This window comes from Danio rerio, chromosome 19, assembly GCF_049306965.1.
Source record: "Danio rerio strain Tuebingen ecotype United States chromosome 19, GRCz12tu, whole genome shotgun sequence".
Taxonomy (NCBI): domain Eukaryota; kingdom Metazoa; phylum Chordata; class Actinopteri; order Cypriniformes; family Danionidae; genus Danio; species Danio rerio.
In genome coordinates this window covers 11,533,536-11,597,500 of record NC_133194.1, presented here as the reverse complement: position 1 = coordinate 11,597,500, position 63,965 = coordinate 11,533,536, and the positions used below count along the sequence as shown (strand labels likewise).

General features: G+C 37.1%; 3 protein-coding genes across 7 annotated transcripts in view; 2 read left to right on the top strand and 1 right to left on the bottom strand.

The window, feature by feature from the left end:
• Positions 1–3,275: 3,275 nt before the first annotated feature.
• On the bottom strand, positions 3,276–15,047 carry si:ch211-171h4.6. Of its 2 annotated transcripts, XM_073931534.1 has the most exons (4): positions 14,863–15,047; positions 11,098–11,130; positions 6,714–7,266; positions 3,401–5,259 (listed from the first exon to the last, which is right to left on the bottom strand). In XM_073931534.1, the coding sequence occupies exons 3-4, from the start codon at positions 7,263–7,265 to the stop codon at positions 4,747–4,749; spliced, it is 1,065 nt and encodes a 354-aa protein (XP_073787635.1). In that variant the 5' UTR covers position 7,266; positions 11,098–11,130; positions 14,863–15,047; the 3' UTR covers positions 3,401–4,746. The 2 variants fall into 2 exon arrangements, with proteins under 2 accessions (XP_001332899.1, XP_073787635.1); XM_001332863.9 differs by lacking the exon at positions 11,098–11,130 and having other exon boundaries at positions 3,276–5,259.
• Positions 15,048–22,378: 7,331 nt separating this feature from the next.
• Positions 22,379–50,006, top strand: si:ch211-171h4.5. Of its 4 annotated transcripts, none has more exons than XM_073931531.1 (10): positions 22,379–22,455; positions 22,642–22,700; positions 23,264–23,623; positions 29,840–30,000; positions 30,092–30,236; positions 33,538–33,807; positions 42,049–42,142; positions 44,250–44,268; positions 44,432–44,509; positions 46,336–47,694. In XM_073931531.1, exons 2-10 carry the CDS (start codon positions 22,655–22,657, stop codon positions 46,402–46,404), a joined length of 1,242 nt encoding a protein of 413 aa, XP_073787632.1. In that variant the 5' UTR covers positions 22,379–22,455; positions 22,642–22,654; the 3' UTR covers positions 46,405–47,694. The 4 variants fall into 4 exon arrangements, with proteins under 4 accessions (XP_073787632.1, XP_005159548.1, XP_073787634.1 ...); XM_005159491.6 differs by having other exon boundaries at positions 22,397–22,455; positions 30,089–30,236; XM_073931533.1 differs by lacking the exon at positions 46,336–47,694 and adding an exon at positions 48,495–50,006 and having other exon boundaries at positions 22,400–22,455.
• Positions 50,007–61,232: 11,226 nt separating this feature from the next.
• il11b (interleukin 11b) overlaps positions 61,233–63,965 on the top strand; it is an 11,937-nt gene continuing 9,204 nt past the window's right edge. Inside the window, exon 1 of the mRNA XM_021468285.3 lies at positions 61,233–61,297. Coding sequence (XP_021323960.2) covers positions 61,291–61,297 — 7 coding nt within the window. The 5' untranslated portion in view covers positions 61,233–61,290. The remainder of the gene's footprint in view (positions 61,298–63,965) is intronic.

Sequence of the window (63,965 nt, the reverse complement as noted above, 5' to 3'; positions counted from 1 at the left end):
TTACGGATTTACTAACATGAACAAATAATAAACAACACATTCATTACAGTATTTGTTGATGTTAGTTAATAAAAATAGAGTTTGTTGTCACAATGCATTAACTAATGTTAACAAGGTTGATATGAAATTGTAATTAATAAAATTTATTGGTCACGTAATTAATGTTAGTAAATACATTAACTAATGAACCCTATTATAAAAAGTGTGACCATTTCTTGAATAGAAAGATGCTGCTTTTATATTAAAAATGATGAATTTTTAATTTAGCATGTTACTTCAAAATAGTGTTAGATGCGTTTGAAAATACTAGGTTAATGCTCAGCTCACACATATACTGTACACATGCATTAGTGCACTCTCCTTTTACATACACACATTTGCTCACATACTTTCTTTTATTTCTTCTTTTGACTCATAGAGTTGGATCTTGATCTCTGCTTAACTTCTGATGTTGAAAAGTTTTACAAAGTGGCATTTTAGCACACTCTAAAAAAACGTTAAGTATTTAAAGGTCACGAAACACCAAAACACATTTTTTGAGCTGTTGACAGTCGTATATGTGTCCCACACTGCTAAAAACACTATTAGGACACCTATATTTCACTAAAAAATGTAAATTGGTTGTTTTTGCGTTATTTCAAGCAAATTCGTACTTCTGGTTTGAAACTAATTTTTGAAGCTGCGTCACTGTCATGACATAATAGCATGTATTCCAGCGTGCAGACTGGGCGTCTGTGCCAGAGTGAGTCTTATTACGTCTTACAGTGTGATGCATTAATGCATGAGTAAGGCTTGGTTCAAACCAATCAGCGCGCTCTATTATGCAACTTCATTAAGATTCATTAGTGTCACTGTATTTACACGACAGAGACGCCACGTTGTGTTGGCAAAACAAGCGTGAAGTGTTGCTTTTACAGTTTGCTGCCGTTAAGTTTTGTTTTCATTTTCTCTCTGTGAGAGCTCATCTGGAGTCACGTGTGGATTAACAGTGTACGCGACGCTCGACAACAATAACTTACGTGTCTAAGGAGGATTATTGTTTACCTGAGAGCTGTTCTCATCTGCAAACGCTGAGATCCGGATTCGCTTGTAGTCTTCTCTTAATAAAGATGCGGCTCTAGTTGCTGGTGATTGTCCTGTCTCTACAGATTTGGTAAGTGAGCGACCAGTGCTCTTTGTTTATTCAGTTTGTTCGTATCGAACTAAGTTAACTATTGCACCGAGTGTAAACATGTTAGCACCACAACCAAACTTTAACCTCGTGTAGGTTTTTCACTGCATTTAGTGACCGGAATAACACACGCAGCTTTCTGACGCTCCCAGCCGTGTGCATCTAAGTTTCCGGGAAATGCGGAGGGTTTTTTTCTCTCATTCGCCGTGCGGTATCAAACATTGCATGAAAAATACACGCTTAGAGCAGATCCTCGAATCAAATATCTCGTTTGTCTCGAGGGGCATGAATGAATTCCCTGAATCAAAGAGCCAAACTGCAGTTAAAGTCCAACATTTAATAATTTGGCAAATAATTCGACTACAGATGTCCATGTAAACACCATCACTTTCTCCTGTGTGTGTATTTTGACTCTGAAACTCGCGCGTGCCCAAATAGACACTCCCACACCATCCCACTTTAGTTCCTCCTGACACTCCCCCCTAAACAGAGCTGGACACGCCCACTTTTCTGACCTTTTCCAAAGTATAGGTGTGAAAACACCCTGCTGAAACAAGGGGGTTTCATGGCCCTTTAACACAATGGTTGAGTTAAAAATATTTGGTGCTTTGTTGGGTTATTTTTAACTTTTATTGAGTTATTTATAAATAACTCAACCAGTTGTGTTAAGTATTTGGTGCTTTGTTGGGTTATTTTGAACCTTTTTTGGGTTATTTATAAACCACTCAACCAGTTTAAAATTTTGAATTTCAACAGTCATTTGATTTAACTGACACAGAAGAGCTGTATTAATGCATAGATATATACACCAGATATAGCATAGGGACCCTGAGCTTGCGTCAATAGCGCCGCCACATTGGTACAGTGCTCCCAGGACAAATGTCATTCAACCGCACTAGTCAAGACAGTGTTATTACGTGAAGATGTGGGACTTTTGCGCTGTCTATGGGTGTAGAAACGAGCAAACAAAGAAATCAAAGCACAAAGGCAGAACATTTCATAGGTAAGATTTTTTTTTTTTTATGACGTTTTTGCATGTTACGAACTTTTGTGCTAAACAGGTCACGTTATTGATGATAACAGTCACTTACTGCATTCAACATGAGGCAAAATAGCTCCAACTCGCTCTAAATACTCGGCTTATGTGAATTTGGTTTAATAAAATCAGCAAACAATGCAAAAAAAAAATATATGACAACGAGATGCTGCGCTGCCAGAAACTTCTAATATTGTCAGCTATTGAAGGAGTCGTTCATAACAGAGATTCATTCACAAACGAATTGCTTCCTCCATCAGTATGAGAAGTGAAAGCAGGAGAGGTGGTGTGTTTCAGGACACGGATTAGATCAAATTTAACAGGGAGGGTGGATAGTACATTTCTGTACACATAAACACACGCTTTTTGTCAGGAATGCCCGTCCGGTCACTGATCCATCAATGTAGAAAAGTGATGTAAAATTATAATTTTCGTAATTAAAAAAAAAAATGCATACTAACATCCAGGAAAACTCCCGATCATAGATATATGTGTATATGTGTATTTCTCTGGCTTTGAATGGCCACAATCCTCCACTGCACCTTGGTCCCGCATTCATTTCAAAGGAGCGCTACCTTGTTCCAATATGGCGGCTCTATTGACGCATTCCTTCCAATAGACACGGTAGGCGACATCTAATGTATCTATGGTATTAATATATGGACATAATGTTGTTTTTGCCTTATACGGTTTATTTAAGCTCTAACGCAATAATATTGTTGTTTTTTTTATCAAATTACTTCTCTGTGTTGTGTTTTTTATATTCTTTTCACCAGCACTCTTAATTATTGATGCTACAAATGCACGCTTCACTGCCAATCTATATTAAATAAATAAAAACGCTTAAGTGTCTGAAACTTAAAATGCAATGGAAATTATTTATTATTATTATTATTTATTATTATTTATAGCATATATCATTTAGGCAGTGAAGATTGTTCATTTTTAAAGAAATCGGGCCTTAAACACCGTTTAAATACAGTTTACGGGAAGCGTTTGATCTGGGTTACTGGTTCATTTAGCTCTGGTGATTCCTGATAAATCAGGGACTGTGCTGAAATAAAGTTAGTGGTTATTGAAATTTATTTACTGGCGTAAGATAAGAAGTTTTAGGATGTCTTTATCAGAAAAGAGGAACAAAAGTCTGTGGTTCCTAAAGTGGAAGAAGTGCATTAATCTACAGAGACTTTTTTTCAGGAAACCTGACCACAGTTTATTGGTTTGCTGTGAAGAAATACTCTGTTAAACAGTTGCTCATTTTAGTATGACAGAAACAGGCTTTGTAAACTGTTTTTGACCTCATGTGTGAATTATGAAAAAAGAAATCAAATTCATCAAAATTACTCTCTATATACACAGTACCAGTTCATTATTTAATGTTTTTTAAAGCGATTGTTCACCCAAAAATACAAATGTACTCACGTTTTACTCCTACAAGCGTTTCCTAACCTTTACAACTTCTTTTACCAGTTGTAAACGAAAGGAGATAGTTTGAAGAAAGCCGAAAGACCAGTAATGACTTCCATAGTAAGAAAAAACAAATACTATGGAAGTCAACATTATATATGTTTGCCAAATTTCTTTGGAAAATATCTTCCTTTGTGTTTAACGGATGAAATAAAGTAATAAACAAGTTAAGGGAGAGTAAATTATGACAGAATTTGGGTGAACTATTTCATGTTTTTTCACGATAAAAGTTCCAGGTAAATGTACAAAATAGTCTTCAACATAGGCTTATCATGAAAAGGTAGCCCTATATACGTTTCTGGAGACGCCAAATTATGTTACCATGTTCGTATGGCTGCATTTCATGTTTTAAATGAGCAACGGGGCAGTATGACGCCATTCCTTTTCATGCATACCAGCTAACCGATTACGTCCATATGGACAGCTCTTCCGCTGTGACCAGTTTGTCCTGTTAGCTCGCCATGTACGTTGGCAGATTTGAGACGCAGAGAGGACTTGACCACGACGACAGGGTTCAAGTCTAAAAGAACGGTTCCAGAAAGCAGGTAGGACAAAGACAGAATCCAAAAAAAATAATAAATAAACAGTAAATAACAGGGTGAGAATGTGGTACAATCTAAAAACATGATAAAAATCAGACGAATGCTTTTCTTTTTCTGGATTGCTTGAAAATGGTTGGTTTGGTTGGGAAAGTGGGTGGACAGATCAATCAATTAAATTGGTTGTGTTTAGGGAAGGAGGATGGTGGGTCAGTCGATCTTTCAGTCAGTCAGTCAACAGTGGCCTCTGGTGGGTTTACGCAAGAACAGCAGGTGCGAATGGCGAAAGAAACTTGAGATCTCAAAAGGCGTTGCGAAAACAAAAACTGCTAAAAAACGTAGCTCCTGGGGCGTATTTCATGGTCTCCAGAAATGTATGTAGGAGGTACATTTTCAGAATGAGCCTGGGTTGACAGTCTTAATGCTTAATTGTCAGACAACATAGATCTTTCACATTAATTTGATCAGTCTTCCCGGTACAATTATACAACTGACTGTCACTGCTAAAGAACAAAGATTACAATATAACTCGTTTAAACTTTAGCCAACCCCCTGGGTCTTCCTCGATTAAGTACTGTAGTCTTCGAAAGGGAATTACAGCTTTCATCCCCCGTGCCTTCCTGAGACTGTACAGTGGGGACTTCTTCCATAAGCGCTCTCCGATAAATCCCTGATATGCTTTGCCTAAAGTTTTGCCTAATATTGAGTCCCATGCAGAAATAGAGCAGCGGGTTGACGCAACTGTTGAAATACGCTGTGCCCTTAGCAATAGGCAGGCCCACTTTGACTATTTGGCTTTTCTTGTCCACCATCTTGGCGAGCAGCAGGCAGTGATATGGGGCCCAGCACAGGAAAAAGGCGACCACGAGTGCAGCGAGAATGCGCAGGGGCTTCGATTTGCCAGAAAACCTTGCTCTGCGTATCCCAATAGCAGCTAGAACGTAGCAGCACAGGATGACCAAGAAAGGCAACAGGAATCCACACAAGAAGCGAATGCTGTACAGGGCGTTCTTTGCCGAATTGTCGCCCTTCGATGATTCTTTAACCTGCACAAAGTAAAAAGGCCTCATTTATATACATGCATATGCACATCTTCTGGGTCATATTCATAAAACATTTAGTCTTACCATTAAGAGTTCACTTAAACAGCAGTACTGTACATCTATTTAGCTTAAGTTTGCAAACTTTTATTTTACTAAGAAATCGAGAAGTGTTAAGGTAAAGGTGCGAAAGTATTACGTTAAAGGTATGTACAGTACGTTTTTGACTCTTCTAATGCATAAAATACCATAATATGTTTTCTGATATTTAGGAAACATGCTAAGTGAACATTCTTGTTTATCTGAAAAACAATGCTGAAGTTAATTATTCTGCTTTGAAAATGTGAGTTACTTGCAGGAACATCTATGTTTTGGTCTCTTTAACCTGCACACTGCCAGTTTAGCCAATTATAATTCAGCACTGCGGGTTGCCTTGTTTAAAAACAAATATTTAATTCATTCATTTATTCAGAAAGGCTCTTAAAGCATGTGCTCGTGACTGAAATGCGACCTCCGGTGGAGAGTAGCAGAATCTGAAATGAGACACAGATTCAGAGTTCCACATGAGGTGGTTATTAACTAGCAAATAATATAAATACTACGTACGTAAACATTAGGTAAGCAGGTTATATTGTATTCCTGTGTCCTAATAATACGCTATGTGATGAGGTTTGCAGTGATAAGCAGTTTGACCATACGAAACATGACAGAAATTTAAATACTACCTTCAGAGGCACAGAATAGTGCACTTACTGCACTCCAGCAAAATTGTAAGCTTGATAACCGAATTAATACATATTGAACCTCTTTAACATTATTAAATGTACATGCTGAATCACTGATATGTGTTGGCTTGCACTGTCACAGTTCTAAAGTTCAATTTTAAACGCTTTATTTATTTTCAAGATCTATGGTAAACTACCAATCTGTTGCTGCTTTCAGTAGTATGGCATTATATGTCATGTAAAATGGCATTCAAACTCACATTGTTAGCATTTAACACTGAATAAAGCACATGAGGTGTACCTGAGGTGAGCATTGTCAGTTTTTTGTTGTTCATCTGTGAGAAATAGAAGCCGTTTCTAATATATTAGTTCTAGGCATTGGTTAGAACAAAAACTCCTCTTAATATTAAAAATATTCCTTCTATCATGTGCCTTTGCTTTTATTTAGAACATGACTTAAATCAGCCTTTAGGCTTGATAGTAGGGCACACTCCTGTTGGTTGTCAATCTTGCAACCTGCGCTTGCATTTGTTTTGATTCAGGAATGCAATACCTAGTTCAACCACTTGGTATCAAACTTACATACTGCATATTTAAGAGTCAAACCGTGTCCTAACTTCATGCAATGCAACACTAGACACATGCAATAAAATATGCAATGTTAACATGCAATAAAAGCTATTTTATTCCATATTAAAAGTTTTTTGTCCTTAACCAATGTAAAGTTGTTCTGACCTCCAGAGAGCACTTGCTCAAATTGTTGTCACCAAGGTAGACCTGCCGGTAAACAAAGTAGGGCGAACTAAAGATCACAGCCACGATCCAAACTCCCACACTGACCACACGAGCAGCACATATTGTCCGTCGTTTCCTGGTGAACACCGGACACCAGACGCAGAGCGCTCGATCCACACTAATGACAGCCAGAAGAAAAACACTGCAGAACATGTTGGCGTACTTGAAGAAACCATTGAACTTGCAGAGAAAGAGTCCAAAAGGCCAGTAGTCAAAGAAGAGGTTTTTAATGAGTGAAATGATTCGGGTGAAGCAGAAGATCAGATCTGCTACTGCAAGGTTGACCAACCAAACGTTGCTGACGTTGGGTTTAAGACGAAAACCTGCCACCCAGATGACCACAGAGTTCCCGCTGATGCCGAAGATGATGGTAATGGTGTACAGGACAATGGTAATATTTTCCATAATGGCATCAACGTCCAGTGTTGATTTCTCATGGTGGGTTGATACATCAATGTGGGAGTGGGTGTGAAGAGTTGTATTGAAGGCCATTCTGAGAGATAAACAAAATAAAGTGTTTTAGATGTCAGTATCAGTGTGTTAGCCTTACGAATATCTATAGACAATTGTACTCCAAAACATTAAGAAAATCCACATTAAGACCATGAAAATCCAAAGCTTGCAGTTTGTCACTTTTGCCTAAATGGATCATCATTTTTTTGTCAACTCATACTTCAGTTTCTTATCAAATCTTCTGACCAATCAAATGCTCTCTGGTATCTGACTTGTCCCACCCCATTAAGACATTATGGCTGCATTTGAGATTGCGTAGGGATACTGTATGTGAAAATCTGTATGTAAGCAGAGTCCAAATATTGTGTTTGACTAACATTAGACGAGAAGTGACCCACTCCTTCCAAGATTTCTGTAGTGTGCATCCAATAGACACTACTATATAATGATGCCACATGAGAGAAGTCATGAACGGGATTTAAAGCAACCTAATTGTCGCAGGTACAGTAGGTCATGTGATAATAACAAATAATGGATGTAGTATGTCCGAATTCTGTTCCCACTAGTCACATTCACACTATATAGAACATACTTTTCTAAGTAGTCATGTAGTAACTTTGAATGTTTTACCTACTCAAGTAGTAGGCGGTTACAGATGCAGCTTAGTAATATGTGCCCTCCATTTTAACCACTCTCTCTGGCAGAATTGGGATAAAAAAGCAATGCTATTGGCTGTTTTTTTGAGAAAGGTGAGGAGCTAATCTATGTCCCACGCTGGCTTCATGTTTGAGTTCAAATTACTTCACACATTGTACAAAACAATCACATTTCAAAGCACTTCACAAGACCTTTAATGGATTACAAGTTGCTTTGCATAAATTGTATGGACAGTATAATTAAGAAAAACGTCTTCATTGCTTTGACAGCACACGCGCAAATCGTCATAATGTAAACGCAAATAACACAACACATTGCTAAGCCTCACATCGCAAACACAAATAGAAAAACATGCTGCAAATCTTCACAACACATGCATATTTTGATTTGACAAAAAGCATGTTGTACTTTTACACAACCTGACGTCATAACGCCTGTCTAAGTTTAAGGAACAACAATTAATAACTTGATTTCTTATTGATCATTTGGCATCAGAAGTGGCTAATTTGAAAGCCAAAGTGCTCTAGATTACGCTTATTTTACCAAAATAAAACATGATCATGCCTTGATTTTTAATTATTCAATCAGCACAGTAAGGTCTGACTTTGCCTTGACAAAAGTCTTTTCATTTAACAGAAACAATGTACAGTCTAGAACAGTGGTTCTCAAAGTGGGGGTCGGGACCCCTTGAGGGGTCACGGAACAATGAAGGGGGGTCGCCTGGTGATTTCCAAAAATCTACTTATTATTATTAGGCCATAAGAAATTACCATATTTTATCCATAACCAACTGAAGAGAAAAAAACAGTCGTTTATAGTTACTATAGTAGCTTATTTACTTGTTCTATTGGATTGCGACCCCCGGGGTAAATACATTATATTAAAGACAGCAATAGCGTCAGATGCAGCAGATTGATCTTATAACACCAGGTTAAACTTTCTGGCCCATTTACAGCACTGAAATACATAAAAAATATTGGTGTGTGTGTGTGCGCCATTGCATGCAAGTTTTCTGTATTTATAACCACCTCAGAGGATATTGGGGGTCGCGAGTCAATGGCATTGTTATTTTAGGGGTCGCGTGCTGAAAAGTTTGGGAACCCCTGGTCTAGAATATAACGTCATGCAGAAAAAATAATATATTGTGTATGACTCCCATGAGCTTGGAGGATTGCATCCATCTCTGCAATAACTCAAATACCTTATTACCAATAAACTTCTTAATAAAGTCATCTGGAATGGCAAAGAAAGTGTTGCAAGATTCCTAAAGTTCATCAAGATTCTTTGGATTCTTCTTCAATGCCTCCTCTTTCATCTTACCCGAGACATGCTCAATAATGTTCATGTCTTGTGACTGGGCTGGCCAATCCTGGAGCACCTTGACCTTCTTTGCTTAGGAACTTTGATGTGGAGGCTGAAGTATGAGAAGGAGCGCTATCCTGCTGAAGAATTTGCCCTCTCCTGTGGTTTGTAATGTAATGGGCAGCACAAATGTTTTAATACCTCAGGCTGTTGATGTAGACATCCACTCTGCAGATCTCTTGCACACATATACTGAATGTAATCCTAAACCATGATATTTCCTTCACCAAACTTGACTGATTTCTCTGAGAATCTTGGGTCCAGGTTCCAGTAGGTCTTCTGCAGTATTTGTGATGATTGGGATGCAGTTCAACAGATGATTGATCTGAAGAATCTACCTTCTAACGCTTCCAAATAATCAACTAGAAGTCAAGTTATTATTTGTCACTCTTACAACTGGGATGTCTTTTCTATCGTTAGCCTACTAAAAGGGCCTATAGCTATATTTTAAATAGCTTATTCTTATCTGCGATTTATTAGAATTTAACAGTGCTCATTGTGAACTTATTTTCATTCAAATCAAAATCAAATCACTTTTATTTTCACATCATCAGCAGCACAAGTGCTATGATGAGTGAAAAGCTTAGGTGCTGGCTCCAGACAGAGCAAAATACAGACAGTGCAAATACAACAACAATGTGAAATTGACAGCGATATGTGCAATGAATAGGTGTCCACATACTTGTAGGCAGTATTGTTTCAAGTATGGATTGGTTAAAGTGCAGTGCATACATATTGATGGTGTGCAGTGAGGGGTATGGAAGAGTCTGTGTGTGGTGTGTTAAGTGTTCATCAGCCTGATAGTCTGAGGCAAGAAACTTTCCTTCAGCCGGCTGGTGCGTGATCGGATGCTGCGGAATCGTCTGCCTGAGGGTAGCAGAGAGAAAAGTCTATGGCTTTGGTGGCTGGAGTCACTGATAATTCTCTTGGATTTCCTCATGCACCGCCTGGTGTAAATGTCCTGGAGGGGGGGAAGCTCACCTCCTATTATACGTCCCGCAGTACTCATATTTAGTTGAGGATACTTCGTCAGTTTAGTTATCTAATAACAACTCACAGTAAATCATCAGTTTATTTAAGCTAATAATATGCAAAAGACAAAGGAATCATTTAATCAGGGTGTTAAAATAAACAAAAAGCTCACCTTCACGTCACCTACAACTTCCCTGAGCAATAGTCACTGCACAATTGGCAAATCCGAGCCATCTGTCACAGATTTTCAGTTCATCTCCTACAATATGTTTCCATTGTGGTCCATGCTATTTACAGCGCATTATTCTATTTGTGTTGTAAAGATTTGAGCGCATTTTTTCTATTTGTGTTTGCATTGTGAGTATTTGCAGCACACGTGTTTTCTTTAGTTGCAGCACACTAAGCTCTCCGGCCACCGTAATATTGTGTGCAAATACTTAACAAGAACTACCAGACAAGAAGTGAGTAAATATGAGCAAGAATATAATCATATGTCATATCTCAAGTTTTTCCTCTTATGCGCTCAACACCTTTTCTTTGTGTATTTATAGGGTGGTTAACATTTTCATTTAAATATAGTACAGTAGGATTAAATATTTATATAGTTTAATATAGTCTCACATGACAGCTATACCAGCTCTTACTCAGAGTCTGTTTCAAAAGATCTGTCTGGAAAAAAGGGGGAAAAAAAATCTCTGAACCTTTCACCTTCAACAAAATACAGAAGTGGAAGGAAACACACAGGCACACAGTCTTAAAAAGGAATCTCTTGAGTCTAATTTAGAGAATGCATGTAATAAATTGTACGTTCTTAACGCTTAATATTGGTATTAATGAGAAAATTAACTTAATTAAAAATAAAACTTCATCATTTACTCACTCTTTACTGGTTCGGAAACTATTTGAGTTTCTTCTGTTAACACAAAATAAGATGCAGTGAAATATCTACACTGTAAAAAATTATCAGTTAGTCATGACAACATATTCATGCACTCATTTATTTTCTTTTCGGCTAAGTCCCTTCATTAATTTGGGGTCACCACAGCGGTTTTAGTTATTTCTAACTTATTAAACTACGTTAATACTGTTCCAACTTAATTGTATGAGTTACGCAAGCTCTATGCAAGTCAGTTTAATATTAATATGAGGTCTATTTTTGATTCAGCTTAAAAAATGAAGGTAACCAGATTTATTTTACAGTTTACCACTCATTGACTTCCAATGTTTTTTTCTCTTCTAAGGATGTTAATGAGTGCCAGCAACAAACATTCTTCAAAATATCTTCTTTTGTGTTCAACAAAAAGAAAAAAAAATTACATGAGGGAAAGTCCATGATGAGGTTTTTAAAATACTCTCTTTAACAAGCAGGGACAGAAATATTTGTTTGTCTGTGTTTACTAATTTATAACTGTGGTCTATCAATATCAAGTGATATTTTGAACAAATGTACAACAACTTCAAAGTTATTTTACCTTAAAAATAAACTGCACATTGTTACTTTTGACCTCGTCAGTAGACACAAAAGTAACACATGGGTGGGTCAAAAGTAACAAGGGTTTGTGCTAGATTTACTGGCTTAAGCTTGTTTATTTTAAATACAGCTGACTATGGCCTTCTTAATATGTTCACTGAAAGCATATTTTGTCCTTTATCTATACTTGCATCTTAAGTTTACATTACAGTTCGATCCAATGTTTAAAAAGTAGCTTAACAATGCAAACTTTTATTTTTTAGATTTTTTTATTATTATTGGCATTTCGAATTAATTTATGTTTACTTTAAACACTGCAAACTCTAATGTAGAAATGAAGAATAAGGTATGGCTATTACCAGTAGGTCAAAAATATGTGTTACTTCCACCCTCAAATGAACACATCGTTCTAGTACACTTATTTTTAATGAGCGATACTTCTTCATAAGTGTTATCGCATGCTCATATTCCAAGCTACACCATAAAATAGTTTAAATATGAGTTGTCTGGCAACTAAAAGGTTTCAGCATATAAAACTGGTTTAAAAGTTGGTTTAGAAGCTAATGCAAGTTATTATGAATTGCTCCACTGAATAATGTGAGGTCACAACATCTTTGTATTTAGAGTATTGAGATTATATTTAGCAGTTACTCACACTAAATGTTATAGCAAAAAAGAGAACTGCGTGTCCTTAATCACACATTGTAAAACCTGCTGATAATCCATTAAAAAAAAAAAAAAACAGGTGTCAGCATTAGAATCAGTTGTGTTTCTCCTTTTACGCTAAACACAAAGCAGTAATTGTAAAACACTCAACGTTTGTTCAAACTGCTTACTTAAAATGAGCTGAAACAACACAATTTTTGAGTTTTTTGGGGGGAGGTACAACTTAATTGTTTTATATTCAACCCACTTCAATTTGTAAACACTAATAAGTTAACTTAAATTCTTCTTGTTGTCTCAACACAGACCGATTGTGTGGACCCAGCATTTTTACAGTGAACCATTATGAGTTAAGGGAGCAGTTCACACAATTTCCTCAACATTGCCTCTCACTCAAGTGGTTCTAAACTTTTATGATTTTCTTTCTTCGGTTGAACACAAAACAAGAAGATATTTTGAAGAATGTTGAGGCTAAAAATACAATAGAAGTCAATGACAAGTGGAGAATGAAATATTTTTGCTGCTTGTTCAAACTACTTATTTAAAATGAGCTGCAACAACACATTTTTTGAGTTTTTTTGTGGATTGAACTTAGTTGTTTTAAGTTCAATCCACTTGAATTTGGAAAAACTAATAAGTTAACTTAAATTCTTTATGTTGGCTTAACACAAATTGATTGTGTGGACCCAGCATTTTTTACAGTGAACCATTACGATTTAAAGGGACTTTTCACACAATTTCCTCAACATTTCCTCACACTCAAGCGGTTCTAAACTTTCAAGAATTTCTTTCTTCGGTTGAACACAAAACAGGAAGATATTTTGCAGAATGTTGAGGCTAAAATTACAATAGAGGTCAATGACAAGTGGAGAATTAAATATTTTTTTTGCTGTTTGTTCAATCTACTTATTTAAAATGAGCTGAAACAACACAATGCTTGAGTTTTGTTGTGACAACTTAATTGTTTTATGTTAAATCCACTCATATTTGTAAAAAAACAATAAGTTAACTTAAATTCTTTGTGTTGTCTCCACACAGGATTTTTTACAGTAAATCATTATAATTTAAAGGGGCAGTTCACACAATTTCTCAAAATTACCTCACTCAAGCGGTTCTAAACTTTTATGAATTTCTTTCTTTGGTTGAACAAAACAAGAAGATATTTTGAAGAATGTTGGGGGGAAAGACCAAAACTACTATAGAAGTCAATGATAAGTAGCCTCAAAAATATTTTTGCTGTTTGTTCAATCTACTTCTTTAAAACGAGCTGAAACAACACAATTCTTCAGTTTTTTTTTTTTTTAAGTTAAATTACACTTAAATTAAGTTAATTAGGTTAAATCCACTTAAATTTGTAAAGACTTACTCCAGTAGTTCTAATTTTTTATGAATTTCTTTCTTTGGTTGAACACAAAACAGGAAGATATTTTGCAGAATGTTGAGGCTAAAATTACAATAGAGGTCAATGACAAGTGGAGAATTAAATATTTTTTTGCTGTTTGTTCAATCTACTTATTTAAAATGAGCTGAAACAACACAATGCTTGAGTTTTGTTGTGACAACTTAATTGTTTTATGTTAAATCCACTCATATTTGTAAAAAACAATAAGTTAACTTAAATTCTTTATGTTGTCTCCACACAGGATTTTATACAGTAAATCATTATAATTTAAAGGGGCTGTTCACACAATTTCTCAACATTACCTCACTCAAGCGGTTCTAAACTTTTATGAATATCTTTCTTTGGTTGAACAAAACAAGAAGATATTTTGAAGAATGTTGGGGGGAAAGACCAAAACTACTATAGAAGTCAATGATAAGTAGACTCAAAAATATTTTTGCTGTTTGTTCAATCTACTTCTTTAAAACGAGCTGAAACAACACAATTCTTCAGATTTTTAGTTTTTAAGTTAAATTACACTTAAATTAAGTTAATTAAGTTAAATCCACTTAAATTTGTAAAGACTAACTCCAGTGGCTCTAATTTTTTATGAATTTCTTTCTTTGGTTGAACACAAAACAAGAAGATATTTTGAAGAATGTTATGGGGGCTAAGGGTAAAAATACAAAAAAGTCAATAACAAGTAGAGAATTAAACATTTTTGCTGCTTGTTCAAACTACTTATTTAAAAATGAGTTGAGAACACAACTGTGTTTAGGAAAACTTAATTGTTTCATTTTCAATCCTCTTAAAATTGTTAAATCCAGTAAATTAACTTAAATGATTTGCATTGAGATGACATGAAAGGATTGTGTGGAACCCAGCATCTTTTACAGGGTAAATATTGACAAAACGGGGTGAACTATATAAGAATTTCAATATAAAAGTATAAATCAATTCTAAAAGTTATTGGCATATATAAACAAACACACAATATAACTTGACATAAAAGTTATTTACAAAAATCACATCCTGAATTGTATTGCAGAATGACAGTACAAACAAAAAAGATTCATATAGAGTCTGAAACAACTTTATACAGTACTTTTCAATGTAGTCCGCGCTCTTACCTTCAGTCTGAATGAAGTCTTGCTCAGTGATTCAGTCTTTGAGGAAACACCACTGCATAGTACTGCAATTTGTGAATGTGGTTCTTGCGTCGTCTTGATCAGTGTGCAGACAAATAAAAAATCATTGAGTTCATTGACATCACTTCCAGCTGCTCTCCCTCTCTCTGTCTAAAGCATTTTCTCCCATTTCTTGTCATGTGGTCAATAAGTGTTTTCTTTAGAGACAAAGCAGAAGACAAGCAGGAAGGAGGAGGAGACACGCAGATGAACAAACAGAAAATACATTTGTGTGTTTACATCATCGTGCCTCTGGGAGAGATAAAAACACGATATCCTGTCTGAAACACTTTAGATACACTCAAGCAGTACTCCGAAACATCAGATTCCTTCAATTTTAAAGTTAAAAAAACTGAATCAAACCATTACTTATATTAATACTTCTACCCCTCATTTGTTAAGAGTATAATATTTTACATCAATTCAAAAGTATTTGGATAGGATTGTGTGGTCTTCTTTGTTAAAATAGACCACATGATCTTAAACAAATATTTTTGAATGGGAATAGAAAAGTTTTTGTGTTGTATTTTGGGATAAATGACACATTTGATATATTAGCTATTGACCTGTCACTAAGGTATCAGCAGTTTAGCTTTGGCCAACATAGGCTCATTCTGAAAACAGCCTTATATAAACTTCTGGAGATCGTGAATGATGTATTCAGAAGTACGTATGGCAGCATTTCGTCTCTAAAACTAACAATATGGGGCGGTATGACGCCGTTTCTTTTCGTGCTGACCGCTTACCTCTGTATGGACCACTTTCCTATTACTAGTTTGTCCAGTTAGCTCTCCATGTACATCAGTGGACTTGAGATGCAGAGAGGAGTTGACCATGACGACTGGGTTCTGGTCTGGCGAAGAGTGGTTCCAGAAAGCACGTAAGACAGAAGCTAAAAAATAAAACAAACAATCAAATAACAGGCTGCGAATGTGGTAAAATCTGAAAGTGTAGTAAAAATCAGGAGAGGGCTTTTCTTTTTTTGGATTGCTTTCGAAAAATGTTGGGTTTAGGTGAAGTGGGTGGTCACTGGTCAATCTGGTCAAGCTTTTGAAAACACATTTGTTTGTTTTTAGGGAAAGAGGAGGTTGGGTCAGTCGATCAATCAGTCAGTCAACAGCGGCCTCTGGTGGATTTATGCAAGAACAGCAGGCACGAATGGCACTTTTGAGAGAAATTTGAGATCTCTAAAAGTGTAAACTGTGGCTTCCAGTGACCGTGGTGATCTTCAGAAATGTATACAGCGGAATGTTTTACGAATTCAGCTCCTTTACACTCAAAGTAAAATAACTTGTTGGCGTAACTTAATTTAATTTAATTTGACACACATTTCCACTCATTTGAATTTTTTCACCTTCTGCAGGCAAACACATTATTCTTATTCTTCATCCAACTATTCAGACAACCAGAATGTTTTTTTTTTTTAATTCAAACTTAACAACTGGTAAAAATATGCCCGAAGACTATAAAATACAGACGTGTCACTCATATACTTTTGAATGGGGAAAAGTGTAACTGTCAGTATGGCGAATCAAGCCCCACCTTTTAGTACAGGAGCCAATCAGCGATTGCGTTATGGCGAATAATGCCCGCCTTGTAGTACAGGAGCCAATCAGCGATCGCTATATGGCGAATAAAGCTCGCTTTCTAGTACAGTTGCAGATTTTGTGTGATACAAACATTTAGAAATCAAACTAAATAGACAGTTCTTATTTAATGTTATTGGTTATTCGTAATTTGAAATAAAATGGTAAGCTTGGCAAGTAATTTTGAAGAATTTGATGTTTTCCCATTCAAACAGAATTCCCACTGCCCGAGAGGCGTTTCAAAGATGACCGCCGAGTGAAATGACTTTGATATGCCTAGCAAAGAGCTTAGAATCACCAAGAGGCGACACTCAATAGAACGTTCCATTGCAACAGCAGCGCCCAGCAACAACCCCGAAATTCCTCCATTTTGGAGAGAAAGAGATTGGCCGTCCATTGGATCTTATTGCTGTCGCGATGGCAAGCAGCTGCTTTGTTTTTTATTTATTTATTTAAAAAGCTCATTAAAGCTGAGATAAAACCTGAAAGGCGACAATTAAACACTTACTATCACAATTATCAGCACTTTTAATAGTTTATTTTACAGACTGATAACATGCTGTTGTTCTATTGCAATTTTCATTCCAAAATGGCTGCCGCGTGACACTAGTGGCATCTAGTGGCTGTTTCCCAAATCGCACTAGAATGTCGCCTCTTGGTGATTTTGTGCTCTTTGTGCCTACTGATCTCTGAACTAGCATTAGCATAGCTGTGGCTCACTTAGTTATACAACAAACATTAATAATTGTCAAAAAATCATTTTAAACAAGTAGTTTTGAATAATGTATTTGCCAAAATGAATGAACAATGAACTGTAGGCTTACAGTTTTTAATAAGCTTTGTTAACGTTAGTAAATGCGTTAGCAATAATAGAGTTAACTAAATGAACCTTATTGTAAAGTGTGACCTGTATTTTTATGTACTAGTGGTTATTTACTTCTTTAATTTTCTTTAGCTTAGTTCCTAATTTCAGGGGTCACCACAGCGGAATGAACCGTCAACTATTTCAGCATATGTTTTTACACAGCGGATGCCCTTCCAGCTGCAACCCAGTACTGGGAAACACGCATACACTTTCACATTCACACACATACACTACGGGCATATTTCTTTACCCAATTCACCTATAGTGCATGTCTTTGGACTGCGGGAGAAACAGGAGCGCTTAGAGGAAACCCACACTAACACAAGGAGAACATGCAAACTCCACACAGAAATGCCTACTGACCCAGCCGGGACTTAAACCAGCAACCTTCTTGCTGTCAGTGCTAACCACTCTAGATGTTTTATTAATACTTATACTTTTTAGTTGGTGTCTATACTTAAATATTAGTAATTAATCATTAGATACTATTACTTATCCATCAGATATCCATATTTTTATTTATGTATTTGACTTCAACTGTCTTCATTTGTTGTTACTTCTTTTTATTAGATTATAGTGCTTTCACCATCTTATTTTATTATATACTAGTCAGAATTGCTTTTTTAAATGTCTTATGTTCTGACTAGTCACAGACACAGAAGACAGCAATAAATTCATTTGTTCATTTTCTTTTCAGATTAGTCCCTTTATTAATCTGGGGTCACCAAAGTGGAATGAACTGCCAACTTATCCAGCATAGGATTTGTGGGGGAAACCGGAGCACCCAGAGGAATCCCACCCGAACACGGGGAGAACATGCAAACTCCTCACAGAAACGCCAACTGACCCAGCCGAGGCTTGAACCAGAGACTTTCTTGCTGTGAGGCGAACACAGTGCAGCAGACAGCAATAAATGATCTTACTAAAATAAAATATTAGTTACACTTCGAATAAGTATCTAATATACAGTATGTGTATTAGTATCCACTGAATAAGTTCCAGTGGCAAAGCAATAAGAACTATCTATTTAATAGGTTCATGTCAAAAAAGTACATACTAGAATCGAATAAGTCCTAGAATCTAATGACATAATAAATGATGACTGTCATGTTTACTATACGCAAATCAAATAAACACTTGCATCTAGTAATTAAGTGCAAGTCTCTAATAGCCTAATTGGTGTCAACGAAAGTACCTAATGAATACCTTATACTGAATAATGACTAGTATATAAAATATATAATAGTCACAATTAGTCAAACCCAAATAGTTGATATTTCAAAGGCAGATGTTCATAGCTTATATGGAAAAAATGTGAAATTTGTCACTATTATCAACATTACTAGTCAACACCTGAAATATATACAGGTATCTGAACAATGTGTACTATTAATTAATGAAAAAGTACTTATACGTACTTACTAGGAAAGATATAATGATTGCAACATCTTAACAATAAAGCAAATAATCAATGAAAATAACATTACACACATAGATTAATGTTAAAAATGGCTGGCCAGAATTAGTTTATCCCAAGGTTGTTTTAGTAAATTAAAGTTAAGACGTCCCACAGACAAAAAAACATTTAAAAATAAAATTAAAAATTCACAATAAATAAAAGAAGAAAAATGAAACTAACAACAGTCAATGAAAAACGAACTGAAATAAAATAACAATTAGCAAAATAATTCATGTTATTTTCAGAATTAATAAGCACTTGTTCTGGGGTGGAAATTCTGACCAGCGGCTGTTCAGAGAAACAACAGTAGATGGCACTTTTATAGAATAGAAAATTAATTAAAAGAATTTATTAATTGAAAAAATGTTTTGAAATTAAACTATTCATTTGCAAAAAAAAAAAATAAAATAAAAAGAACAATATGCATGATAAAGTACATACACTATTTGTCTTAATTCTTAATAATTATTAATTATTTTATCTTTTATTCCTTTAAGTTGCATTTCGAACTACTAAATTGAAACTGTTGTCTATATATATATATATATATATATATATATATATATATATATATATATATATATATATATATATATATATATATATATTTATTTATTTATATATATACACGCAACACACGCCTCGCACCAGTGCTATACAGTACTGCTACGAGTGTGATATTGCTCATATATATATATATATATATATATATATATATATATATATATATATATATATATATATATATATATGTGTGTGTGTGTGTGTGTGTGTGTGTGTGTGTGTGTGTGTGTGTGTGTATGATATGCAGATATCTATGTATCTGTGTATCAATGTGTCTATGTATCTATGGGTATATATGTAAAGAAATGCAGCACTTTAAAAGCGATGACAACAAATGGTGTTTTATGTTACTTTAACTAATTTTAATCAGTTCAATCAACTCAAAGTTGCATGTAATATTTTTAGTTGAGAATGTTGGAAAGCAGCAGCTATTGATTTCCATACTGTTTCTTGTTTTCTTGTGGAAGTCAATTGCTGATGGTTTCCAACATTCTTCTAAATATCTACGTTTGTGTTCAACTCAAGAAATAAACTGTAAAAGGTTTTGCAAGTGGAGGATGAGTAAATGACGACGGATACTCACATAAGGTTTGACCATTACATCATCTGGAGCGGTAGTTTCCAAATGTTGAACTTTGCTGCCACCTACTGCTGTGTACAAGTTTGACAGAGCAAATTTGAATCTCTTTGGTCTGACAACCATAATTGTTGGTGATAATAACGAATAAACCAGTGACAATTAACTGATTTGGATATGAGCAAATATTCAAATTAAAATTGTAAAGTGGGCATTCATTAATACTATTTAAGGTGGAATCACATTATATGTGAGAAACAAAAATTACCAAGTTTAAAATGTAAATGTAAATGTTAAAATGTAAAACAAATATAAGTAAACATCTCAGTAGTAACACAGTTTCCCAAATGAATACCTCATATTAGTCTTTTGCACATTTTACGAGTTTGTTACATCCATAGTTGGCAAACTTGGTAATCTAAAATCAATTCAATATAGCATGTGTATGACACTGTTTACTTCTCTAACTCAGCTAACAATTTTGAGTTCTAAAACATTCCTTAACGTTGTCCCTTCGTTGGATAACGTTTTATTATGTTCTCAGAACAATCAAAACAGCCAGCATGTTTTAGGTTTTAACATTATATTTTGGTCATAAAAACATTTTTTAAAACGTTTTCATGAAGTTCCAGTTCCTTGTTATATTAATGTTTACAACATAATTTATAGTTTTATTATAACATTCTATCCACATTTTATAAATGTTCATAGAACGTTTCCCTCATTAAATTAGAAAAACCTTATGATGGAATGTTCTTAAAACGTTTACAAGTGTTCATTTTTTAGATTATGCCCTTTTTTAGTTATATTAATGCTATTCTAAATGTTTTCGTTATACATTTCAGTCTCATGTTATATTAACATGCTCAATACATTATTAGAACATTCCCTCAACATTGTATTAATGGTCCATGAACGTTTTTATATCAAATTAAAAGAATGTTTCAAAAACATTCATTCATTCATTTTCTTGTCGGCTTAGTCCCTTTATTTATCCAGGGTCGCCACAGTGGAATGAACCGCCAACTTATCCAGCAAGTTTTTACACAGCGGATGCCCTTCCAGTTGCAACCTATCTCTGGGAAACATCCACACACACATTCACACACACACACTACAGACAATTTAGCCTACCCAATTCACCTGAACCTCATGTCTTTGGACTGTGGGGGAATCCAGAGCACCCGGAGGAAACCTCAAGCGAACGTAGGGAGAACATGCAAACTCCACACAGAAAAGCCAACTGAGCCGAGGCTCGAGCCTCTTGCTGTGAGGCGACAGCACTACCTACTGCGCCACTGCTTCGTCCCTGTTCCAAAAACAGTCATTTTAATAACATTAACTAACATTTACACATTTCTAGAACATTGTGTAATGTTGCCTGTTCGCTATGAATTTGTCAACAAAATGAAAAATGAATTTTGACCATGAGTTTATCAAATGTCATGATTTGTATTTTGTAAAAGAATAAAAATGAGCACGCCCCTAATGAGGAAATCTGCATATTTAGGCAACATTTCAGAAAAGAACGCGAAAATTTTAATATTCATTTATTGTACAGTTCATCTCTGCTGTATCTCATTTATTGTTCATAAATGAATATTTTTCTGTTGAACAGTGGCGCAGTGAGTAGCGCTGTCGCCTCACAGCAAGAAGGTCGCTGGATCAGTTGGTGTTTCTGTGTTTGTGTGCATGTTTTCCCCGTGTTCGCGTGTGTTTCCTCCAGGTGCTCCAGTTTCTCCTACAAGTCCAAAGACATGTGGTACAGGTGAAATGGGTAAGCTAAATTGTCCATAGTGTATGTGTGTGGATGGGAGTGTATGGGTGTTTCCTAGTGATGGGTTGCAGCTGGAAGGGCATACACTGTGTAAAACATATGCTGGATAAGTTGGTGGTTCATTCCGCAGTGGAAATAATGAATAATGAATAAATGGATTTAACCGAAGCAAAATGAATGAATTAGGGTTAATGTTCATCAATAAGATAAGTTTTGTCCTAAAAGTGGTCTTGATATTTACCATGATTACTGAATAGAGATATGACAGAAGACAGATGTTCTATTTTCCAGGGACAGTTTAAATTTTTGTTGTCTTGTCCTCATCTGGAGCTGTTTTTGTTCAAAATGTACATGCTTTTTGATAAAAGGACTAAGCCAAAAAGAAAATGAAATAATTAATACAAATACCACTGACATCTATATAAGTCATTGTTTTCCAACATTCTTAAAAAAAACTTCTTAAGATGTGCTCAACAAAAGCCAAACAGGTTCAGAACAAATGTTGAGAGAATTTTCAGTTTTCGATGCTCCATTCCTTTATTTTGCTCTTATTTTAGCTTAAATGAAAGTAGATTTTTTTCTCATTTCCTTTATTGTCAATTTTGTAATAGCTAAATTTTGACAAAACTACTGTTGAAACTCCATCTCCAGCAGTTCCTCTTTCATTTCATTAAACTATTGAGGGAATTACAGACAGTGCAGAAAGAGGTAAAACTCAGATTTTATTATTATTATTATTATTTTATTAACCAAAAAAGGGGGTAATGTGAATTAAAGTTAATTGTTCACGTGTTTATTCAACCTATTAATTGTAAAATTAACTTAAAATGCCAACAATGGATGAAAGAAAGTCTACAAAGCCTATTCACTGGACTACAACTGATGTTTTTACAGATCTCTATAGAGCATGAGTGGACTAACAATCTTGGTATTCATGCTTTGGATATTGAAAGGTGAGAGACTTGCTTTTGTTGATCTTTTGAGTTTCACGGTTTACATAAAAATTTGAATCCATAAATAAATGTGATGATGACTATTTAACTTTGTACTTTTGACTTATTGTGTCGCACTTCTGGTTTGTCATTACCATGTTTTATTAAAATAATCCATCTTTCAGATGAGACGTTAAACTGTGGTCCTGACTCTCTGTGGTCATTAAAAACCCCATGGCACTTCTCGTAAAGAGTAGGGGTCTAACCCCGGTGTCCTGTCCAAATTCTCTCCATTGGCCCTTACCCATCATGCCCTCCTAATTATCCCCATCCCCGAATTTGCTGTATCACTGTCTCTCCACTCCACCTATAGCTGGAGCAGTGGTGAGCGCACTGGCGCTGTTGTCCTGTGGCTGCCGTCACATCATCCAAGTGGATGCTGCACACTGGTGGTGGTGTGGAGAGACCCCCCTCATGATTGTGAAGCGCTTTGGGTGTATGGCCATAAACAATAAATGTGCTATATAAATACACATTACTTTACAATCTGAAAAACAAACAATATTGTATGTATTTATGCGCAGGTGCTCCCAGCAACATGTGGGAAATCAAGCTGCCTCAGAAAATAGATGCCATAAGTGGCTTCTGTGTTCATATTCCATGTCAGTTTGAGATCCCCGACTCATTCAAACCACTCCTAAGCCAATCAGCTGAAGCGCTGTGGAAAAAAACAGACATAGAAGGAGCAACTGTGTTCAGTTCAGCCAGAAAGACGACATCTCTTCTAAACGGAAACGTGATTGGCAACATCCTAAACAATAATTGCACCACTGTGTTTCACAACTTTCCTGCTGGATTCGGTGACACGTATTTCTTCAGGCTTCAGGGTCATGAAAATCTCAAGTACACATTTAAGCAAGGAGTGAGAATCACAGTTCATGAAGGTAGTATTTTTCCTTGCTTGTTTCTAGGGCAATGGCAAGACACCCCAAACAACAAACTGTAAAGCATTTGAAAAAAAATATAAAAATAATTTCATAAGATAAAATATTAACAGTTTCCCCAAAATATTTCTAATGCTATGAAACGTGCAAAACATTTCCAATGGCTTAAAGTGCATCTTTAAAATCTTAAATAAAAAAACATTCTCATTTGATGGCAGCACTTTTTCCTACACTAAATAAAAAATAGCTATATCAGCACTCGTAGAGCCTCTTCACCCTTGTGTATTACTCCACCCACATAGTTATAGCAGATTAATAAACTTACTACAGTCAGTGGTGTAAAGAAAAATCATACTTAAGTAAAAGTACCATTACTTGTCCAAATATGTAGTGCAAATAGAGTAAAAGTATCTGTTGTCAACACTACTCAAAGTATGAGTAAAAAGACGTTTCAGAAGTACTCTAGAGTAGTGAGTATTACGCTGTTAAAAGCTGATGCATCTACATGCAGTTTGTGCAGGGATGTGTAAACGTAACATTCTGTAGTGCATTTAGAGATCTTCTTAGATTCGTTTGTTCCTTCCAACCTTTCTTCCATTGTTTGTTTGTTCTGTCCTTCCTTTATTCATTCGTTTCTTCGTTTCTTCGTTCCTATCTTCATTTGTTCGCTCATTCATATTTTTGTTCCTTCTTTCATTAGGTCATTTGTTTATTCTTTTGTTCGTTCCTTTCTTAGTTTGTTCAGTTCTTCCTTGAATGCTTACTTCAGTCCTTTGGTCCTTTGTTTGTTCGTTCCTTTGTTTATATTTTTGTTCCTTTTTTCATTAGATTCTTTGTTCTGTCCTTTATTCATTTGTTCCTTCCTTCAATCGGTCCTTTCTTCGTTCCTCCCTTTATCTGTTTGCTCATTCTTTCATTCGTTCATAACTTGTGTTCCTTTCTTCATTTGGTCCTTTGTTCATTCAGTCATTCGTTCGTTCGTTCCTTTCCTTCCTTAGTTTGTTCTGTCCATCCTTGAATCCTTCCTTCATTCATTTGGTCCTTCCTTCTTTCATTAGTTCAGTCCTTCTTTCGTTCGGTCCTTCCTTTCATTTTTCATTCATATCATTTAGCGATTGTTTATGGCTGTTTGGTCATCAAACAGTCGACATCCTTTTTTTTAACAGTCGACATCTATTTTCTCATCAGTGACATCCAGTCTAATTAAAGTCTGTGCGTCAATGTGTCACGTTTTAGCGTGATCAAAAACAATAAACAAAAAACAGAAAGGTGCGGATCCAAGTGCAGATTATTTATTTACATTGCAGCCAACAAGGTGATAATACAAAGTAACAAATAAACAACAAAACCAGAAACTAAATCAAAGACGAGGCTCAGGAAAAACAAACTCAAACAACTAAACCTAATTAGAAAACAGACTAGACAAATGACACACGAACTAGACTAATGCAAACATACGAGAACAGGATCAGAAATACAAACTTGGAAATCTAAGACTTACTGGAAACTTGAACAAGGAAGACAAACGACGCGATCAAACATAGGTGGAATGGTAGAATATATAGTCCAGATAATCAACGGTAACACAAAACAGATGTGATGGCAGGTCAGTGTAGGTGTTCCGGTGTGTGCGGGGGGCATGTATGAAAATGTAGTTTTTTCCTGGGGCACTGTAGCACCTACAAAGTCCTAGAGCGCTACAGCGCCCTCAGGTGGTCACAGACGGATGTGACATTACCCCCCCTCTAAAGAGCGGCTTCCAGACACTCCCAGACTGGTTCCAAGAGGGGGGGCGGAGCGGAGCAGGAACAAAGGGAGGGATGGGAGGGCCAGATTAGGGTCAGGCACTCCAGCAGGAAGCCAGGGTGCAGCCGGGGAATCAGTCCGAAATGGGGAGGACCACCAGGGAGGGGCGGGAGGGATGACCCACGGACGATCCTGCAGAAAACACAAGGCAGGGAACCCCAAGAGAGCCAGCAGGAGAGGCAACTGGACAGGAGCCGGCGGGACTGGAGGCAGCTGGACAGGAGCCGGCGGGACTGGAGGCAGCTGGACTGGAGCCGGCGGGACAGGAGGCAGCTGGGCTGGAGCCGGCGGGACAGGAGGCAGCTGGGCTGGAGCCGGCGGGACTGGAGGCAGCTGGGCTGGAGCCGGCGGGACTGGAGGCAGCTGGGCTGGAGCCGGCGGGACTGGAGGCAGCTGGGCTGGAGCCGGCGGGACTGGAGGCAGCTGGGCTGGAGCCGGCGGGACTGGAGGCAGCTGGACTGGAGCCGGCAGGGCAAGACCTCTGGGAGGTGCCGGCAGAGCAAGACGTCTGGATGGCGTTGGTAATGCCAGGAGCCGGGCTGGGACCGGCAGGGCGAGGAGCCTGGGTGGCGCCGGCAGGGCGAGGAGCCGGGGTGGCGCCGGCAGGGCGAGACGTCTGGTTGGTGCCGGCAGGGCGAGACGTCTGGTTGGTGCCGGCAGGGCGAGGAGTCTGGGAGGTGCCGGCAGGGGGAGGAGCCTGGGTGGCGCCGGCAGGGCGAGGAACCTGGGTGGCGCCGGCAAGGCCAGAAGCCAGACTGGAACTGGCATTGTACTGCGCTCTGGGGCTGGAGCCGATACTGGCGGGCGCTCTGGGGCTGGAGCCGACACTGGCGGGTGCTCTGGGGCTGGAGCCGACACTGACGGGCGCTCTGGGGCTGGAGCCGACACTGGCGGGCGCTCTGGGGCTGGAGCCGACACTGGCGGGCGCTCTGGGGCTGGAGCCGACACTGGCGGGCGCTCTGGGGCTGGAGCCGACACTGGCGGGCGCTCTGGGGCTGGAGCCGACACTGGCGGACGCTCTGGGACTGGAGCTGACACTGGCGGGCGCTCTGGGGCTGGAGCCTTCCTCCTCCTGCGCCGCCCTCGTCTGGTGGTTTGAGACGTGAGAACGGTGTCATCTGGAGAAGGAGCTTGCTCTGGAACTGGAGCTGACACTGGCGGGCATTGTGGGCATAGGGCAGAGGCTGAAGTTTCACACAGCTCCAGAAGACTCTCCAGGGGCTCTGAGAAGGGTATTCTTCTGGTAACCCGACGCGGGTAAGTCCGTAACTCCAGTCCTGCCTCTCTCCTCTTTCCTTTAGTTAAATCAGCTGGCCCCGAAAATATCCCTCTCTGTTGCCATCTACTCAGGCCTCCCTCCTGAGGGTTCTCCTCCTTCAAGGCAACAGAGAGGGGGGAGCCAGCGATTAGCAAAGCCTCCTCCACAAACCGATACAGGTTCCAGTCATCCTCGTATTGCGGCATGCGTGACCGGACGGGTTCCAAAAGTCCTCCCCGAAAAAACATCATTAGCAAGATGTCACTGTGAGAGCTCTTCGCAGCTAATTGCAAAAACTCCTTTATATATCGCTCAATAGAGCGATCACCTTGTTTAAGGCGCACTATGATATTATCTGCTGGATCCATTTATTGATCGCGTCGTTCTGTCACGTTTTAGCGTGATCAAAAACAATAAACAAAAAACAGAAAGGTGCGGATCCAAGTGCAGATTATTTATTTACAGTGCAGCCAACAAGGTGATAATACAAAGTAACAAATAAACAACAAAACCAGAAACTAAATCAGAGACGAGGCTCAGGAAAAACAAACTCAAACAACTAAACCTAATTAGAAAACAGACTAGACAAATGACACACGAACTAGACTAATGCAAACATACGAGAACAGGATCAGAAATACAAACTTGGAAATCTAAGACTTACTGGAAACTTGAACAAGGAAGACAAACGACGCGATCAAACATAGGTGGAATGGTAGAATATATAGTCCAGATAATCAACGGTAACACAAAACAGATGTGATGGCAGGTCAGTGTAGGTGTTCCGGTGTGTGCGCGGGGCATGTATGAAAATGTAGTTTTTTCCTGGGGCACTGTAGCACCTACAAAGTCCTAGAGCGCTACAGCGCCCTCAGGTGGTCACAGACGGATGTGACACAATGTGTGTAAAGACTTTGGACATCTTCTTGGACATTTTTAATGCTTCCAATAGGTTTGCTGAATTTATAAAATGCCCATGTCTTGATGTTGTTCAGTATAATGCGATTTACTTTCTATGTGCGATTAGATTTGACAGGAATCACAGGACTGATTTTTCTACTTTAGCCAATCACCATAGACAAGAAAAAAAAATTGTGACTGCAGGTTGTAGGAAAGTAATGGAGTAAAAAAGATACTGCACAAAAAAATGTACTCAGGGAAAGTAAAAGTACACATTTTTTAAAACTACTTAGAAAAGTACAATTCCTGAGAAAAACTACTCATTTATAGTAATTTGAGTATTTTAATTAGTTACTTTACACCACGACTACACTTTGACAAATATGGACAGCATAATGTACTTTTGAGGCTTTTTAATGTGAGAATGTAGTTGTTTAGATTTCAAATATGCAGTTTATTTATAAAGACCGTGCCTATTTTAACTTATAATTTTAAATATATTTTTTGAGATGCAAAAGCAAAGAAAAGAGGGTTGAAGTTCTGCCACAAGATGGCAATAGAGGCAGCATAATAAGTACTTAGGGAAGAGAAACTCAGTGCAAATGTCAAATTACAGCAAATGAAATCATTATAAAAGTGTTAAGTGACTTTCTAAGTCGATCTCTCTTTTGTTTGTTGTAGTGCTGTATTTATACCATGGTAATCTGGCAGTGTTTGCTTTGCCTTTGCTTTTTCAGAGTTAATTTTTGTGATCTCCCGATTGCAACAGAGAAATACTAGGAAATCTCTGTACACGGATGGCATTTCATGCCGTTCAGCCTTAAAATCTTAAAATGTGAGCAAAATCACCTGTTTTGTTATCACTTTAGATATTACGCTACAGAATCATTCAAATACTAGCTCTAAAGTGACGTTGGTGAAGTAGCAAAGGTTTCTGCTGTTCTGACAGATGTGAATAAATGGCGGAAGAAAGTAGTCCCTCGTACAAAAGGATTTTTGAGACTCTCTGTGTTTGACTTTTTTTATATACACGATTATGCCGCTGAACTATTTTATAAATGCAATATCACACTCATAGCAGTACAATACGGCTGTACATCATCACTGGTGGGACACTAAGGCACTCAGCCTGCTGCCTCCCACTAGTGCTGATATACTTCTACGAGTGTGATATTGCGCATATATAATAGAGTATATAATTATTAATATTTATTAATGGTGAATAATAATGTTGTCTAAAAATATATTATATACATCTGTAATATACAATATAAACATCTTGAATTTATCTGTAATTTTATTTTTGACCAATTGTTCTATTATGCCCTAAATTACAATGTTTTAAATATTCCACTTATGAGAGAATATTCTTTAAAAAAAAAACTTGAGCATTTTTTAATATTTTGTCCTATAGTGGGGTCCAAAATAGTTATCTAATTAATTTACATAAACATTTGCATTTGATATTTGCATAAAAGACAAAAAATGTATATTCAATTGAAAATTAGCTGAGAATACACTTATAAATTTATATATTTTTACACTGTATTTAACTGTAACATGAACTGTATTTTAATGTAAGACAGTTATGCTATATGGTACTATATCTTAAAGTTGCGTTGTGAAAATTATTGTATATTTTACAGTAAAGATATATAATACTGTAAATACATATGGAGCAAGATAATTGTTGATGCATGTAAATACAGTAGGTTTGCTGTAAGTTATTGGAAAATATTATATTTTATCAATTGTTTACATATTATGTAATAATTTTTATATTTACTTATGCGGATGATGTGGTGGCTCAGTGGTTAGCACTGTTGCCTCACAGCAAGAAGGTCACTGGTTCGAGTCCCCGCTGGGCCAGTTGGCATTTCTGTGTGGAGTTTGCATGTTCTCCCAGTGTTCCTGTAGGTTTCCTCCAAGTGCTCCAGTTTCCCCACAGTCCAAAGACATGCACTATAGCTGAATTAATTGAATAAATTAAATTTTCCTTAGTGTATGAGTGTGTGTGAATGAGTGCATGGGTGTTTCCCAGTACTGGGTTGTGGCTGGAAGGGCATCCACTATGTAAAACATATGCTGAAGTAGTTGGCGGTTCATTCCGCTGCGGCAACGCCTGATAAATAAGGGACTAAGCTGAAAAAAAATGATAGAACGAATGAGTGAATATTTCCTTACATTTCAGTTGCACTGTGGGCTTGTTGAAGGCACTCAGTTAACATTTTAACTCTCTTCTGAATTGCGAGATGTTCTACCGCCTGTCCTGAACCCACATGCCCAGGTACTGGAGGTTTTAGAGGGTACCAAGCTGACCGTGAGCTGCTCCACTGTGATCTCCTGTCCCTCAGTGCAGCCCTTGATGCAGTGGAACACACAGCTAGAAGAGCTGCTGCCACCAGCTCTCCAGGTTGAATAACACTCATCATGAGTTCATCATGCTTGCAAACTACAGCTGATGCATTATTAAAATGCTTTCTTCTCTTTATTGTCTTAAGAAGGATGAGGTTGGACAGACATTGCTGGTCTCCTCTCAGATGTTTAACGCAACGCCTCTGAATGACCAGTTTAAAATCTCCTGCTCCCTTCTGTACATGCAGGGCACCAAAACACCAGCTGAGAGCAGCATTACCCTGAGAGTCCTGTGTAAGTGAGAAAGAAAAACAATCATCTAGTTATGAGTGAATTGCTGTGGTATTCAAATTTAAAGGGGGCCTATTATGTCACTTTTTACAAGATGTAAAATAAATCTAAAAGTTCCTACACACCGGGGCTCTTTTCGTTTGCGTTTATAGTCAGCGTTTTTCGAGACATTTTTCCGTATTCAAACCCAAGCAATTTTCACTGGCGTCAAGCAGAAGAGGATGCAAATCACTCCTTGACGTTAGATGGCGCTACACAACTTTAAGCTTCTGACACCCGCTTATAACACAGAAGAAGAGGAGGAGAGGAAGATCACATGCTTGTTGTTAAAGTTACTGGTGACTCGAACTAGCATCAATGGTTTAAGCTGCAGCGCAAGCTCAAGCGATAAAGAAATGATTATTGTTCACAAGAGCAATAAGCAGCTAAAAGTTCATGTTGCCTCTTCTTCAGTGTGCACTCGCATTGACAGTTTTGCGCTTGAGAGCCTCCAAGTGCTGTTTACTGTAACTTCAGCAGCTCTGTGTACATGAACAAAAGTGCCGATCTGATTGGTGGAGAAGGTTTTGACGCAGTGCGTCAAAACTAAAAAACGAGCATGAGGCGTTTTTTTTTTTTTAATTTAAATGACGCTTTGCGCCTGGTGTTTTGCATGTTGGTGGGCACGATCACATTGGCGCCCTTTATTTAGTCACCAGGCGTTAAACGTCAACGAAAAACACAAGCAAAAAACGTCTCGGTGTGCACGAGCCTTAAGGGCATACTCACACTTTGTACAGTTGACTTGAACTGGGCCGAAGCTTTTGACACTCATAAACAATCATAAAGTCCTTGTTCTGCAGGAATTAGGAGGTTTGCTGAAGGTGCAGCTGTCGTGCAGTGAGGGGTTTGCGCCTTTAATAATCTACGACAGTTTGTGTTCATTGAACAGTAATAATGATTAATAACATATGTAACAGTCCAGTAAAAGTCACGTCTCGTCTTCAGTTTTGGGCTCAGGCGTGAGCCTAAAGGCTTAGGCTGTACTCACACTAGGTACAGTTGCCTCGAACCGGGCCAAAGCACGCTTGTCCACCCTCCCGTCTCCCCCGACGGCCCGCGCTCACACCATATCGGGCCTCGGCACGCTTACGTCATCGCTGCTGCGCTGTTCAGAAGCGCTCTCTATGGCAAGCCTTTTTAGCATTTAAATCTTTGTTCTGACTCCATAAATATATTTAGAGATATCTCTAATTATATTTTGACTAGTCATAATTATAATTCGACTAGTCAGAATAATAATTAGAGATATCTACAATTGCAATTGTACTAGTACGAAATCAGATTGGAGATATCTGCAAATATATTATGACTAGTCATATTCCTCCATTCGCTTCCATTGAAAAATATTTGCAGATGTCTCTTAATGAGTTTTGACTAGTCACAATTGTAATTAGAGATATCTCTAACTGAGTTTTACTAGTCATAATACATTTGGAGATGTCTTTAATTCGTAATATTTAGAGATATTTACAAATATATTTGAAGATATCTCTAATTAATTTACTAATAGTCGAATTACAGTTGTAGATATCTTGAATTGGATTTTTGACTCACACACAAGCGTACCGCGCCAAAGCCCAAGTGTACCGCGCTCAGGCACACCTCTTCCAACCGGGCCAGGGCCGGCCAAGTGAACCGTGCTTGAGCCCGATTCAGCGCACTCACACTTCTCAAACGATCAGGGAAACGGGCCTGGGCACGGTACGGATGGCATAGTGTGAGTAGGCCCTTACTCACACTATGCCATCCGTACCGTGCCCAGGCCCGTTTCCCGGATCGTTTAAGAAGTGTGAGTGCGCTGAATCGGGCTCAGGTTCACTTGGCCGGCCCTGGCCCGGTTGGAAGAGGTGGGCCAGACACGGTTCACTTGGGAAAGTGTCTGGCTACAACACAAAGTTAGTGGTTTTAATCTACGGTAGCCTAGGGCACATTCATAAACTGTGTGTGAGGGGACTACAAATTTCCGGACTCAGTAAAAAAGACTCTAAACCAGAGGTGGGCAAGCTACGGCTTACAGACATGCTGAGTTAGTTAAAGTAATTTCAAGAAGGGGGAATGCACGACATGGGGGTTGTAGGGGTATAGTTAGCTGGGGGCTGGAGTGGTGGTTTGCGTTTTGGCTGACAAGAGACTTGGGATGTCTGCCATACTATAGGGAAGATGGAAGTCAAAGTGTTTCTGCAGACTGTTGTAGATGTTGTATGAAGTGTGACTATAAAAAAACTTAATTGATTAATCAGTTAATTACCATCAGAAGTTATATCAGAAGGCTTTATTCACACTTTTGCCACAAAATTGTGTTTGAGCATGTTGTAAAAGTAATTTTTACATAATAGGTCCCCTTTAGGGTGACACGGTGGCGCTGTGGGTAGCACGTTTGCCTCACAGCAAGAAGGTCACTGATTCGAGCCTCGGCTGGGTCAGTTGCCGATTCTGAGTGGTGTTTGCATGTTCTCTTCTTGTTTGCGTGGGTTTACTCCACGTGCTCTGGTTTCCAAAGACATGTGGTATAGGTGAATTGGGTATGCTAAATAGTCTAGTGTATGTGTGTGTGAATGAGTGTGTATGAATGTTTCCCAGTGATGGGTTCCAGCTGAAAGGGCATTCGCTGCGTAAAGCATATGCTGGATAAGTTGCCGGTTAATTCCGCTGTGGCGACCCCAGATTAAAAAGGGACTAAACTAAAAAGAAGATGAATGAATGAATGAAGTTGAAATCTACAGGTAACACTAATACATAATAAACATGTATAGTCGTGCAATGCTAATGTTATTAACATTACAAACACAATTTGACAGATTTTCACTGAAATATCTAGTAATATATAGAAATATATAGTTCTGCTGACTAATGTACTTACATTGTTTTGAATAATGTTCTAATCCAGAGAAATAAGCCATTTTATCTAGCAGCACAGACGCTGTCCTGTGTAGGCATGCTATGACATCAAACACCCTCGATTTCCAGACAGTTTGGTCATCAAAATATGCCTTCGCTTGAGGTGAATGTGCGACCTCTAGCGGCGAAAATGACTTAATGTACCTTAAATACTGGTGACTGCTAACTAGTTACTCTAGCCATTATATTGATGATTGTGAGCAGGGCATTTATTTCATTCACCTTGTCGTCTGTAACCAAAGAGCATTCAGTATTATTGGAACAACATTAGAACTTCTGGATGAACTTTTTTTATTTTACAATCCTAACTTGTATAAGCAAATAGCCTTACCATTTAAGCACATTGGTCGATTTTCTCTTTCAGATGCTCCCAGAAACACCATAGCTCTGGTGAGCCCATCGGGAGTGTTGTCTGAAGGCAGTGTGGTCACGCTGAGATGCCAAAGTGATGCCAACCCTGCAGTCCAGCGCTATGAGTGGTACAAATACAATGGAAATGGGAAGCTTGAGCTGCAGAATCAAGGACAGACTATCACAATGACAGCCGGGGTTGACGTTCAGGGACTTTATGTCTGCAAGGTCTACAATAATCGTGGGATTGACCAGTCCAAGGCTGTCTCTGTGAGCATAAATGGTAAATACTTTTTCTGTTGGGAAACTCTTTAGGCTACAAAATGATTTAAAGGCATAGTTCATCCAAAAATTATTTTGGGTTTCTTTCTACTGGACACAATGGAAGATATTTTGAAGAATGTCCAAAAGTGGTAGCCACTGACTTACGTAATTGGATTTTTCATACGCTTTAAAAAATGTAATGATGTAAAGTCAAAAACAACTAATAAATTTGTTGCTTTAACTAATTTTAATAAGTTAATCAGGTTTCAACTACATTTTTCAAGCTATCCAAAGTTTAACTTAACATTTTTAATCAGTTTGATTGGAGTTGAGATGACTAGAAAAGTTTTGAAGTCAGCAAGTTTTTTTTTTTACAGTGTACTAAGTCAGTAGAAGCAGCACGATGGCACAGTGGGTAGCATGTTCGCCTCACAGCAAGAAGGTCGCTGGTTCAAGCCTTAACTGAGTCAGTTGGCATTTCTGTGTGGAGTTTGCATGATCTCCCCATGTTCATGTGGGTTTTCTCCAGGTGCTCCGGTTTCTCCCAAAGATAGGTGAATTGGGTAGGCTAAATTGTCCGTAGTGTATGTGTGTGTGTGGATGCTTCCCAGTGATGGGTTGCGGCTGGAAGGGCATCCGCTGCATAAAACATATGCTTGATAGGTTGTCGGTTCATTCCGCTGTGGCGATGCCAGATTAATAAAGGGACTAAGCTGAAAAGAAAATGAATGAATAAATGAAGTCAGTAGTTACCAGTTACCAAGATTCTTCCAAATATCTTCTTTTTTTGAGAAACTTATCAATGTTTGGAACCACATGAATGTGAGAACATTATTATTTTGGGGCGAACTATGCCTTTAAATTAGTTATTTCAAGTTAACTTAATTTTCTGCAAATTATTAAAGTTTTTAGCAATGATCAAGATCACATATATACTGTCACCATATTTGTCAGGTTTTAGTCCTCATCTGTGTAGAAATTGTTTCGGTAACATTTTATAATAACTACACACTTCATAATAACTACATGTTAGTCAGCAGTTTATAAACATTGCTGAATAACAGGAGTGTCAAAATAAAGCATAAAATTGATAAAACAAATACAGTATAATAATTGAACAATATATTATTATACAACATTGCAATGTTATTTAGCAATGTTTATACTGTACAGTAAATTTATTTTAGATAAGATTGCAAATGAAATGAACAGAAATGAATTAAGTTGTTTATTTTCTTTTTTTCTGTTTAGAAGATAACTGAGTCTTTAATTGCCATTTATAATGGATTTACAAAGCATAAATAGATTAGGGTCACAAAACTAGATAAGGTTGAGTTAATAAAGCATTTATTAACATACAAATTAGCTGTTATTAAATGCCTAAGTAATTAGACATTAAAAATATTCATTTGAATAGTTTATTAATCCTTTACTTGTGCGTTCTGAATGATCTTTAAAAAAAACACCAACTATTCTTAAACAACTTGATTGTAAATAATGCAATACTTAATTAAGTAATGAAAAACAGATCATTAACATAGTATGAAAACACAATCATTAAGCACATTTTCAATGTGCGTTTAAATCAAGAATACAGAATTTGTAGCTGTATTTATAAACTGCTTCCTAACATTTATTAATGTAGAGTTAATACTTAACAAATATTGCATTGACTATTTGCTAATGCTTAATAAATTATTCATAGTGTGAAGTTACTATAAAGTATTACATATTGTAGCGAGGCAGAGGGAAAACACAAACACCGTAGATGAAGTTACAAACAATGCCCCGGAGGGTGCTTTTATTTACAAGTGATAAAGGGGTGAATGAGTGCTCTTCTTAGAGGTGCGTGCTCAGGTGCTCCGGGGAGAAGGTGAAGACTGGTGAGAGGGATGGTGTTGGATCGGTCACGAGCTGGATTCGGCTGTGGGAGAGACAGAGAGAGACAAGCGTTAGCGCAGGGAGTCATCTGTAATGAAGCTCACTTCCTCCTGTGTGGGGCTGGCTTTTATCTCTCCCTGGCTGATGAGGTCCAGCTGTGAGCGATCCGAGGTTGATGAGAGATCCAGCTGGTGTGGATTTGTGCCCAGGGCGACGTGGTATTACATGGCTCGCTACATTCCCCCCCCCTTAGCGTCGTCCTGGTCCTGGGTGTCCTGCGAAGGAAGAGCAGTGTATTGAGAGGGGGGGTAGAATGTTTCGACAGACCTGCCCATCCTGACCAGAGCCGTGAGAGTCCGTCTGCGTTTCCGTGGGAGGCCCCGGCTCGATGTTGTACGTCGAAGTTGAAATCCTGGAGCGACAGGAACCACCTGGTGACCCGAGCGTTGTTGTTCTTTGCTGTCGCCATCCATTGTAGCGGGGCGTGGTCGGTCACCAGAGTGAATTTCCTGCCAAGGAGATAGTACCTTAGCTCCAGGATTGCCCACTTGATCGCCAGGGCCTCCTTCTCCACCGTTGCGTAGCGGGTCTCTGCGGGGGTCAGCTTCCGACTCACGTACATTATGGGATGTTCTTCATCGCCGTGGACCTGGGAGAGGACCGCGCCCAGGCCCGAGTCGGAAGCATCCGTCTGTAGAATGAAGGGGCAGCCGAAGTCAGGTGCGTGCAGTACCGGTGAGGACGTGAGGGACTTCTTTAGGGCTCGGAACGCATCGTCGGCTTCCTTGGTCCATCTTATCCTCTCCGGCTGCCCCTTTCTGGTCAGGTCTGTCAAAGGGCTGGCTATGGATGAGAAGTTAGGTATGAAACATCTATAGTAGCCCGCTAACCCCAGAAATGCACGTACCTGGGTCTTTGTGGTGGGTTGTGGAGTTTCCTGTAGTGCCTTGACCTTGTTTTGCTGTGGCTGTATGAGACCTCGTCCAATGTGGAACCCGAGGTATCTGGCTTCGGCTAGACCCAGGTGGCATTTCTTGGGATTAGCTGTGAGCCCAGCCCGTCGAAGATCTAAGAGCACCCTCCGTAACCGGGATAGGTGTTCCTCCCATGACTCTGAGTGGACGATGAGGTCGTCCAGGTAGGCTGCTGCATATGGCTGGTGGGGCCTCAGCAGGATGTCCATCATTCTTTGGAATGTGGCTGGGGCCCCGTGGAGCCCGAAGGGAAGAACCCGGTATTGCCAGTGCCCACCGGGTGTGGAGAAGGCGGTTTTCTCCTTGGCGTCTTCACTGAGTGGTAACTGCCAGTAGCCTTTGGTGAGGTCGATGGTGGAGATAAATCGGGCTCCACCCAGCCTATCCAGCAGCTCGTCCACCCGAGGCATGGGGTATCCGTCGAACTTGGAGATCTCATTGAGTTTCCTGAAGTCGTTGCAGAAACGGAGGGTGCCATCGGGTTTGGGGACCATCACTATTGGGCTGGACCACGGGCTACGGGATGGTTCGATGATGCCTAACCTTCTCATCTTCTGGATCTCCTCGTCGATAGCCAGCCTGCGAGCCTCTGGAACTCGATAAGGCCTTTGCCGGACGATGGTGCCAGGAGGAGTGATAATGTTGTGTTGGATGATGGAGGTTCGGCCCGGTTTCTCCGAGAACACATCCTTGAACTGACCAACCAAGGCTTGCAGCTCCGCCTTCTGGTTTGGTGAGAGTTGCTCACCAATGTGGACAACGGGAAGAGTTTCTTCAGCGAAGGCAACGAGATGACCTGGAGCTGCAACCCACTTCTTCATAAGATTTATGTGGTAGAGTTGTTCTTCCCGTCTTCGTCCCGGCTGACGGACTCGATAATTTACCGGCCCTACCCTCTCTACCACGGTGTATGGTCCCTTCCAGGATGCGAGGAACTTCGACGTTGTGGTAGGTATGAGTATCATCACCTTGTCCCCTGGGTGGAACTCCCTGGGTTGGGCGGGCCGGTTATACAATCTCTGCTGGGCGCGCTGGGCTTCGGTCAGGTGTTGCTTGACGATGGGCATGATTTTGTCGATGCGTTCTCTCATGTCCCGTACGTGTTCAATCACCGACCGCTGGGGGGCTGGCTCCTGCTCCCAGGCTTGACGAGCCACATCCAATAGGCCCCTGGGTTGGCGGCCAAACAGCAGTTCGAAGGGGGTAAATCCTGTGGAGGCCTGGGGGACTTCCCTGATACCGAATAACACGTACGGGATCATGAGGTCCCAGTCGCGCCCGTCCTCTGCCACCACCCGTCGGAGCATCTGCTTCAGAGTCTTGTTAAAGCGCTCGACAAGGCCGTCCGTCTGTGGATGATATACAGAGGTTTTTAGCTGTTTTACCTTGAGTAGGTGACAGAGGTCTGCCATCAACCGGGACATGAAGGGGGTGCCCTGGTCGGTCAGTATCTCTGTTGGGATTCCCACTCGACTGCATAGTAGAAACAGCTCCTTCGCGATGGCCGATGACGTGGCTTTCCTCAGGGGAATCGCTTCAGGGTATCTGGTGGCATAATCGAGGATAACAAGGATGTGCTCATGTCCCCGGGCCGACTTCGGCAAAGGCCCTACCAAGTCCATACCAATTCGGGTGAAGGGCACATCGATGATGGGTAGTGGTATTAGAGGGCTGGGGGGTGGTCGTTGGGGAGACGTTCTCTGGCAGATGTCACATGCCTGGCAATACCTCTTTACTTCCCCGTCTAGCCCCGGCCAATGGAAACGGTCGCGGATCCTTTTCACCGTGTTGGCCGCTCCCAGATGTCCAGCCATCGGGTGGGTATGTGCCAGTTCTAAGACCGTCTCCCTCTTGGTCCTCGGGACGACCAATAGTGTCTTCTTTTCCCCCCGCCTCTCTGCGACACAGTACAGCAGACCATTTTCCACAATAAAATGTGGGAGGGGGTGAGGGCTGGGAAGTCGCTCATTACCTTCAATGATCCGTACTTGCGGCCAGCAGTGTTTGAGCGTTTCATCTTCCCTCTGTGCTCTGCCAAAATCGCCTCCTGCGGTTATCTGTTGAAACAGATCAAAGTATAAATTAGCAGAAATTGATGACTCACCCCCTCTATCGCTCTCGGTGGTCATCAGCGCTGGTTTGCGGTCCCGATGAGCCCGTGACTTGTTCTTCTTCTTTGAACGAGCCGATAGAGCGTGGTGGTGAGTGAGGAGTTCATCGAACCCCGGCCAGTCTCTGCCCAGTAGGAGGGGCACAGGAAGATCTGGAACAACCCCGACTTCGATGCGCCAGCTGCCTGGTTTCGCCGCGATGGTCACCCTTCGGGCGGGTACGTGGCGGGTATCACCGTGTACACACGTGATTGGAATAAGACTTTTACTTTCCTGGCGGTATTTCAAAGTCTTCGGGTGAACCAGAGTGATGGCGCTTCCTGTGTCTAAGGTGGCCGTTTGTGTTTTACCCTCTAGCTGGACTTTATGGGTGGGAGCTTCGGGAGGGATATTGCGGTGTACCGCGCACCCTGCTGTCCAGGCCGGGGTCGAGTGCGTCGTCGGCTCGGTGGGCATCGGCTCGTCCATCGGGCTGGGGACCGCTGGTCTGCCGCCTGGTCGCGCTGTGCCCTCCACCGGTCGCCAAGGTGCACTTACCCTCCGGGGTGGCAGAGCCGCTCTCTCCCCATTATCTCGGGCGATGTGAGCTTCAGCCAGCTCGATCGCCTCCACCAGGGTGGCCAGTGACTCAGGATTTCGCATGCTGGTGAGTGTTCGCAAACGTCGGGGTAACGCACGCATCATCTTCTCGATGATCACCTTCTCAGCGACCTGGACCGCCGAAGGATCTCCTCCCAATAACCATAGCCTTCCCAGGCGAGAAAGTTGAGCTGCTTGAGTTCTCACTGGTTGTTTCTCGTCGTAAGACCACTGGGAAAACTGTTGGGCTGCGCTGATTGTGGATAGCCCCATTCTGGCTAATATTTCCTTTTTTAACGCTTTGTAATCTTCATTTTTAGGTGTCTCTAGTGAAAAGTATGCTCGTTGCGCTTCTCCTGTGAGAAACGGAGCCAACATTCTCACCCAGTTTTCTTTTGGCCAGCCTTCTCTCTCGGCAATAACCTCAAAGGTATGTAAATAAGCGTCAATATCATCCAGGTCGCTGAGTTTAGTGAGATGATGATGCGCACTCACTTCGGGAGTCTGATGGTGTCTGGCCGCCTGGCGGAGCTGCTGTTCCAGTCGATCCTGTCTGGCTGTAAGCTGCTCAGAGATGGAATTCTGTTTCCTGGAGATCTCCGCTAGGTGGAGCAGTACCTCTTCCACCGACATGGCGACGGGATGTTGACAGCCGAGTAAGAGGAAGCGTGGGAGAGAGAGAGAGCGGATGCCTGTCTGTAACAAACACAGAGAAAAATTCAGCGGTTATTTTCTACTTAATGGTGAGTGTTTCTTCTGAATTTTTCCCTCTGCAATGCCCGCATTCTCCACCAGTTGTAGCGAGGCAGAGGGAAAACACAAACACCGTAGATGAAGTTACAAACAATGCCCCGGAGGGTGCTTTTATTTACAAGTGATAAAGGGGTGAATGAGTGCTCTTCTTAGAGGTGCGTGCTCAGGTGCTCCGGGGAGAAGGTGAAGACTGGTGAGAGGGATGGTGTTGGATCGGTCACGAGCTGGATTCGGCTGTGGGAGAGACAGAGAGAGACAAGCGTTAGCGCAGGGAGTCATCTGTAATGAAGCTCACTTCCTCCTGTGTGGGGCTGGCTTTTATCTCTCCCTGGCTGATGAGGTCCAGCTGTGAGCGATCCGAGGTTGATGAGAGATCCAGCTGGTGTGGATTTGTGCCCAGGGCGACGTGGTATTACATGGCTCGCTACAATATGTATGTAATTCAAAATACTTTTTTTTGTTTTGTTTTGAGTTTTGAGGTTGTAGGTTATGAAATGACCAACACAGGCTCATTCTGAAAATGTCCCCCTATATACATTTCTGGAGATCGCAAATTATGTAGCCAGAAGTACGTATGGATACATTTTGTCTTTAAAATGAAGGCGGCATGACGCCGTTCCTTTTCTCGCTTACCAGCTGACTGCTTACCTCCGTATAAAAGGTTTTTCCATTGTTTGTCCAGTTAGCTTGCCATATACATCGGTGGACTTGAGACGTAGAGAGGAGTTGACAACGAGATTCGAGTTCGGTGAAGAACGGTTCCAGAAAGCGTGTAAAACAAAAACAGAATCTAAAACATAAAATGAACAGGTAAATAAAAAAAAGTAAATAACAGGATGAAAATGTGGTAAAATCTGAAAACATGGTAAAAATCAGGCGAGGGCTTTTCTTTTTCTGACTTGCTTTTTAAAACTGTCAGTTGGGTTTAGGGAAAAGGGTGGATGGGTCAATCGGTGCTTTTAAAAACACTATCAGTAGGCGAGGGAGAGGGGGATAGATCAGTCAATCAGTCAGTCAACAGTGGCCTCTGGTGGAATTACGTGAAAACAGCAGGCACAAATGCCACTAATGAGACAAATTTGAGAACTGAAAAAGCGTAGACAGCGGCCTCTGGTGGATTTGCAAAAACAAAAACAGCAAAAAAGTAGCTTCTGGAACTTATTTTGCGCTCTCCAGAAATGTATATAGCGGTACATTTTCAGAATAAGCCTAGAACTATATTAAATGTCCCTCAATATAATTGTAATGTTTATAAGGCAGTCAGAATTAGGCATTCAACAACAAAAAAGTATTGTTTTAATGTAAATAGCTGCTTTTTTATGCAGCAAAAGCTACTTTGGGCAACAAAATAATAATGAGCATGCCAAACTGCAATAAAGACAGTATCACAGTAAAATAAAAATAAGGATCATAATATGCATTCATCATATCATATCACCCCTTGATGTTAAATGTTTTTGTTTGCTTGTGTGCACGTCTAGGAGCTTGACGTCTGCTTTCTTTTCATCATCCTGGACATCTTTATGTGTCACTGACCCATAATCGCTTTAGTGCAGTGATTTCATCTGAGCCTCACTAATGATTAGGTGATTCATGGCAGACAAACTCTTTGAAAAAAACTAGCGGTAGTGTTGATGTGGCTGAACAGTGGGCAATAACTGGACACACGGTCAGCTCCTGGTGTAAACAAGCAATTAAATCCAAAAGCGACACCAAAACCACATCAGAATACATTCGTAAGGGTATCAGAGGGAAATTAGTAGATGTGTAAACTCGCTTACCCTCAGAATATTCATTCTCAGACTGTGCGTAACTGCAATGTGGAAACGAATGTGTTTTTATGTGAACCTGAGTTATGGATCTCCTTGGGTGTTCGTGTGGGGGTATGCAAGTAAATAAACTGTTTTATATGACATTACGGTGACGTACTGTAAAACCAGCATATTAATCTGTCTGATTCAGGTTGCCACTGCTCTATTGCACCATACATTATATGCGGATTCCTGATGCTTTCCCTAATTCTCATTACCGCAGTGGATTTGGTCAAATACAAAAGGTAAGTTTTATTTGTAACATGTGGAATTATTACCGTGCAAATAATTTACAGTATCATCTGTATATTAATGCAAAGACGTGCAAAACGAAGATCATTTATGTAGAGAGCAAAGAGTAGGGGACCCAAGATAGATCCCTGAGGTACACCAGGGAAGAAGTTTCTAAATCAGTTGATTTGTAATTGGTATCTATTATTAGGGGTGGCACAGTGGCTCAGTGGTTAGCACTGTTGCCTCACAGCAAGAAGGTCACTGGTTCAAGTCCCGGTGATAGCGTGGGTTTCCCCTGGGTGCTCTGGTTTCCCCACAGAAAGACAGGTGCTATAAGTGAATTGGGTAAGGAGAATTGGCAATAGTGTATGAGTAAGTGTGTGAATGTATGGGTGTTTCCCAGTGCTGGGTTGTGGCTCATTTGCTGGAATAGTTGGCGTTTCATTCCTCTGTGGTGGCCCCTGATAATTAACGGATTAAGCTGAAGGAAAATGAATGAATGATTGACATCCATTATGGCAAGCCAAGTTAGCGTTTAATCTTTAAAATGTAGTAGTATGTATTTTCAGGCTACTTAAAAGTGCTGTATGTGATTTTTGACTAATATGAAGCAAAAAATACTATGATATGTTTGCAGTTGTTTAAGAAACATGCTAAGTTAACATATTAGTTTATGTAAAAAACAATGCTTAAGTGTTTAGTATGTGTAACACCACCCACTGCCGGTTTACCCAATTACTATTGAATTATTGAAAACTTTGTCAATATATGAACATTTTGCATTTGCACGCATTTACAACATCAGGTCTGCTTACGTCACTTTTTTTGGAGCAAAATAATTCAATTTTACTTTTATGAAGGTGCTGTTAACCTAACTGTTCTACATTTTACCATTATTGTTCAATACTATCATGATGTAGATAGTAAATAACTTTAATAGTTTTATTGTGAATAACAACAAATAGTAATTCCATTAATGTTCAACTGTAATGTAATCGTATCATCAGTATATTCGTATCAATTGCATTAAAATGATCATTAATTTACAATGGACAAAAATGATTATCATACACTGTAAAAAAGTTAGCTCAACTTAAAATTGTAAGGCAACTTGCTGCAGAGCTTTTGGAGCTGACTCAAATTGAGTCAAGGGCAGTACTTTGGTTATAAGTTAAGTAAACTCAAAAAAGCTGTGCAAGAAGTTGCCTTACAATTTTAAGTTGAGTCAACTTTGTTTTTGACAGTGTCATTTTGCTCTCCTACACTGAATTATACAACACTTTATGCATTAAAGATATTATGCTGTGTATATAAAAAGAAATGCTGTGTATATATCATGCCACCGTAGCATTAAACATTCAAATGATAAGAATAAAAAAGACAAGAAACAAATAACTAAAATACAGATTTACAGATCTCTTTTCATTTAATTATTTTATTTAACTATTTATTTTATTTATTAGTGTCATAAAATGTTGAATCCAAAACAACTAAAAACATTTTTAGAAAATAATAATGTTGTCATTTTTAGAATATTAAATTTAAATTATTTTAGATAAATTATATCATATTATATTATATTATATTATATTATATTATATTATATTATATTATATTATATTATATTATATTATATTATGTTTATTATATTATATTATGTTATATTATATTATATTATATTATATTATATTATATTATATTATATTATATTATATTATATTATATTATATTATTCATTTTCTTTTCGGCTAAGTCCCTTTATTAATCTGGGGTTGCCACAGTGGAATGAACTGCCAATTTACCCAGCATATGTTTTACGCAGCAGATGCCCTTCTAGCAGCAACCCATACACAACCATTCACACACATACACTATGGAAAATTTAGCCTGCCCAATTCACCTACACCAAGTGTCTTTAGACTTGTGGGGGAAACCGGGGCACCTAGAGTAAACCCACGCCAACACGAGGAGAACATGCAAACTCCACACAGAAATGCCAACTGATCCAATATTATATTATATTATATTATATTATATTATATTATATTATATTATATTATATTATATTATATTATATTATATTATATTATATTATATTATGTTCTCTTCTCTTTTCAGCCTACTTAAAAGACTCCAAGTAAGTAAAACATTCCAAACACTGCTTTTAGGCAAACTCACTGAACAAAAACTAGGAAGATTTATTATCCAAAGGACATAGTAGAAATCCTCTGGATGCCAGATATTTATAATTTTTTAGTAATCCACATTCCAATTTAATTGCATGTATTTTCTGCTGTTAGGCTTCTGAAAATACAAGAGGACTCATGACATACGCCAGCCTGCACAAAACCAGCGACTCAGTATACAATGTCATACAGGTCAGATTTTCAATCATTTCATTATTATTATTATTATTATTATTATTATTATTATTATTATGAGACATTATGAACATGAAACTGAATCAGTAGTAATAAATTGTTGTTATTTTTTTTAAACCACACATAAAAAAAAACATTCTATTACAACTTAATTATGCATCTTGGCATGCAAGTATGCTGCTGCACCACAGTCGTACTTGTTGTTTCTCTGGAAAACAGTGGTTTTATTCCATGTAAGTTGTGTTTAGATATGATGGTGCTTTTTTATGACATAATTCAATCTACCGTTAAATCAACTAGTCAAATGGTTATCAAGTTCCTGAGGCAGGAAATAAAGAGTAGTATTTCTCTGAAAGCAGGAGTTGGTTAAGCATAATCAACACTGATATACTGATCATTAGATGTTCTGCTGAAATTCAGTATGTGCAAAAAATGACAGTTACATTTTTTGTTGTATCACAGTTGTTTTATTTGAAATTTGCCTGCTCCTCAAATATGTTTTTGTGTATAATTATACACATTTGCATTGCATAAAGGTCAAACATAAAAAGTTTACATGCATCAAAACACTAAACACAGCCTGTATGTATGTATATATATATATATATATATATATATATATATATATATATATATATATATATATATATATATATATATATATATATATATATATATATATATATATATATATACAGTTGAAGTCAGAATTATTAGCCCCCCTGAATTATTAGCGCCCCTGTTTATTTTTTTCCCCAATTTCTGTTAAATTGTGGGAAGATTGTTTCAGCACATTTCAAAGCATAATAGTTTTAAAAACTCATTTCTAATTAATTTATTTTATCTTTGTCATGATGACAGTAAATAATATTTTACTTGATATTTTTCAAGACTCTTCTATACAGCTTAAAGTGACTTTTAAAGGCTTAACTAGGTTAATAAGGTGAACTACAAATAAGACTTTTTCTAGAAGAAAAAATATTATCAGACATACTGTGAAAATTTCCTTGCTCTGTCAAACATCATTTGGGAAATATTTAAAAAAGAAAATAATAATAATAATAATAATAATAATTCTGACTTCAAATGTATATATATATATATATATATATATATATATATATATATATATATATATATATATATATATATATATATATATATATATATATATATATATACATACATACACACACACATACACACACACTCACACTATATATAATATACACTATATATAATAATATAATATATAATAATATATAATAAAATAATAATAATAATAATATTTCTGACTTCAAATGTATATATATATATATATATATATATATATATATATATATATATATATATATATATATATACATACACACACACATACACACACACTCACACTATATATACAATATATATATATATATATATATATATATATATATATATATATATATATATATATATATATATATATATATATATATACATACAATATACAATATAAACAATCATATATATTGTTTCTTTATTTTTGCTCTTTTTTAAATTTATATTTAATATTTTTTTATCAATCCAAAACATTTAAAAAAAAAATTTTTAAAAATTAAAAAAGTTTTCTTCAATAGGCTACTTACTAATCTAATGTATATACCGTAAAGCGTCCTATAGAAAATATTAATTTAAATGAGAGGTTTATGAGGGGTGTACTCATATATACTGATTACTGTAAACATCTATTTTTTACACAAAATACCCATAAGCGGTACTGAGTAAATGTGATGAATATGTGTTGCATTTATAGAATACTTTCTCTGTCTTTACTGCAGCCAAGAGCCAACAGATCTGAAGATGACTACGAAAACAGACACTTGAGCAAACAACAGTCCAGCTCCTAACTATGCAGCCATAAGAGTTAACAAGACACAAAGTGCTGTAGTGCCCACATTGTAGATGCAGGTTTCTGACTCCAATCATTTTCTCAGTATTTCGCAAAAATTAAATTGGCAAATGTGTAAATTATTCAATCAAAAAGACAAAACTGGTAACATCATACAGTTTATAGGTTCTTGTGTTTTATTTTGAGATGTATACACTACTGTTCAAACATTTGTCATTTTGTAAATAATTGAATACTTTTGTTCAGCTTAAAAATATAGTTATCAAAAGTGACAAACATGTTTATTGTATAAAGTTGAAGGATATTTATGTGTGAAATAAAGGTCGTTCTTTTAAAGAATGACAATGTTTTTGAGCCCCCCCCCCCCCCAACTTATTACTAAGTTTGTAACTGATTACTAAGTTTGGTGAACTGAATAGTGAATTTATTTAGTTCAGTCAACTTATTAGGGTTTTCAGTGTAATTATGGTATTCAAAACGTCAAATCTTATGCAGACAGCATACCAATACATTTTCCAAACATTCAGTTATCTGGACAATAAGAAAGTCCTTAGGCTGAGCTTCAAAACGCAAGGCTTCCCAACTAGGATTTCACAATAGGGTATATGCCCAAGCATGCTAATGGGACTTTTAATTTGCCAGTAACCTGGGTAAGCGCTTCCGGCGAACTGTATGCCAATGCAAAAACCGGCGCGTTTAAGGTCTGTTTTCTTCAAAAATCAGCGATCTCCACTAGCTGAGTGATATCCGATATAAAGTGGGTCTCAGATTGTACAAGAAACACTGCATTAAATTACATTTCCCCCCGCCATGTCTTTGTAATATGAGCATTTATTTTACCCCAGTATATTCAATGGAGCTTCTGCGCCAGCCTGCCAATTCTGATTGGCGCGTACGAGTAAACGGCTTTTTGTCTCGTTTTACGCTTGAGCAACTAAATGAATGACAAAGTTTATTTAACTGAATGTATTTTAATTACATTACAACATCGATGCTGTAAAAGGAACCGTATAAAATGGAAAAAAAAGTTCACAATAACACGTCACCGGAAGTTTATCAGTATGGGAAAAACACTAGCTCAGCATATACCCTATACAAACAGTTTGAAGTAGCTCCAAGCAACTATGCGTTCCCTCTACCACAACTGAATCTCTTCTTCATTCACCCACTCACTTAATATAGATTTCAGCTGTCTGACCATTTCAGGTGTCTGACCACCTCTAGTGCCCTGTAGTTTCATTTGAACAGCGTTTATACTAGTAAATAGTATTAAAACACTTCATATTGTAAAAAAAAATAACAATAATCATATATATATATATATATATATATATATATATATATATATATATATATATATATATATATATATATATATATATATATATATATATATATATACAGTTGAGGTCAGAATTTTAAGCCCCCCATTGAATTTTCTTTACTTTTTTTATATATATATTTCCCAATTGATATTTAACAGAGCAAGGAAGTTTTCACAGTATGTCTGATAATATTTTTTCTTTTGGAAAAAGTCTTATTTGTTTTATTCCAGCTAGAATAAAAGCAGTTATTAATTTTTAAAAAGCCATTTTAAGGACATTATTATTAGCCCCTTTAAGCTATATTTTTTTCCCGATAGTCTACAATACCAAAAACTGTTATACAATAACTTGACTAATTACCCTAACCTGCCTAACTTAAAGTGACATTTAAAGACTTAACTAGGTTAATTAAGCTGTATAGAAGTGTCTTGAAAAATGTCTAGTAAAATATAATTTACTGTCATCATGGCAAAGATAAAATAAAACAGTTATTAGAAATAAGTTAATAAAACTATTATGTTTAGAAATGTGTTGGAAAAATCGTTTCTACGTTAAACAGAAATTGGGGAAAACAATAAACAGGTGTGCTAATAATTCAGGGGGCTAATAATTCTGACTTCAACTGTATACACACACACACACACGCACACACAAAGTATATATGTAAACACAATGTATATATATGCATGTGTGTAATAATATACTATGAAAAAATGTTTAAATAAATACATTCATTCATTCATTCATTTTCTTGTCGGCTCAGTCCCTTTTTTAATCCAGGGTCGCCACAGCGGAATGAACCGCCAACTTATCCAGCAAGTTTTTACGCAGAGGATGCCCTTCCAGCCGCAACCCATCTCTGGGAAACATCCACACTCACACATTCACACACACCCTTATACACTACGGACAATGTAGCCTACCCAATTCACCTGTACCGCATGCTTTGGACTGTGGGGGAAACCAGAGCACCCAGAGGAAACCCATGCGAAGGCAGCGAGAATATGCAAACTCCACACAGAAACGCCAACTAAGCCAGTTCAAACCAGTGACCCAGCAACGTTCTTGCTGTGAGGCGACAGCACTACCTACTGCACCACTGCCTCGCCTTGTTTATATAAATTTTAAACAAAAATTTAGTAGCCATTTATTCACATTATGATGAATAATTCTACCTGAAGCCATTTGTTTTCTGATTTTAGAAAAGACCTTGCATTTAAAAGGTTGCACATATTAGAATTTTACAGTCAAGACAACATTTGTGAAAATGACCTATTTTTTTTCAAAGGATGATTTTGAGCTCACTACACTTGAAATCTTAAGTTTATGCATTTTCATGGTACATAAGTTAAATTCACTCATATTTTAAGTGACAGGAACAAAACTTTTAAGTCATGTTCAGTCAACTTTACTTAATTGTTTAAAAAAAAGACAACATTAGGATTTACAGTGTATAGAAACATCTTTCACCACTGTATTAATTATGAATGCCCTTGTGTGTAGTGGACTGTGTGTGTTTGTGCACATAACACGTATTGAAGTAAGTGTGATGTCCTAACATTAACCGCACACTCATAGATACCCTGGAAAATAAATGCGATAAAGTGTTTTCCACTCACTCTCATTTTCAGTCACACCTTTAGTCACTCTCTCTCTTTAGTCTCCCTCCAGCATTCTTTACATTCCATTACTCACTGACAAGCAGATTAGAGATGAAAAACGCTGTGACGAAAACGGAATTCACACTCTGCTCCTGTGTGTGTTTGTGCATCACAGGAAGTCATTATTTGAGATGGTGACTAGTGAATCGCAGTTAAGTAAGAGGTCGGCTTTGTGTATTTCCATTTGCAAGACGAAGGATTCATAATTTGAAATCGCTGATTAATACGGTGAACATTCAGGACGTTGAATAAGTAATCACAAGCAACATATTGAGAAATCTAAATAAGGCAGTTGTGTGATGTCATGTATGGTTATTTGAATTTCAATACTTTCTTCTTTTTTAAAATTTCTTTTACTTTTTATGTCGTACTTGTACATATTTATAATACATTTAATTATTGTAATGTGCTTAAAAAAACATAAAAGTTTCTACTCTGTAAATATTGCTTGGTTCAACACAATTTCTTCATGTTGTCTTAATTCAAATCGATTACGTTAACCTTAATTGTTTTCCTGATGAAGGCAAGGGTTTGCTGAACCACGTAGGTGCAGTTTTAATGGAATAGCCATGTTAATAAAAGCTTTCTAAATAAAATTAAAAAGCCTTGGACTTAAAATTTTGCTCTTTATCTTTATGTATCCCTCACCCAAAGAGCACCGACACATTCATTTCCCCTGGAGCACTATAGGTTTACTTTATAGCGTTTACAAATAAAGTGGATCAAATGAAAGAAACATAAATAAAGTGACATAAAAAAGATGTTTTAAAAACTCAATAATTGTGTTGATTTAGCTCATTTAAAATAAGCAGTTTAAACAAGCAGCAAAATTCATTTATTGAGTGTCTATGCTTTAAATGTTATACTGTGATCTCTGGAAAAGACACTGTAAAAAGTGAGTAGTTACTGTGCTTTAAGTTAGCAAACCAATTGCCTTAAAAGCAACAAGTTGGCTTTACAAAAATAATGTAAGTAAATCTATTGTAACTTGGAATTATTAAGTTGACTTAATATTTATAATTATTTATAAATATTTTTCATAATATTTATAATTTTATAATAATTGTTTTATATAAAAAATACATATATACACACACACACCTTTGCTGTGCTTGGCTTTACAGCTCTTTAAAACCTTCAGAATCCAGCATTCTGTACATGCACATCTGGAAACTATTTACTATAGCAGAGGTTCCCAAACTTTTCAGCCCGCGACCCCCAAATTAACAATGTCAGTGACTCACGACCCCCATTTTTCAAGGTAGTTATACTGTAAATATATATACCTTGTAGACACAACTATAGGCATGTATAAACATAAGCACATTGACAACACATAAATGCAACAGTCTATTTACCATATATATTTTTTATATTCATTTATTAATTTATAATATAAAAAGTAAAGGCTGATGACTGATTTTTTTTTGTTTATAATAGATAATAATAATATAATAATAATTTTGTTTGGTCCCACTTTATATTAAGTTGCCTTAACTAATATGTACTTACACTGGTACTAATAGTTTGTTACAATGCACTTATTGTGTAAAAACGTGTATTTACTGTGTACTTATGCTTGATTAAATACATGTATGTAATTACATCTGTAATTAACTTTTGTAATTACATTTGTAAATACACTGTTGACCATCCCTTACTTCTTAACCTACCCTTAAACCTACCCATACCAGCAAACCTGTCCATAACCCAACCTCTATCCCAACTCAAAAGCACCACAAGTGTTCTCAAATACATTATAAACACAGTAAGTACATTGTATTTATTTTGTGATGTCAGTACATAGTAGTTGAAGACACTTAATATAAAGTGGGACCTATGGTCATTCAAATAGTTTAATAAAACTTATTTGAGTTTTGGAAATCACCAAGCGACCCCTTGTCATTGTGTCGCGACTCCCCAGGGGGTCCCGACCCCCACTTTGAGAACCACTGTACTATAGAAGGCTACAATGTAAATGCTTCAGCCAGCTGCGGTTTTTTATACATTAAAACTAATACAGTATATTCACACACAAAAAGGAACTTTAAAAGGCGGACACCTCTGACAGCTTTTCAGAACACAAGCGTACTCCATAGTCTTGAAAACGAAAGACAGAATCAAAATGTAAGGCACAAAACATGAAACGACAGATCTTAGCAGGTGAAAGGTCATCAAACAATAGCAATGGTGTTCGCCCTGGAGGAAAAGTCTTGTGATGATGATGTCACAAAATGGTTTAGGCTCCCTGATTATGATGACAGAGGCCTGGATCATCCCTGAAAAATGTGCATGTGAGAGCAAGTCTGTGTCTGTGAGGCCATAGTGAGACATGCAGTCATAGCTGACTGTTATGACTAAAACTATCCTGCCCGGGCTTGTTGGCCTGTATTGTGCAGAATATTAAAAGTAGTAGCCGGACGTTTTGCTCATTGACTGTTTTTTTTTTCAGCAGTTTGATTCGCTCGGCTGGAAAGAATGCGGTTTAGCTAAACATAACAGTGGTAGGCCGCGAAAGAGATTAGCGTCGGTAAGCCTGCGAGTTATGAAATCCACCGCCTTCTGATTTGTTTTGGGATTCCCCTTTTATTCAGTGATCTAGGACTTTTTGGACTGTAATCTTCCCTCCTCCTCCTGTCCCAGAGCCTGAGAAACAAATCCTACGAGACCAAGGATCATGTGCTTTTACCTTTGTAATGCGTTTCCTTGTTCAAAAGAATAGAAAACAGTGTTGATGTCTGTAACACAATATTGCTGAAGTGATTTTATACTTAAAGCATTACCAAGCATTTATTATTTTCAAGCATATAGTTCAAGTTTATTCACTTCATATGCAAATAAAGTGTCACTGATGACATTGTGGAAAAAGTGTAATTGGTCTCTAGTCACTCAATGAATTTTATTAGTTTCAGAATTAATTATGAAGCTGTATGTAAATGTATTCTTATATCATGACTGCCTTGTATTGTTTTTTCACAATGTGCAGGGTTCACTGATTTTATTTACAGAAGACACCCAATAAAAATATCATTCTAAATAGCATTATATAGCAAAAAAATATTGTCAGCTAGAATTAGAATAAAGTAAAACAAAATTTTAGGGCTTAAAAAGTCTTAAACTGACATAAATATTGTGATGTGTGTCTTAAATCATTTTAAACTGGTCTTAATTTTAAAAGACCAATCGCCAACAATCCATCTATATATTTTTAATATAAATATTGAAGTTTTTTATTGCAAAGAGATACAATTTATAACACCTGCTAAACATTTTACAGCAAATTATCTTCATTAAATTCCCTAATCAGGAACAGAAAACTAAAAACATTTACACAATTCCTCACGATTATAACAGCAATATATTCTATTATCTTCCATTTACACAAAAATCTGCATAAGGGTGAGTGGACATAATCTTTATAAATAGGCATGAAACATAAGGCTTTATAACAAAAATGCATTAGGTTGAATAAGATTTATACTCTATTAATTTGGACAAAAAGCAAACAAATATGCATTTTTGTAATTTTCTTCAGAATCAATACACATTTGACAATGCTAAACTTGTCATTAAAAAAGAAACAAGTTGAAAAAAAGTGTATACAACTACACAAATTAGGATATGTGGTTAAGAAATTACTGCATTTGTTTTGTTTTTTTCCTATTTTTTTGGCCCAACCGGGCTATTACAAAAAAAATCAGTGTTTAGCCCTGTATACATCTAAAAGTTCATTCATAATTGTCTTAAAAAGGTCTTAAAAAGTCTTACGTTTGATTCGATGAAATGCTTTTGATATGATATGCTTTTTATGTGATTTGCAGATATTTTTTGATCATTTATAATTCAAATTGGTCTCTGCTTTTTAACTTTTGGTGTTGAAAAGTTGAGCAACGCAAGTTTTATTTATATTTTTAGCAATCTGAAACAATAGATTGTTATTTTAAATATTCATTCATTTTCCTTTGGCTTAGTCCCTTTATTTATCAGGGCTCGCTATGCTCAGCATATGTTTTACGCAGCGGATGCCCTTCCAGTCACAACCCAGTACTGGAAAACATCCTTACACACTCATCCACACACATACACTATATGGCCAATTTAGTTTATTCAATTCACCTGTACCGCATGTCTTTGGACTGTGTGGCAAACCAGAGCACCCAGAGAAAACCCATGCGTTCACAGAGAGAACATGCAAACTCCACACAGAAATGCCAACTGACCCAGCCAAGGCTCACACCAGCAACCTTCCTGCTGTTAAGGCGATCATGCTACCCACTGCGCCCCCGTTACACCCAATTTATATAAAAAAAAATCTAAATCTTTTTTGCCCATATTTTTAAGCTTTTTAATATGCAGCACATTTTGCATAGAATAATCTACAAAAAAGTTGCAGTTTAAAGAATTGATTTCACTAAATGATTTTTTAAAAAGTATAAATGATTTAGAATTTGAAACACTTGCAGATGTTTTGAATAGTTGGTTTGTCAATGTGTGATTCTTGTTAACTGTTAATTGTGTTTTTTGTTAATTGTGTTAATTGTTTGCAGTGTAGGGTAAAAAGTAATGTATTACAAGTTCATGTCTACCTTATCTCTTTAAAAAAAGTAAACAATGCAAATTACAATAAAATAAAATAACACATATATATTCACATTGCGTCCCTAAAGATTAACTAACACCATTCGATTTTAAGTTTTTAAGATGACTACAGATTGTGATATATTACTTCTTAACAATGTTTGTTGGTTGTCTGTTAGACCCATGCGACATGTATACTTCCTAATCGTGGCCAGGACGCTCTTGTAAAAGAGATTTTTAATCTCAAAGTTTCTTTCCTGGTACAATAAAGGTTCTAATAATAATAATAAAATGTTGACATTTTATGTTCACAAAATTAATTTTAAATGATAAAGAAGCAACTTTAGTTAACCTAATAACCAGGTTAAGCCTTTAAATGAACACTTTAAGCTGCATAGAAGTGTCTTGGAAAATATCTAGTAAAATATTATTGACTGTCATCATGGAAAAGACAAAATAAATCAGTTATTAGAAATGAGTTACTAAAACTATTATGGTTAGAAATGTGTTGAAAAAATCTCTCTGTTATACAGAAATTGGGATAAAAAATCAGCAGGCGGGGGGGGGGGGGCTAATAATTCTGACTTCAACTGTATATATATAATAAATAAATAACTAAAGTGTTTATTGTTTCAAATAAATTTTGTGAACATAAAATGTCAAAGAAATATCCCAGTGCTGGGTTGCAGCTGGAAGAGCATCTGCTGTGTAAAACATATGCTGGATAACTTGGCGATCATTCCGCTGTGAGGGAAAAAAGGACTATGAGGTGACTCCTGATGAATAAAAGTGACTAAGCTGAAAGTATGAATGAATGAATAAATGGAAATGTCAGATTTCTTCTGTTAAACATACAATACATACAGATACACACAATCGGTTTTGTTGCAAACTCCAAAACAGCTAACCTTTTGCCCTAGCAGGAAAAACTGAAAGTGCCACTTCTGAAAATAGTTATTTTAGTGTCTGATGCCAGACTGTTGACTATGATCCATTCATTAACACAGGAAAGGATGTTGTTTCTGCTTGATCATGCATTCCTTTCCAGGAATTTAAGCAACTCAAAGAATCCACCCACTTGGGCTAAATGTGGCTTGTCTTCTGCTGTAAACGTATCCAATTATGACACAATGAGCTGCTGCCTACCGAGCATTAACAATCCACCTCTCCGCCCCTGCTCTCTGAAAAAAAAGGTTGCTGCATCAAAGAATATGATGCAGCTTCCGATGCTGCTGAATAACGGTTGGCCTGGACAATGCTAAACATTTAGTGACAATGAGGTACATGACTTCAGCAAAGGATTAGGATACTCTGTATAGTGACGTGACTAACGTTTTTTCCAGACTTCCACTGGGAAGGGCATTAAGGTGTGTTTACAGTCCACTCAATTTCCAACTGTTGCACTGGAGAACATGAGATCATAAATGATGAAGTCAATCTGAAGATTACTACTCACAATAGCTTGTAATTGAACACTTTCAATGCTCTTTAAATGAGTCACGGCTGACTGAGCGAAGATCAGTAATAAAGTTATCAGTTACTAAAAAAGCACTTTCAAAGTCAGCATTAAATGGACAGAAATAACGACAATGATCCATTCAATTCCCAATGGACTTCCATTATTTCCACTGATTCCAGAAGCTGTTTTACTCATACACAAAGTCCTTTGAAATGCAGAGAAAGTTGACATATTAAGCAACGTCAAGGCAAGTCATTTCACTCTGTGGCCCTCTTTGATACGCTACTCGGGCATTGCTTACGATTAACTTTCCTATCAGGAATCACCAATACAACTAAACAAAAACTGTCACTTTAGTTTCATTTCTAAATGTTCAAATCACCCAACATCTGCAAAAACTTGCATCTGGTCCAAGCCCCTTCCCTGGAGAATCCTCAGTGTATAGCAATCTATTATTGAATGAATGAATTTGAATTGAATGAATTCAATTCAATGAATTTGCTCTTCAGTGTTTGGACTCTCAATAATGATTTCAAACCACACTGAACTGAGCTAAACTGAACTGAACTTAAACACTAAAAACTGAACTACCCTGATCCAGTTACTATGACCATTTATGTGAAGCTGCTTTGACACAATCTACATTGTAAAAGCGCTATCCAAATAAAGCTGAATTGAATTGAATTTAATATTATTGGCTCCTGTACTAGAAAGCGGGGCTTTGTTCGCCATATTGAATGTTACACGTTACCCCATTCAAAACTATAAGATTGACATGTTTTGTGTATTCTATAGTCTTTGCATTAGGTCCATCCTTCTAAAAAAAAAAGAGAGCCAATTACCAATTAGTTAAATCAAGTCAAAATAAATGATTCCTCCTTCATAAAGAAATAAAGAGCTGCTGCAAGGAGACACATTTGTGATACTGTATTGAACCATACTTTGACTATGATAATAGATACGAGCATGATCTTTGTCTCTTGATTTCATCATGCTCTCGTTTTCTAATTCTGCATTCAATAAAATTAAGATACAAATTATACCAAACAAAATTCATTTCAAAAAGATTTTTTTCCAAGAGAAATATACAAATTATAATTCACAAAATATATTTATATTTGACAACTGTAGTCTCATTTCACAAAGGATATTGGCCATTAGTAGTTGACGTTTTGAAAACTGAACTGGAACTAAATTATTAAAAATAAAATGGCAAAATTATTTTTATTTTTATTTTAGTGATCTGCTTGAGGTGGGTAAATTTAGTTTTATGCTTTTGATAAAGTAGCACTTAACTTAAGAGCCCTTAATATAAAGCTTAATATTAACTCTCAGTATTATACTATAATTTTTGGATTTCATTATTATTGTGCTGTCACCTCAAATGATCAAAATAATGCACTTTCTCCTGTTCTCTGATTGATTACTCAGCATAAAAACAGCCATCGCATCTGTAACTTGTAGTCGGTTTATTCACAAACTGCATATAATTATTTAGGCCAATTATTTATTTATTATTTATATAGAAAAATTAATATATAAAATAAAAAAAAGTAAAATATAAACAATAAAGAAAATGTAGATGAGATCTGTAAATAAAAACGTAAATGAAAAAGCTTATTTATTGCTGTCTTAGTCCCCTCACTTTAAAATAACAAACACTGTATATATGTCTATATTTAGGCTAAAACGCTGCTTTATTTATTTATTTATTTATTTATTTATTTATTTATTTATTTATTTATTTATTTTTTGTTTATTTGTTTGTTTATGTGTGTTTGTACAGTATGTTTGTCCTTTCATTTTAGTTGTCTTTTATTTCTTTTGCTTTAATTTCTGAAATGAATCCTCATTGCACTTAAGTGTACAATGATAATACTGTATATATCTGTTTGTTCGTTTCCCATCCCTTTGTGCGCCCTGGTGGCATAGTCACAAACTGCTATTACACCTAAAAACATGTTCTTAATCCCTTAAGAACCATGTGCGGCGGTAATGGTCATTTTGAAGTGTCACCCACTGTACACACAAATTGCTGTGTAAAATGCAAAGTAACAATGCATATACTGTATCAGAGTATATTCTCTGTAAACTATGTCTGAAATATGAATAAAAGTTGTTTATTGTGTTAGAGCTGGGAGTGCAAATGACACTTGGCATTGATTCATGATCTAGCGAGAGCACGTCTGCTAAGCGCAGCGTGTTTGAGAAGAGTGCCAAAACGCTTAAAGGAAGGGTTGTGTAGGAAGGCCTTATATGGTCTTGGTTTGGATGTGTTTTATGCAAATGACCAACCTTGTGCATGTTGCCACTCATTTATAATACTCGAAATTCAACCTATGCTGGGTTCACATGGATTGAGGAAGCCAGAAACCTCAGAAATGTGTGAATCCTGACATGTGCGCAACACTTTGAGAACAGGCTGTTTGTGCATAGTTTGACACAAACAACACTTATTTAACATGTATTGTACATGTAAAGTATCCACAAACAATGTTTACGTGATAAAGTTAGCATATTTTTTACCTTTCTGGTGCTATTCATGCGAAAATTTGCTTCTGTTTGCTCACTGGCAAACAGAATCTATAGATATAGATCTATAGATCTTCTAGAGTTTTTTATGTAATCTACTCATGACTAATTTTAATTAACATTTGCTATAGCAAGTAAGTAATGAATATTTATATAGCACATTTATTTTGTATGGCCATATATCCAAAGCACTTCACAATCATGATGGGTGGTCTTCTCCACACCCCCATCAGTGTGCAGCATGCACTTGGATGAAATGACAGCAGCCACAGGACAATGGCACCAGTGCGCTCACCACACAGCAGCTATTGGTGGACTGGAGAGACAGCGATAGAGTCAATTCGATGGATGGGGAAGATTGAGAGACTATGATGGGTAAAGGCAGATGGAGCCCAGGACACCTTAAGGCTATGAACACTAAAATGAAGTGCACGTACTGTATGTGTATGTACACACATGTTGTGAATTTTGGAAAAAAACTAATTGTGAGAAGTTTGAATATGCATACTAACTTCATTGAGCCTTATTTGGAAAAGAAGAAAATGATATATCCCAGTTTATTTAGCATTCACACAGACATTAAGGACAAATAAAGGCTGACAAAAAAAAAAACTAAATGTATTTCTACATGTTTTGAGAAAACCTACACAACATCCAAAACTATGCTAGGTGGCACATGTAATCCAAAACTAAAGGCTAGTCCACAACTAAAGACTAGTGTGCACATGTAATGACATATAAGTTAATATTGCATGAAGAGTTTTTAAAAAAAGAGACATTTCAGATACCTGAAATGCAAATGACCCATACTCGGAAATTGTCCTCTGGAAGCTTTTACACCTACAGTAATTGAACCACACTAAGTAATTTCAACAGAGTTCTCAGGGGTGTCCAAACTTGGTCCTAGAGAGCCGGTTTCCTGCCTGGAAGTTTCTAGTATACCTAGAAAGAACTTGATTAGCTGGTTTAGGTGTGGTTGGAATTAAACACTGGCCCTCTAGGACCGAGTTTGGACACCCCTGGGCATACCTCTGATTATTATTAGCAACCTGTGCATATTTTCATCTATTGTAATTCTCGGTTCATAGTTAACACAACCTGTATTTAATGTTCATAGTACATCCATTTGTATATATCACCATAGTTTTTCTAGAATTTGCACTTTATAACTTATTCCTATATCTTACACTTGCTACTATTGCACTCCTGATTAGACCTAAACTGGATTTCACAGATATAAATAAATAAATGTCATATATGAGCCATCTATTTCAGAATATTGCAAAAAATATATATATATTTTAACCATTTGAATTACAAATATGTACATATTTGTTTAAATATTTTAATTGTAATTTAATATACAATTGAAGCTAGAACTATTAGCCTTCATGTATATTTTTTCCCCAATTTCTGCTTAACGGAAAGAAGATTTTTTCAACACATTTTTAAACATAATAGCTTTTTTAATTATTTTTTTTTATAACTGATTTCTTTTATCTTTGAAATGATTTTTATCATGATGACAGTACATACAATTTGAATAGAAATGTATCAAGATATTTAGCTTAAAGTGACATTTAAAGGCTTAATAGGTTCGTTAGGTTAACTAGGCAGGATAGGATAATTAGGCAAGTTATTGTATAACAATGGTTTGTTCTGTAGACTATTGAAAAAAAAATTGCTTAAAGGGGCTAATAATACTGACCTTCAAATGTTTGTTTTATTTTTTTTTAAATATTATTATAAACTGTTTTTATTCTAGCCGAAATAAAACAAATAAGACTTTCTAATGATCCAACATTCTGTGAACATTTTCTTGCTCTGTTAAACATAATTTGGTAAATATTTGAATAAGAAGAAACAAAGCATAGAGGTCTAATCATTTTGACTTCAACTGTATACTGTATGTATGCTCATATATGGCCATATATCACACTTCCAGGGGATGCAGAGAAGACTCAGCATTGGCTACTCAAAATAGCTGTTGTCAGGATGTGTTGCAAATATGGCCACCGAGTGAATGGATATTCCTTGAAAGGGACTTCGATATACAATTCACAAAAGGATGACTACAACTTCCACCTCATGCCATCTTTAACTTTAGTTACAGTCTGCTGGGAGTTCCTATACAGTGCCACTGCATACACCAGACCGCAGGAGTCTCACCACTTCCTCAAGACGTACAGGATATGACCCCACACAGCGCAAGCAGTCTTGTCTCTTATCAACACATCCCTCATTGCCCTGAAGTCATCGACAAAAACAAAAAAAAGGAAAAATTAAGAAGGAGTGGGTGATGGAGACAATGAAAAAGAGAAGGAGAGGAGTGCCTTGATGTGCATTCAGGCATGAGGACACTGCATTCTGGGTCTCTGAGTGGAAATAACAGGGTGATGTGTCACGGGGGGCCAAGTGGACCAATGTGGGAAAACATTGGAGGGGGGACAGACATTAATAGGAGGACTTCAGATCTTCTTGAACAGTGTGTGAGCATATTATGACTCCTCAGGTTGTGATTTGCTCTTATTTTTATTTTTTATCTGCCATAGCGGATTGAACCGTAAACTTATCCAGCACATGTTTTACACAGCGGATGCCCTTGCGGCTGCAACCCAGTACTGGGACACATCCATACACACTCATTCACAAACATACACAAAAACATACACTACGGCCAATTAATTCAGTTCACCTATGGCGCATGTCTTTGGATTGTGGGGGAAATCGGAGCACCCGAAGGAAACCCACACGAACACAGGGAGAACATGCAAACTCAGCACAGAAAAGCCCAGCTAGGACTCGAACCAGCAGCCTTCTTGCTGTGAAGCAACAGTGCTACCCACTGAGCCACCATGTCACCCCACTCTTAGTTTTTGTTAAAAATAATAAATCTCAGGTCATTATCTCTCAGGGATTTCCCTCCGGCAAACTGAAATCTGATCCAATTGGAGTGTCATAGCAGTATATCAAAGATAATCTGGCAAAACCTGTCAGAAAACATCTTCTAAACACATTGGCGGAGAGGTTTAATTCACAAAGAACGCCTTAAAAAAAACAAGAAAGAAAAGAAATCCAAAATAGGTAACGTACAGCTCTGGAGGAATCAACTTGGCGGAAATAGCCAAAGCTGTTGAGTTCTTTAGAAAAGAGATATGTTTGGTGTGACGGGGGTGTGTAGATCTGTGTTTTTTTTTTTTCTGAATGTGAATGTGAGTCAGAGTGTGTCATGGCCCATGCTATAAAGGGGAACCCTTTCACTACTCTAAATGTTAGTAGAGTGATAAAGACAAGTGTGTGCACTGTGTTTACTACGTTTTGGGATTACCATGAAACGTAAGTTCCTCTTTTTTTCCTCTCTTTCTGCCACTTTACAACATAGCCAAAGGAATTTAAGATATGAACAAATTTAGAGGGTAGATTTATATGAGTGTGTATGCAAATTATTAAGCATGAAAGGTGTTTTGAGAATGTCAGTATAACCACAAGCTTTCTGTCTCATTAAAGTAATTAAAGGTACTACACATAGATGTTAATAGAGGGCAAAAATCATCTATATACACACAATATGTGTTTCAGTCTCCAGAAAAAGTGTCATTTGTTGAGGACTTTATTCTCTGATATTGGTTTAGATGTTCATCATTTTAACAGTTCCATGTAACCACCATAATATTCAATGTTAATCAGATTTTAACCTTTTTTTCAGTGCTAAAATTATGAGATTATTTTAGTTCATCAAATTAGTTTGCTCTTGACAACAGACCACAGGATCAAGATTAGTTTCTGTAAATCAATCAGACTGAGGATGTCTTATTATCATGTTTATTTAACATTCAAGACAGTGATTTTATTGTTGACGAAAAGTATAAAAATGTGTTTTCAGAAGTTGAAATAAGCCAACATGACCTTAAATAAAATGTTTAATGGATCCCAAATTGAAATTTGTTCACACTTTATTTCAATTCTCGGGATTAATAAACCAGCAACTCTGGCTTTTGCTTGGTTAAACTCTTAATTTGATGTTCATTAATAGAAGTAGTTGGGTTTAGGTATTAGATTAGAGATGTAGAATACGATCATGCAGAATATGTACTTAATAAGTAATAATAAACACCCAATATCTTAATTAATAATAGGATAATAATAAGAAATTAGCTAATAGTGAGAACTAGTACATAAACTAAAGTGTTAACCACTAGACTATCTGCATCATTAATGTAGTTAAAGGTACAACAGGTAAATGCTAATGATGGGCAAAAATCATTTAAAATCCTGTACACATACACAATATATGTTTCAGTCTCAAGAAAAGGTGTTATTTGTTGAGGACTTTATTGTCTGATATTGGTTTAGATGTTCATTATTATAGCAGTTCATGGTATCCACCATGATTTTCAATGTTAATCAGATTTCAACCAGTTTTTTTCAGTGCTAAAATTATGAGATGACTTGAGTTCCTCAAACTAGTTCTTGATAACAAACCACATTAAGTTCATGGATAAAGATTATTTTCAGTAAATCAATCAGACTGACGATGCCTTATCATGTTTATTTAACATTCAAGATGTGAATAAAAGTGATTTTATTGTTGACTAAAAGTATTAAAATGTGTTTTCAAAAGCTGAAATCAGCTGACATGAACTTAAATAAAATGTTAAATGGATCCCAAATCTAAAAGAAATATTTTGGTCACACTTATATCTTATTATTAGACTATTATTAAGATATTGGCTGTCTATTATTATTTATTAAGTACATATTCTGCATGATCCTATTCTACATCCCTAATGCAATACCCAAACCCAACTACTATTATTAATGAACATCACATTAGGAGTTTATTCAAGCAAAAGCCAGAGTTTATCGTTTATTAATCACGAGAATTAAAATAAAGTGTGAGCAAATATTTTATTTCAATTTGGGATCCATTTAATATTTTATTTAGGATCATGTCAGCTGATTTCACCTTCTGAAAACACATTTTTATACTTTTAGTCAGCAATAAAATCACTGTCTTGAATGTTAAATAAACATGATAATAAGACATCCTCAGTCTGATTGATTTACAGAAACTAATCTTGATCCTGTGGTCTGTTATCAAGAATATAATAAGGCATGGTCAGTCTGATTGATTAACACAAAATAATTGATCCTTGACCTTAACGTGGTTTGTTATCAAGATCAAACTAATATGATGAACTGAAGTAATTTTATAATTTTAGTTTTGAAAAAAAAAATGGTTAAAATCTGATTAACATTGAATATCATGGTGGTTACAATAAACTGTTATAATGATGAACATCTAAACCAATATCAGAGAACAAAGTCCTTAACAAATAACACCTTTTCTTGAGACTGAAACACACAGTATTGTGTGTGTAAATAGGATTATTATTAGATGTTCATCATTATAACAGTTCATTGTAATCTCCATGATACTCAATATTGTAAAGGAATTGTAACCTTTTTTTTCATTGCTAAAGTTATGAGATTCTTTTAGTTCGTCAAATTAGTTTGCTCTTAATATCAGACCACATTAAGGTCAAGGGTTTGAGAATGTATTCTGTAAATCAGTCAGACTGACGATACCTTATTATCATGTTTAATTAACATTCAAGACAGTTATTTTATTGTTCTCTAAAACTATTACAAGTGTTTCTGATATGTAGCTGACATGAAATTAAATAAAGTAAATTTAATTAAGTAAAGCATATGCTGGATAAGTTGTCGGTTCATTTCACTGTGGCGACCGCTGATGAATAAAGAGATTAAGCCAGGGGTACCTAAACTTTTTTATGAAGAGCCAAAAGCCAGACTTGATTGAGGGTGGTGGGCCGAAGGTAAATATGCCAGTATTTATTAAAGTTGTCATTGGAGATTTACTAATTTATTTAATATTTCAAAATAACCAGAAAACATTGTTTTTATAATATCTAATGCAGTATATATATTTTTTTATTTTATAATGAACTTATTACACTAAAAAAAATAATCTAATTTATAG

Coding starts and splice junctions, on each gene's coding strand:
- si:ch211-171h4.5 (XM_005159491.6), top strand. CDS start 22,655: ATGAGTGGACTAACAATCTTGGTATTCATGCTTTGGATATTGAAAG. Junction 22,701..23,263: donor CATGCTTTGGATATTGAAAG/GTGAGAGACTTG, acceptor ATTTATGCGCAG/GTGCTCCCAGCAACATGTGG. Junction 33,808..42,048: donor TGTCTCTGTGAGCATAAATG/GTAAATACTTTT, acceptor TGTCTGATTCAG/GTTGCCACTGCTCTATTGCA.
- si:ch211-171h4.6 (XM_001332863.9), bottom strand. CDS start 7,265: ATGGCCTTCAATACAACTCTTCACACCCACTCCCACATTGATGTATCA. Junction 5,260..6,713: donor TGAGCAAGTGCTCTCTGGAG/GTCAGAACAACT, acceptor TACTTTGTGCAG/GTTAAAGAATCATCGAAGGG.